This window comes from Mixophyes fleayi, chromosome 4 (assembly GCF_038048845.1).
Source record: "Mixophyes fleayi isolate aMixFle1 chromosome 4, aMixFle1.hap1, whole genome shotgun sequence".
Taxonomy (NCBI): domain Eukaryota; kingdom Metazoa; phylum Chordata; class Amphibia; order Anura; family Limnodynastidae; genus Mixophyes; species Mixophyes fleayi.
The window spans coordinates 11,334,572-11,406,660 of NC_134405.1; the positions used below are offsets into that span (position 1 = coordinate 11,334,572).

General features: G+C 40.7%; 2 protein-coding genes and 1 pseudogene across 2 annotated transcripts; all 3 read left to right on the top strand.

The window, feature by feature from the left end:
- Positions 1-7,470: 7,470 nt before the first annotated feature.
- LOC142150384 (olfactory receptor 5AP2-like) lies at positions 7,471-8,475 on the top strand (annotated as a pseudogene).
- Positions 8,476-47,509: 39,034 nt separating this feature from the next.
- On the top strand, positions 47,510-48,403 carry LOC142150386 (olfactory receptor 5AP2-like). Its single transcript, XM_075205580.1, has one exon. The coding sequence runs from the start codon at positions 47,510-47,512 to the stop codon at positions 48,401-48,403; it is 894 nt and encodes a 297-aa protein (XP_075061681.1).
- Positions 48,404-57,987: 9,584 nt separating this feature from the next.
- On the top strand, positions 57,988-58,938 carry LOC142150387 (olfactory receptor 5AR1-like). Its single transcript, XM_075205581.1, has one exon. It carries the CDS (start codon positions 57,988-57,990, stop codon positions 58,936-58,938), a length of 951 nt encoding a protein of 316 aa, XP_075061682.1.
- Positions 58,939-72,089: the final 13,151 nt, after the last annotated feature.

Genomic DNA, 72,089 nt, shown 5'->3' on the forward strand with positions numbered 1-72,089 from the left:
TATTGTGCTGTCCTTCCGCTGCAAAGATTATCCTGCTCTAGAACTCTCCCATGTGACATAGTAATTGCTTTCTTCACATATTCTTATAGAACTGATTCTGTAATGATACTCTTGATCTCATACACTGTAATTGTTTATTACATTTTACAGATGAAATCTGGAAAGGGCAGGTAGAAAATATTCAGTATTTCTTCTTCACCTCTCATGTATATCTCCATCTTCTGTGGGACAGTTTTTTTTTTCATTTACTTACAATCTACTGTAAGTATCTTTGAGAAATGGTTGAGGATGGTCGCTGTCTTCTCAGTGGTGATACCAATGTTGAATCCACTTATATATTGTCTGAGTAGCCAAGGGGTGAAAATGATCATAGTGGATGCAGTTCAAAAATATTATCCATATTAGTTTTTTCTTGAAGTGTAGTACAACTGTAATACAACTGAATAAAGTTGCTGAGAAAATAGTGCAACATATTAATCCATTGAACTTTTTGCCAAATGCCACTTGAAAGAGACATGTTTTCATTTTGGTGACATCCAAGCCACATATCACATTGTTGCCCTTGTGGACAGCATGTGTGGTAAAGCATAGAGGTAGATAGATCTATTTCCCTCATGTTTTCCTGTGTACTTCTGCAGGAGCCCACTGTTAATTAAGAATCACAAATGTTTCCAGTGTTTCTAAATGTGTTCTCGGGGTGAAAAATTGGATGGGTCCAGTCACTTAATGTTCAGGCTCAGCAATCTGTTCTCAAAGTGTCTATTAGTAGGGTTAACTTACAATCACACAGAATGGCAGACTAGATTATCTACCTCAACTAATAGATCATATTCAGATGTTAGAACTGCCTTTTGTTTGGCCATATATGAAGTGAGTTGGGCCCATTTTAGTTTAACTCAACCAACACTGTTCATCCAAAATTGATGCATATACTGACATCATGTCCATAACTATAACATTATATATAGTGTGGCATGGGCACCCTTCTGGTAATGCACACAAGAACTTTTCTTTCTTTGTACTTTTTTTTATTGTCAGGATGGCAAAGTAACACGTAACACAAAGTTTCACACAAATTTTCTAATGTTAAGCTAGCAAAGACCAACTCCCTAAACACTGGCCAACTTGTTCAGTGTCGGTCACACTGAATAATGAATAACTCAGGATATACTTTACACCCCTCCCACAGCTCTAGTTTGATGGACAGGTGACACTCTCACCTGGACTTTTAAAAAGGAGTTTTCTGCAGGTGTTCTGCTTGATTACTGTCACTGATGACACATTCTGTCAGCTATTATTAGCTGTGGAAAAAGATGCCTCTAAACCACTTCAAAATATGTTAGCTAAATCACACTCTAAACTATTATTTTGTCACACATATGTCCTCCACCTATATATTCTCCACCTATATATCTTTGAACTAGGTGCACTGCTTTACAAATGTGTAATGTCTGCAGCCTTGCTCTGCACACTGTCAGTTGAATATCAAATTCTCAGTTAGAGGCGTGTGGCAACCATGTCCCATGTCCCACAATGATTTTATATATATATATATATATATATATATATATATATACATATATTTAGATAGATAGATGGATCGACAGACAGACAGACAGACAGACAGACAGACAGACAGACAGACAGATAGATAGATAGATAGATAGATAGTAAGATAGATATACTTCTTCTACTGTCTTCATAGTAAAACTCTAAATGTCCATTCACTTACATTGCCATTACATTTTCCGTAACGCCACTTTTATAAACTAGATATACACTGTATATTTGTATATTGGTACAAAGTAAGACTCTCCCCAACCTACAGTCCTTTAAAAGCTCCCTCAAAACTCAACTCTTCATTTCCGTCTATCCAATCATCCTGTCCACCACCTCCTCCTCTTCATTTGCCCATCTTCTCTATTTTATCCCAGTTGTTCCTACTGTCTATCACCACCCTCCCTCGAGTTCAAAATCACTTAACTTTTAGCATTGCACGAGGCCTAAAGTGATTGGCTATTGTTTTGTACTAGATGTGCACTGTATTAAATACATATAACGGTTACCAGACGTAGTCACAGAGTATTTCCTATCATCCTTAGTCATATGGTGGTAACTGGATAAACTCACTAAATGGAATAAACCAGTTTCCAAAGGTAGTTGCAAACATCGGGCATGCACATACAAATGGGCTTGGTGAACAATTACTGTAGGTGCTTTTGAACAAATAGAATTAGTCTGTCCTTGTACAGTTTCATAAAATAATTTATTCGTGTTTATCTGACTAGTGCATGTTAGACAATGGAAGCAAATGTTGGATTAAATTTGCAGCTTTGAACAATCTTATTCAATAACACTCAATGTTGACATAGGTACATTTTTTCCATTTTTTTCATCACCTTTTAACATAAGATAAAATAAATTAATTAAACATTAAATGAGGGTATAACTGTTTTACTTATTGTGGAGATAAAGTAATTCACCAATTACAGGAACAACACACTAATTGGTTTGTTTCTACATTACAATAATTAGTGATATGTTCCCTGGGTCAGGAGAGATTTATACTCCCGGGTCACTGAGTTTTATATAAAGAAGGATCATCAGACACAGCAGTGAGAAGCCGTGTGGATCCCGGATGTCAGACAATTATATTAAGACAAGTAGCAGACCAAGGTACATTTCTTACCACAGGTATCATGTTATTTATATATTTTATATACATATAAGACAAGAAACTGGTGACTGAAATACAGGTGATCTGCTAGGACCAGAGACCCAGGGCTGAGACACAAGAACAGCACATATTATTTGATTTACGGAAACAATTAAGAGAAATGATCTCTGTTATTAGTGTCACTGACCCTTTGCACGGTAAGAACAAATGTGGACGTGGGGAGAGGTCTTTGGTCTTTGAGAATGCGCCAATACCCCCCTTGAAATCTATCAATGACACCTGATAGATTATCTGTGTGCATCACACAATACTCCATGCTGGTCATGTCACTATATCCCATGTCTGTCACATGACGCTATCATGTAAACAATACTTGTATCCAGAAATATACAAGGAATCACTAATGGTCATTTATAAACTAAAACACATTCATAGTTGCAGCTTGTTCTGCTTCGTGTAAATACCCATATATCAGATCCTTGATGGCCACTATGATTCTACTTTCTATGTTCTATACTGCACTTTGCGAGCCATTGTATAGTCCGCTAGAAATAAAGAGGTCAAAGGTCAGTTCAATGTCCAAACAACTGTTTGCTTTTGACTCTCTCCTTATTAAAGTGTAACCCTTCCATTTTCCTGCTAAAATACTGCTCATTGGAGTCTTGAGTGTCATGGGAAATATGGGTTGTCTTGCAGTTTTATAAATGACTGATTATGCCAAACTAATAATACCAGTTTTTTATATTTCATATGCAAACAACAAGAAGAAAAACATCAAACTGAGACAAACTTTATCTGTGGGACTTCACTGCCAAACTGTGGTAGAAAACTACCAACTAAAGCATAAACCCAGGGACTTACTGAACCACCTACTGCTGGAAGCCTATCTATAAGTCAAGGTGGTTGGTTCTTTGATTTATAAATCTATCTAATACAACATATTTAGAAGGAGATACCTGTGTGAGGTAGGGATTCCAACTGTTTACCATGTTACAACCTTAATGTCTACCAGATATGTTGAGTTTATGAGTAATGTCAGAAAGGAGCTGTAGGAGCTGTTATTATTGAATAAGGGAAACGCTTGTCCAAGATGAAGAAGATAATTCTCAGTGATGTTCTAGTGATAATCATGATGATGATGATGATTTTGTTAGAATATGTCTCCTGACAGTTATAACAGTATTACACTGGTGCAACAAAGCCAAACTTGGAAGGCAAAGTAATAGGTCTATCTACAGAAAATGGAGAGATCCAAATTATCTCACCAGTCTTGAACCTCTTGCAGGTAATAAAGAATGATCTTAATTGGTCTAATAAATCCCCTTATTTATTTGCACTTTTTAGAGATTTACTTAAATTGTTTTGTAACATTTATCTCCAATAATGTTTAAGAAGTCACTATTGCCCATTTCATGAGAAAAATAACCATTTATTTTTTAAATATCTTAATTTGAGGGTTCCTAGTGAAATTGTTATCAATAAAAATAGCGAAGTTATTAAAATATTTATTTAATATTTGCTGGCAACAGTTGACCTCCATACCAGCAAGGTCTTATCTTCACAAGTCTAAGGGCCTAGTTCATTAATGAACTTAGGCAAGACATTTCTTACTTTAGTCTCCTGGACAAAACCATGATAAAAGGCAAGGGGTGCAAATGAGTTTTCTGTTTTGCACATAAGTTAAATAATGTCTGTTTTTTCATGTAGCACACAAATACTCGATAGCTTATTTGTACACTGAAATTTAAAGTTGATATGTGTGTGCTACATGAAAAAAACAGCAGTATTTAACTTATGTGCAGCAAAGAAAACTAATTTTCACCCCTTTCACTTTATCATGGTTTTGTCCAGGAAACTTAAGTAAGAAATTTCTTGCCTAAGTTCCTTAATGAATCAGGTCCTTAGAATCTAGGTTCCCATGCAGTAATTCATACATGCTATGTGATAATTCAGTTAGATTAAATGAACACTTCAGCATGTTATCTATAACTTAAATTAACAATATATTTATTAGTAAAGAGTAAAATACATATAAAACAGATCAGGGTCACTTTTAAAATATTTAAAAGCATTAGTAGTAATTAACACACAATAGGTAGTATTTAATATGAATTAACCCACATTTGATGGTATTTGATAAATATTTATCATGTGGTGTAAATGTTTAGAGCAGCAATTCCATGAATAAATGTAGTGTGTTCTTTAATATAAATTACTGCAGCAGACTATTAGAAGAGGTTTGGTCATTACCTTTTTCCTTGGTTTGTTTCTTTAGGTTGCTATCAACGGTTTATAACTGTATGCCGTTTCCACAGTGTCATGTGGTTACCAGGGCAACCACAGTTACATGGCACATGATTTAGTGAGAAGAGAGGCTTTGGAGTGCCTCCCTGAGATCTCTCTGCACTGTAAAATCCTTCCCTCCTTCCACCACCTCTGCCTTCACATAATATACTAAGATTCTAAGTCTGTGTATTTTGCTGTCGGCCATACGTGTCTGCCCCCAAGAGAGGTTTTGAAAAGGAAATAAATATTTATAGGAGTACAGTTAAGAAATATGACTATCAGATCCATTAAAGGGTATTTAACATTATATTTAAATAAAAAAACCTTCCATAATGTATTGCTTCTTTAAAAACAGTCTTTATATTCCAGCCCTCAAACTTCCCTGATGAGCCACAGTTTATCCATATCAGACATAGCACATACTATATAAGATTACTCTTCACATAATAAATGGTACAAAATAAGAAAATGTACCAGTTGGATATTAAAAAGTTTAACATTTGACATGGTAGTTTGAAGCATCCTGAAATTGACCTTGGAAATATTTTGTATAAGAGGCAAATTTGGGACTCCAGTCAAGATGAGCACTGTTACAAAATTTCTTCCCACATTTCAGGGCCTCTCACTGGTTGTCACAAATTAAGTTCTTTAAAAATCAATTATTATTATAGGGGCTCCAAAAATCAGTTATTGATTATATTTGGAGAAATCATAGAGGCAGAATAAATAAAATGATGCTGTTGAGACATCCAATCAAAAGTGGCTTGGGGCTATTTTACCTGAACCTCTGTTTGGCAGCATTCAATGATGACTAGTTAGCCTCCTACAAGTGGAGACACTCATTACTGAAGTGGGCATAGTGTTAACAATCACTGGCCTTCACAATTGTTCTGAGAGAACTCTTTTGGACATCCTTTACCCAGAGAGGCATTGGCACCATTAATAATAATATAATCCTTAACTTTGTATGGTTGGTGGATAAATATATTATGAAATATAACCTCATACTCTCTAATGTCTGCCCTACTGGCTCATTGGTCTCCCTCTAGACTGTAAGCTCTCACGAGCAGTTCACTCTCTACCCTAAGTCTTATGCCTGCAGCTTCTTTGTCTACCTCAAATGTACTTGTTATGTTTTTATATTTGTTTTTATGTTTTTATATTTAAATAGTATGTCTGTGATTTTTATGTTTAGCTTGTACTTTTAAAATTTTTACTTGTATATTTTCCACCTTTAATTGCACTTTTAAGATTCATACTTCTATTTGTACTTGTATTGTTTGTTACTATGTTTAATTTGCATTTTGTGATTTGTAAGCTGTCTGTCCGGCACTGCGGAATATCTGGCCCCTTACAAATAAACAATGAGGATGAATATAACCTTACCAGCATGCGTAATTTGTTTTCATTCTGGTTTTAAGGCAGTGGCCAGATAGGTAACTTACATCGTATTTGTACTGTCCTGAAATAGAGGAATTCTGGTTCTAGTTATAGACCTTTTTTAATATCATAAGCTATCATTTCCCTGACACCTTGGTCTTCCTTCTTCAATGGACATGTTTGATGCGTTCTCTGACACACACACGGTCTCTGACTAAGATTGTGCCTTCCTCCTTTATGACCACACTCTTTAGATTTCATGTTAGTGTGACTAAGTTATTCGTCCGTCTAGCTTGGTTCTGGTAATCATGAGTACTATGCAAGTTTCTGTAGCGAAATATAGGCATACACGTATGTGCCCATAAAGATTCTGCCACTTACGGATGCTTGCATCTAGATAGACAGAACGGGGGCATTTTAATGTAGGGAGAGTACTGTACATCCTTGTTCACACAACTGAGAACAGATGCAGGACAGGTGTAGATGCATATGAGTCTGAGAAAGACCTATTATTTTCGAGTGCTCAAGGAAAATTAAAATAGTGGATGATGACTGTCCCCAGCACTATCAAACTACTTGTGATTGGCTGTTTGCGAATGATGCACTTATATCGATTGGTGGTTTCTTCATCCCTCAGTCATATATTATGATTTTGTGCACGTGCTTAAGCAAAACTTTTTTTTTTTTTATACACAAGACAGGGAGAGTTGTGACAACCAAACTAGAGAGGTTTTAGCAGTTTAATTGCTGCCTAATAGCGATACATTTGTTGCAAATAAAATAAATGGGTAAAAACATGGCTGGAAGTGGGACATAAGTGTATGTGACGTAGACCAGACGCACATGTTACTGTTGCCATCTGGCACACATCCTAAGATAATTGCTGCTTTCCACATGACGCAATTGCAGCTCTTTGAAAGAATGCAAATTGTGTCTGAGACTTGGGGAACAATTGCGGCCAATTCTGCATCAGCCCCGATGTGGCCCAGTTCATGTCCTGCACACAGTTTTCTGTTGCAGGTTGTACTTTGCACTTTATGTGACACTACTTATTTTGCACACTGCTTTAGATTTGTGAATTATTGATTTGTGTAATCAATATTTATTTCACCATTACAGGTATGTCAATGGACATCATAAACAAGACACAAGTGACAGTGTTTGTGTTTTCTGGACTTACTGACAATGGAGATCTTGCCCTATTCCTCTTCATTATATTCTTACAAGTTTATATTGTAACTATAGTTGGAAACATCGGTATGATGACTGTTGTTCATAGCACCTCCAAACTCCACACTCCGATGTACTTCTTCCTGAGTTATCTCTCTCTGGTGGACCTTCTCTACTCCTCAGTTATTACTCCTAAAATGCTCTTTGACCTTTTCTCCATGAGGAAGATCATCTCATTTGATGGATGTGCCCTTCAGTTCTTCCTTTTTGCTGCTCTGGCATGTACTGAGGTTCTTCTTCTCTCAAACATGTCATATGACCGATATGTTGCTATATGTCACCCTCTCCATTATGTCTCAATAATGACCAAGAAAAAATGTTGGTATCTGGTTGTCTTATCTTTCTCTGTTGGCTTCATGCAGTCATCCATGGAGACTGGATGTGTATTCAGTCTCCAATTCTGTGGTTCAAAACTTATAGACCACTTCTACTGTGACATGCCTCCACTGCTCAGACTGTCCTGTTCTGATACTTTCTCTTGTGACATGGGAATCATTTTCTTCACACTTTGAAGTGGCATGGGTACATTAATAGTTATTCTGATCTCATACACTTTTATCATTTCTTCCATTCTGCGAATGAACTCTGCTGAGGGCAGGAAAAAAGCTTTCAGTACATGCTCTTCTCATCTCATGTGTGTCACCTTGTTCTATGTGTCCGTTTTCTTCACTTATCTACGCTCTTCATCCAATGTCTTTGAAAAACAAGACAAGATAGCTGCTGTCTTCTATACAGTGGTGTCACCAATGCTGAATCCACTTATATACAGCCTGAGGAACCAAGAGGTGAAAAGAGTCATTACACGAGCAATACACAATTTTGCAGATGTAGAAATTATTGTGTCATTTATCAGGGACAGAATTGTTATTCGAGGAATCATTTTAAACCTACGGAAAACATAATGTGTACAATTTTAACAGCTAAGTAGAGCTAACAGATGTTGCGGTCAAGATAGTCCCACAGATTATAGATGGGAACTTATCATCCAGTAAACTGGGTGGCTCAGGTATGTAGAGTCTCAGCCTTGAGGTCAGTAGTTTCCACCGGTATAAATAAGTATACAAAAATGTTCTTGTTCATATAACTTACTAAGTATGTTGAATTAAACAGGATCTTAACTTTGATAATGAAATGATCGAGTGGAGCGGTAAACTTTCCAAAATTTCATATTCAATTAAAAAAGTTTGGATGCCCAAAGGAGCAAATGTGTAAAATCTGTCTTCTTAGCAATTGAGAGATATGAAAATATCATTGATTATTGAAATTAATTTCAAGGTGACATATTGTCCTAATAAGCCAGACAATAGGGAAAACAGATCATATATATAATAGAGGGACACACTGGGAAGTTCAGATAAATACAAATGTGAACACTGATTAAGAAGGGCCCTGCTTGTGAACAAACTTAAAATATGGTAGGTGGCTGAGTCAAGAGGAGAGAGTGTGGCTCTGAGTGGAGATTAGGAGCGAGATTGTACCAGTGTGAGTACTATAGGTGGGAGTAGGGTTTTCAGAGATTGTTTAAAGATTTAAAATCTGGGGTAGAGTCTGAATAGACATGGTAAGGGAATTATTAGGTGGATAGTGGAGGTGGGAGTGAGAGATGGAAATCAGAGAGGAGGTGAGGCACAGGTCAGAGGAATATTAAAGAGGAAATGAGGGACAGTTATTTGAGATGATGCTTGATATGTTGGAAGTGTTACTGCTGATTTTCCTAGGTGATGGACAGTAATGTGAATACGAATTTGAAGGATATGGATAGCATTTGTCGATCTTCGCTTAGTGATGTGGTGGATGTGAATCAGGGAGAGAGGAAGATCTGTCTTGCTACCATCTTTAGGACTAACTGGTTTGGAGAAGGAGGATGCATAACTTCTTGTGAGAGATGATGAGAGTGTTCTGTTTGCAGCTTGGGTAAAAAAAATTGTATTCTAGTAATATGTTGAACATAGTACTGACAGGACTTCATGAAAGACTGGATGTGAGCAGTAAAGCAGAGATAAGAGTCAAACGTAACACCAAGGCAGCAGGCTTGAGAGACTGAGGAATTGGTGATGTTTTAGAAGGTGGGGAAAATTTGAGGTGAGTAGGTAACATTGGGAAGAGGGAGGATGTTAAGCTTGGTTTTAGACATGTCAAACTTTAAGTTGCCTTAGTATCTATGGAAACATAGGTCAAAGATTTATTAACAAACATGCGCTAAAATTGATTGGAGAAATAAACTTTCAAAGTGGAACCAAATGTTAACATGTATACATTTTAACTCGATGTTAGGCTCATACATAGAACTACTGGCTTCCCAAAGTTGATGCTCTGATGTAATCTATGACTGGACATCTTGATAAAAATGTCACTGTTCTGTCATTAGAAAAATCTTTTGTCTGTTTTTTTAGGTTGAATCACCATATTGTGAAGTTGCTAACAGGGCAGTACATATGTTCAACTCATGTCAGTGTCAGCCATTTATAAGTCAGAAAAATTGTGCTCCCCAATACTTAATACCAATTCCTTTGAGTGTGCCATCATATTTTAACCGGAAAAAAAAATCTGCCCGCTTAGAACATTTAATGATGTGTAAATACACCTATTTATCCACCTTACACATACATAGTTGAGATTTAATTTCCTCAGAGATTTCAGTTTGTGAAACCACACGGTGCAATTTTTGGACTCATGTGACTGAAGCATAAAGACACTTGCGATCCTCCATTGCTGTCTATACTGAGCTGTCATCGTCTCGCTGCCTTACAGTGATTTGTCATTTGTTGTTCCTATGCGTTGGTTATCATTTTTATTGTATACTGTGCATATTTATGTTAATTATTCTTGCGTGGATTTCCTCCGGGTGCTCCGGTTTCCTCCCACACTCCAAAAACATACTGGTAGGTTAATTGACGACTAACAAATTGACCCTATTCTGTGTGTCTGTCTCTGTCTGTCTGTCTTTGTCTGTCTCTCTGTCTGTCTCTGTTTGTCTGTCTGTGTGTCTGAGTCTGTCTGTCTGTCTGTGTCTGTGACATAACAAGCAAAACAGTTTAAAATAAAAGGGGTTACATTCAAAATGGCACTTACGTGAATTGTCTTTTCTGACCAAGGGAAATTGGCTTGGAAGATGGATAGCTTATCAATATAAATTGATTTTCCAAAAAGTTTGACAATTTGCTGTACCTGATCTCAGACTTTTAAAGATACTTCCACACCTCTTTCTACCCCCAGGGGGTTGTGGCCTGTGACACTTTTTTTTCAATCACCATTTGCATGTTGCCTGATTTACTAGCCAATCCTATTATGTGACCTAACTTTTCTGTGGAGCATAACACAGATCCAATTGTATCATTAATAAATCCCCTATGAATCTGTCCATCTTTTGATACCAAACACACGTTAATACAGTGTATTTGCAGAACTTACACTCAGTTTCTTTGCTTCTCTGTGTGGCAGAATTCTTAATTTGACATACCAGCTGCCCTTCATCATGCTATTGAAGAATATGTGGTTGATAACTACTTTTATTGATTTTAAGTGGCATATTTTGAATTGCATTTTTTTTGTCTATATCACATATAACCTACTTCAGCACATGGCCTCTTTAAGTCAGACAACATGCTGTGTGGTTCCTATAAGTCTATTCAGGTGTCACAACTCCATTCCAGGCTAGGCTATATCTCACAGCAGCTAACAACCAACTACGCACCAAGGGGTTAAGTTCAGCCCTCTCGCGGATAGCAAATATATATTAAAAAGTAACAGAAATAAAATTACAAAATATACCCAGTGTTTGGTAATAAAAATAACATTAAAATCCCAAACAATTAGGAATAATAATGATAATAATCTGGAGAATCAACCCCTCCCCCTACAGTTCATTAAGAGTCTATTGACACCATAGAACTACAGAAAATAAAGAAAATAATGGCGCTGGGGGAATAGTAATCATCCAGACATGCATAAAACAAGGTAGGAAGAGATTAGTTGAGTCGTAAATACAGAATTTAATATATAACACAAAACATATAAAATATACACAAACAAAACAAAATTATATATATTAAAAAGCCATTAAACCTGTCCTCTGGATATGGCTCTTATTAAGTATCAGATGTCAAATGTCCAATGTAATCTAATAGTTCCATATGGTCTCCTTTAAAGATATCTCACAGCAGGAGTTATTTGAAGCTGCTATAGGTGACACTCCTATCTTCTCACACTGGAATGTGCAAATACGCATACAACAGACTTTCTGTCTTCACATTTTACACTTTAGTAGCTGAACTTATTAATGGATTCATTTGAAATAACATATTTACACTGCAGTTATGATTTATCACTTATTCCCCACAATTATATGATGGGTTAGCCCTTATAAATAACTGTAAGATCTCTATGTTCAAGACAACTCCCAGTATATATTGTTTTTGGATTTGGGCCACGGATTAATATGACACTTTACCAATTCCGTGACCCGTGCTCAAAATAGAGCTGGCCAGTTAAGTTTCAGCCAGATCTCCACACTGGCATCAGAAGTTTTAGATGTGTCACTCACCAAAGCCCCTGATTTGTCACCTGCAAGTACACCTGATTGGAATCCACAAGGGGAATTGGGGGAGGAGGCGTCATTGTCTCATCTTGCAGCCCCTGGATCGCTGGGGTAATCTTAGTGCCCATAAAAGATGGAACTAAATGCTTTTGCATGAATTATAGGTGGTTGAACAAGGTGACAGGAATGAAGTACACCCCATGCCTAGAGTAGATGTGCTCTTTGACCATCTAGGAGCCGTGTGACCACTTTAGATCTTAACAAGGGGTACTGGTAAATTCCCTTCACAAAAGAGGGTTAGGAGCAATCTGTGTTTACTATACCATTTGATCAATTTGAATTCAAAGTAATGTCCATTGGCATGAAGAACATCCCAGGTACCTTCCAGAGGGCAGTAGATGATCTGTTTGATGGATATCAGGAGTTCACAAAAGTGTATTTAGAGGACATTGCTAAATTCAGTGACGCTTGTGAAAATTAATTTAATACATGTCAACCAGGTGCTTAGACAAATAACCTACACCAGACTGACCATGAGGCCTGACAAATGCCAAATGGAAATGGAAAATGTAAGGTACCTTAGGCACAGGGTGGGTGGAGACAAGGTGCAACCAGAGTCAGGCAAGGTAGAAGATCGGGGAGGATGGTCAAGAACAACCTGTAGCATATTAGTCCCGGAAACAGATGGCTAGCGAAATTGCCTACTCCTCCATTGAGAAAGTGTGCTTGACGATATTGTGTGCACTCAAAAAATTGCAAACCTGTTTTTATGGCCTGGAGTTCTCAGTTGTTACTGACCATAATACCCTCAGCTGGCTCAACCAAACTGCAGGAGACAATGGACGGCTATTGCGATGGAGTCTGCATTTGCAAATGTATCATTTTACCATATCTTATAAAAAGGGCAGTCAACATGGGAATGTCAATGAACTATACCATCAGGATGAGCCAAGTGCTGTCTATTCCCATTTTGGGCCTGATGTTTGTCCAGAAGTAGGACAAATGGATTTGTGCCAAATCTAAGTAGTAGGGGGAGGAATGTGAAACCTCGAGGTTCGATTTTTGGACCTGTGCGATTGAAGCATAAAGACACTTGCGATTCATCACACTTTTCTGTGTATTCTGAACTGCCATCATCTCACTGTCTTCCAGTTTATTGCCCTTTGCTGTGCCTATTATTATTGTTGTACATTTGTAAGGCGCCACAGTGCTCCATAGCGCCTTACAGAAGGGAAAACAGGACAAAAAACATAAAACAAGGACATACAAGGTAGACAAAATAAATGCAGACATGAAAACAAAGAGTATGAAGGGCCCTACTCATTACAGAGTTTACAGTCTAAATGGAAGAGGGCACAGCTGAAACAAGAGGAGCTAGTGTGGCTTAGAGTGGAGATTGGAATAGTTGTGAGGGTGAAATAGTGTGAATAGTGTTATCGAGGATAAGGTCACCTCTAAAAAAGAGATGTGTTTTTAAAGAGCATCTAAAGATTTGAAGGCTGTGGGAAAGTCTGGTTGAGCGTGGTAGGGAATTCCCTAAGTGGTGAACAGCAGAGGAGTCTTATAGGCGGGAGTGAGAGGTGGTTACCAGAGAGGAGACAAAGCGAAGGTCAGAGGTAGATCTAAGAGGACAGGAGGGAAAGTATTTTGATATGAGATTTGAGATGTATGCAGAGTTAATGTTGTTTAGGGCTTTTTAGGTAAGGGTAAGTAATTTCAATTTGATTCTGCCAGACACAGAGAGCCAGTGTAGGGATTTGCAAAGTGGTGCAGTAGATGTTGAGCAGTGAGAGAGTAAGATCAGTCTTGTAGAAGCATTTAGGATGGATTGAAGTGTGGACATATGAGTGTCAGGAATACCAGATAGCAGGAGGTTGTAATAGTCAAGGCAGGAGATGATGAGAGAATGGATAAGAGTTTTGCTAGCATGTTGATTAAGAAAGTGGCACAATCTGGCAATGTTTTTAAGGTGGAGTTGACAGGACTGGAAGAGAGTCTGGATGTGAGGAATAAAGCAGAGTGCTGAGTCAAGGGTGATGCCAAGGCAGAAAGCTTGGGAGACTGCGGAAATTGTGGTGTTATTGACAGTGAGGGAGATTAAAGGGCAGGTGGTGACAATAATAAGCTCTGTTCTGGACATGTTGAGCTTTTATGTAGCGTTGGGACATCTATGTGGAGATAGCAGAAAGACAGTTGGTTACATGAGATAGTAAAGAAGGAGAGAGGTCAGGGGCAGGGCTGCCAAGAGGAATTCAGGGCGCCGGTACAACAAATTCATGGGGCCCCCCTTATAGTCGAGCATGCAAAAAAAAAATGTGGGTGTGGTCGGTCATTTGGGGCCGTGGCAAATGCGCCATTGGGGCTTCGCTAACATCAAAATCACTAGGCTCTCAATTCGCCAAAGCGTCACATATGTCCAAGCACTCCTGACTTTCAGGACATCTAGCACCACAGTGTAGTATAAAAAGAATGCAGTGTGTACACAAAGAGTTCAGTCTTGGCCTGCACCTTACATTGGGCACAACACTCACCAAAAATTTACATTGTCCCTACTAGAATCACAACATTTCACACACTGTGCTGCTCTCTCCTACCTGTTCTTCTCACTTTCTCCACCTGTGGCTGCTGGTTTCTTTAGTTGCGGCTTGTCCGGATCCTGGAATGTTGAAGGACCTATTTGGAAAAAAAAAATGGCTACATTTAGAAAATTACAGCCAGCCCCGGCGTTAAATCAATAGCACCCACGATTAATAATTAGGCCTTCCTCCAGCCCCAACATTAAAATAATAGAATTCACATTAAATAAATAAACCTATTCCCTTACTGCAAACAGCCCCAGCAATACCTATTTCCCGCAACCATCACTGGCATTAAATAATTCATAGTCACATTTAATAAATAGACCTCATTCTCCCCAAACTCACCCCCATATTCAATAGCCTCCAAACCACCCCATCTTAAATTAATAGTCACCACTATTAAATTGCCTCACCATCACCCTACAAACAAAATAGCGCCCATTAATTAGCCGCCACCTACCTCACACACTACATTGCAACAAGCCCCCTGTGCCATCACACACACAATACTGTGCCCCTTCATCACAACTACACTATGCCCCCTTATGCTCACACTGCGCCCTCCATGCTGCTTTTCCCCCTTTTTTTTCCTCTGTGCCTCTCTCCCCCATTTTCTTTCCTCTGTACCTCTCTCCCCCATTTTCTTTACTCTGTATCTCTCTCCCCCATTTTTTTCCCTCTGTGCCTCTCTCCCCCATTTTCTTTCCTCTGTGCCTCTCTCCCCCATTTTCTTTCCTCTGTGCCTCTCTCCCCCATTTTCTTTCCACTGTGCCTCTCTCCCCCATTTTCTTTCCTCTGTGCCTCTATCACCCTTCTTTATAGTACTGTCCCTTTCTGTTTCCCCCCCTTGCCTCTCCGTTTCTTTGCTTACCTTATGTCAGCTTCTTTCTTCTCTCTTCTCTCTTCTCTTCTCTCTTCTTTCTTCTTTCTTCTGGCTTGGTCCTCCTGGCTGTGGCGCTCCTCACTGACTGACGGGCGTGACTTGATGACGTCACGCCCAACAGTCAGTGTGAATGAAGCAGCTGTCACGTGAGTATGTCTTCTTTATTTATTTTTTTCCTACAGATCCCCCTGCCAACGAATGAGGCGGACCCGGCGTATCCCCCGATAAAACCCCCCCGCGCGGAAGAAAAAAAAAACCTGCAGGGAATAAAAAAAGAAAATAATTTTTTTAAATTAACAGTGAGGGCCCGGCTCGGGCCCCCTGGCATGGCCGGGCCAGGGTAAAATGTACCCGCCCCACCCCCCTCTCGGCGGCCCTGGTCAGGGGAAGAGATATAGATCTTGATGTAATCAGTGTAGAGATGGTAGTGGAGGCCCGATTGAGCGAATTAGTGCCCCAAGAGAAGAGGTGTGCAATGAAAAAAGTAAACGGCCAAGAACAGAGCCTTTTGCCACTCCAACAGATAGTGGGAGTGGAGGGGAGAATGTACCACAGGTAGAAACACTAAAGGAGCGGTTTAGGAAGTGAACCAGGAAAGAACTGTGTCACAAAGACCAATAGAGTGCAGGGTCTGTAGGAGAAGACGGTGATCAACAGTATGAAAAGCAGCAGAGAGGTCCAGGAGAATGAGTATTTTATTATTATTATCCTTTATTTGTTGGGCGCCACAAGGTTTCCGCAGCGCCGTAGACAGTACAAACAGTAGTACAAAACAGGGTGACAAAGTACAGAACAATAAACACAAAGTACCAATGCTTCAGGAACTCCAGGAAGACATATGGAGTAAAGACAGAGCAGAAGAACCGGTATGGAGACAGGAGGGGAGGGGGGCCCTGCTCATAAGAGCTTACATCCTAAGGGAGGGTGAAACAAAAACAGGCACGAAAGGGAGCCAGTGAAGCAGGGGGAGAAAAGAAAGGGGCCAGGGGAGAAAGGGAGAACGAAAAGAGTGGATGAGGGGTTAGGTGGCTGGTTGGTAGGCTTTAAGGAACAGGTGGGTTTTAAGTGCCCGTTTGAAGGAGCACAGGTTGGAAGAGAGACGGATGGAACGAGGGAGGTCATTCCAGTGTAAGGGTGCAGCTCGGGAGAAGTCCTGGATTCTAGAGTGGGAAGAGGTGATCAGAGTGGAGGAGAGGTGACGGTCATTGGCCGAGCGCAGGGAGCGGACCGGAGTGTAGGTGGTGAGGAGGTTAGAGATATAGGGGGCAGTAGACTGGGAGAGAGCTTTGTAAGTGGTGGTGATGAGTTTGAAAAGGATCCTGTAGGGGAAGGGGAGCCAGTGAAGGGCGTGGTAGAGAGGGGAGATAGAGGAGGAGCGGCGTGAGAGAAAGATGAGTCGAGCAGCCACATTGAGAACGGAGCGGAGGGGGGCAAGGTGGGAGAGGGGGAGGCCAGTGAGGAGAATGTTGCAGCAATCGAGGCGGGAGATGATGAGAGAGTGGATCATTGTTTTGGTGGCATCTTGAGAGAGGAAGGGCCGGATGCGGGCGATGTTGCGCAGTTGGAAGCGACAGGCTTGGGCAAGGGATTGGATGTGGGGGCGAAGGAGAGAGAGGAATCAAGAGTGACACCTAGGCATCGGAGTTGGGGGACAGAGGAGACGGTAGTGTTATTGACAATGATAGAGAGGTTGTGATGGGAGGGGAGTCTGGGGGGAGGGAAGACAATAAGTTCAGTTTTAGAGATATTGATGTTAAGAGTATGGAGAAATTACCCTTTGATTTTTCAGTAAGTAAATCATTGGTCACTTTTGTGAGCGCAGTTTTAGTGGAATGTTGGGGGCAGAATCCTGATTGCAGAGAGTCAAGAATGGAATGAGAGGAGACAAAGTGAGACAGGTGCTTGTACATTAATCGCTCAAGTAGTTTGTAGGCAAAGGGGAGGAGAGAAATAGAGTGGCAGTTGGATAGAGAGGGTGGATCAAGAGATGGTTTCTTTAGAATAGGTGAGAGGAGAGAATGTTTAAAGGGGGATGGAAATGTACCTGTGGAGAGAGACAGGTTGAAGAGGTGAGTTAGAGGTGGGCATTACAGTGGAGGAGAGGGAGCAGAAAAGTTGGGAGGGAATAGGGTTGAGTGGACAGGATGTAGGGTGAGATGATAAAATGAGTGGAGAGACTTCTTCAGTTACTGGAGAGAATAATTTAAGGGTGGATTGGGGAGTGTAGATAAAGGTGGGTAGAGTGAGTGGAGTGAGTGGAATTTGGCATGTCGAATGGTGTCAATTTTGTCTTTGAAATAGGTGGCAAAATCATGGGCAGTGAGGGAGGAAGAAGGAGGAGGTGGAAGTGGACAGAGAAGTCAGTTGAAGGTGGCAAAGAGATGAAGTGGGTTAGAAGACTGAGTGGATATTAGAGATTTGAAGAATGTTTTTTTGGCAATAGAAAGGGCAGCGCTGTAAGATGAAAGGATGAATTTATAGTGGAGGAAATCGGGATAGGAATGAGATTTCCTCCAGTGGCGCTTTGCAGTGCGGGAGCACATTTGCAGATAGCGGGTCTGTTTGTTGTGCCATGGCTGAGGTTTGGATCCTCGGAGACTATATGTAGTATCTGGAGCTGCATTCTCTATGGATGAAGTGAGTGTTTTGTTATAGAAAGAGACAGCCTTATTATGACAGGACAATGCAGTCATTAGAGAAAATAGTTGTATTAATGAAAAAGTGGATTGAGTTAAAAGTACTTAGGTTTCGCTGTGTACGTGTGTATTTGTGCAGGGGGAATGACATGAGCTAAGTTGAGGCTGAAGGAAAGGAGGTTCTGGTCAGAGAGTGGGAAGTCTAAATTGGAGAAACTGAAGCTGGAGCAGTAGTTGAAGACAAGGCCAAGGGAGTTTCCATCACAGTGGGTGGGAGATTAGGTCCATTGGGAGAGTCCAAAAGAGGAAGTAAGTGAAAGAAGTTTAGTGGCAGAAGAGACAATGGAATTATCAATGGGATTGTTGAAATCGCCTAGTATGAGAGTAAGCAGGTCAAAGGATAGGAAATAAGTAAGTCAGGCCACAAAATTGTCAAGCAATTGGGAAACTGGGAATCTGAGGAGCAATAAATGACAGCAACACAATGGTGGAGAGGATAAAATAGATGGCGGGATTGGAAGTACGGTATGGATGGAAAGGTTTTGTGTGGATAGAGGAGCGTGAGCAGATAATGGGGATTGTACGGGGCCAGGGTTAGTCGAGATATCACCAGCAGCCATGAGAAGGAGCAGAGTGAGAAAAAGGACATGCGAGAAGGATTTGTGGGTGTGAGGTTTATTTCTGTCTATGTAGGCTGGTGAGTGTGGCGGGTACAGGAGACAAATCAGTTCATCTGTACAGACTAGCGAGGAGGGAAGTAGTGATGGGGAAATGATAATCAGGGAGGGAGGAATAGGATGATTGAGAAAGAAGTGAAGTTTGCAGAGAAGTATGGTGGCAGTAAATAGGAGAGACTGTAAATTGAGTAGGTGCATGATGCAGAGATGTTGAATGAATTTGTATTAGTTAGGGTAGGTAATGTAGGTAATGTAAGAGTGGAAAGGAACAATTGATCCAAATTGTGAGGGACAATGGAAGAGGTGAAGGATACTTTACCACCCCCTGGATGGGGTTAATAGAGTAGGCAGTTTCTTCCCCTCTGACACGACGAGGTCTAGGAGGATGCTGACAGGTGGGTGCGGAGGGTCCAACAGCCCAAAAGAGATGGTAACAGCACACACAACTGAGCTCAGTGAGTAGCTGAACAGATGATGAAGCAGCAATGACAGTTGAGCTCTGTGGGTCCCACAGCTGGACAGAGATGGTTGTTCTGTAGATCCTAAAACAGCTTTATTTTTTGGTAAGAAGTCGATCCTCAGCGCTGCTGTGACATATTCCAACAGTATTTAGAAATATCCAAAGCTTTATATTTTTAAGAATAAGGAAAAGTGGTAGCTTGGGCTTAGAGCTGAGCCACTGTACAACTTACTCCAACTGCCGTACGCATACCACTATGTTCCTATGCGTTGGTTAACATATATTATTGTATGCTGTGCGTATATACTTTAATTATTGTCTAAGTTAGACAAGTTATTCTTAAATGTTGCCAGGTGGAATGTTTAAATTATACTGAAGTCTCAGGCATACTGTAGGTATAAGATTTACATAACTTTATTGTTACTTAAATTAGCAAGTAACATGGTACCAGCTTCTTGCTACCAAAATTAGAAATTTATAGGTTGCAATGGGAAGTGGATGCTCAGCAAACTAATGTTTTGAATGTTTTATGTCATTATACATAAGTATAACTCTTTATTACAGATCTGTATGTTTTGTGGGTTTTTCTTATATAGCAGAACTTAGTCCATTTGAGAAACAAAGCTCTCTGTGTCTGGACTGTCACATGTTACTCTCAATATTACTCTTCACTGACCGTCTCCCGCAGCTGCAGCATCACTTCCTGAGGGGAGTGCACCCTGGTGCAGTCAGTGCACAGTCACCATATCACAGTGACAGGATGGGAGGTGTGCAAATACTGCTGATCCTGGGGACCCTGCAAGGTGAGAACTGAGGAGAGTGCACCCTGGTGCAGTCAGTGCACAGTCACCATATCACAGTGACAGGATGGGAGGTGTGCAAATACTGCTGATGCTGGGGACCCTGCAAGGTGAGAACTGAGGCTCAGTACTGTATGGAGCACAGCTTCTGTCTTTATAGCAGCAGGTTACATCTGCTGGTTATTGTATGTAAGAAGATCAGTATGCAGGAAATAATAAAAATGCTTCAAGTAACCTAGTTTGTGTGACCCTATAATCACATGGTGACCATAGAAGTGACCTTATTGTAAGACCTGCAGATTGTCACCAGTATGTACAACTGATATTATGTTACTGATTAATCCTTATTTCACTCTCTATTTATCAGGATTTAAATCCCAGACAATCCACGTATCCCAGATCCCTGAAATAATCACCCCAGAGGGCAGCTCGGTCACCTTACCATGTAACTACAGCATCAGTGGTGCAGAGGATGCAACAATCGGCTGGTACAAGTGGTACAGACATCTGGTGAAAGCTGGACCTGAGGTCTCTAATAGTAGTAAGGATTTCACAGGCAGAATTTCCGGAGTGGTACAAGATGAATTCATTAGCAGCAGATCAGCTGGTATCACCCTGCACAGAGTACATCTCTCAGACACTGCAATGTATTATTGTGAAGTTATTTTCCAGCACGGTGGAGAAATATCTGGACACGGCACTGGGACATTCCTCAATGTGACAGGTGAGACCCTGACTGAGGGGTTATCTTTTATAAAACCTTATATTTAAAATGAGAGAATCTCACTACAGTAACTCACTTGAAATGAGCAAATTACATTTACTGACAGCTATTAGTTGCTAGATGCTATCTGGGGGTAAATGTATCAAGCTGAGAGTTTTCCGGCGGGATTGAAAAATGGAGATGTTACCTAAAGCAACCAATCACTTTCTAGCTATCATTTTGTAGAATGTACTAAATAAATGATAGCTAGAATCTGATTGGTTTTTCAAACCTGCCGGAAAACTCTCAGCTTGATACATTTACCTCCTGGTCTTATTTCATTAAAGGTGCAATATACTGACAACAGTATTTTCATTCAACTGACTATATCAGGACTATTGTCTTTAAGAGTTTGTATGCATATAGTATATAATGACACTTTCTATAGAGCTTACTATAATAACAGCTATGGTTTTATATAGGGCACAATATTAGTACACAGGTACTTTCCATCTCAGTCATCTCCGTGATTGTCTTCCATTTGCTCCATGTACTGCAGTTGGTCTGATTCTCCAGTGGACATTGTTTATTTCGAGCAAAGTGGGGATAAATTGGGAATGAATTCTCCAATAGGGTACCCCTGAAATTCAACTTAATTTCAGAATCAGACAATTGTATTCACCCTATCAGTCCTGAGTTAAGGAAGGGGGAGCATGTAGTGTAAGAGTGACAGTGGAATCCAGAACACTTTCTTTGCTCAGTAGTCTAACTGTGCAACTGTTTCACAGGGTTTCCAATAACTTCCCAGCCGCTCAGTATCACTAGATGTCAGGGTGAGCAGTGATAATGGAGAGCTCCGTCCGGCAACATATCTGTCCCCTGACAAAACTAATATCACTCAGGTGACCTAAATAACAGGCCCTTGGTTGTAAACAGGTTTTTTGACTGTTCCTGGATTTTAGAAACAGATGCAAACGTACACACAGAAGCAGACACAGTTCTTAAAAGTACACTTTAACTCTTTTCAATGACAATATTAGGAGTGACTGGGGTACTTACAGAGGATAGCTTTATCTACGGGATAATGCACCCGTACTGTAAGTTATAAGGATATTAACAGCCAGAGAGGAGTTCTGTGACCATATAAAACCTCAAGTTTCTTTGTAATAATTTGAGCTATCCCTCCTAATGCATACATTTTCTTAAATACATCGTAATTACTAATTAGTGAGCTCTTCCAACACACCCATGAGGTGGCTGCCCAGTGACGTTTTTGTTTTTGTTTTTGTTTTAAATGTCATTCAAATCCATCCAGTGGAAGGCCCAGAACAGGCTCCCCAGGTCAAAGTTCTGGCCCGCGTACACCAACGGGAAGTCCAAACGGGATCTTAACCCCCTAATATGTCTTCAGGGATATAATGTTACCAGTCTGTGAAGTTTTTGTCCAAATCCATCCAGTGGAAGGCTCAGAGCAGGCTCCCTGGGTCAAAGTTCTCCCCAGCTTACACCAACGGGTGTTCCGACCGGTACCCTATCCCCCTTAAAACCTGGCCAGGATCCAACTGGATCAAATCGCTTTTGTTTCATCCCAATAGGTGCAAGGGTTTCCGAATGCAAATCAACCAAATTCATCCATTGGAAGGCCCAGAACAGACTCCCCAGGTTAAAATTCTGCCCAGGGAAAGGAAGGTCCAATTGGGATCTACACACTGTAGTATGTTTTCTGAGATTGAATGTTAAAAGTCTTTTGAAATTTTCATCCAAATCCATCCAGTGGAAGGCTCAGAACAAGCTCCAATGGTTAAAGTTCTGGCCAGTGTACACCAACGGGAGGTCTGACCGGGTCCCTACACCCCTTAAAATCAGCAATGTCTGCTCCCTGGTGACAAATAATTAGTGTTACTGAGCAAGTATCAGAGCAACTTCGTTGCTGTGTGTCTGACTCCCTTTTGCTGCTCCTTGTGTAGTGACTTCTGCTGGATCCTTTGTGTACCATTTCTGCCTGTCTGACTACGTGCTGCTGGACATCTCTGTTACTGAGCTTGGCCTGTCTGACTGCGTGCTGCTGGATCTTCCTGTGTACCGAACTCGGCTTGTTTGACGATTCTCTGTCTGATATCCCGTTTACCAGATCCTAGCCTGTCTGACTTTTCACTGCCTGATATTCCGTGTACCAGATCCTAGTCTGTCTGACTACTCCACCTGATAACCCGTGTACCAGGTCCTTATCTGCAGTTCTTCAGTGCTGATCACTGTGTGTTCCTGCCTTCTCTTAGTGCGGTCTCAGGAGTTCTCCGTCTTCCTCTTTGGGCTTTGTGTTACATCCTAAAGCAGTCCAAAGGGCCGCGACCTGTGGGTTCCTGGCAGCAAAGTCCATCCTGCCTTGCGGCGGTTCTCGGTGAACACCGGGGAATCCGTTAGACTCTGCGCCTCTGGTCTGCTAATGCCAATTGGAATTTACACAGGTACCATCAGAGTTGTAACACATGTAAAGTGTGAAATTCTATCTTGTTATTACCCCTTGCTTCAGTTGGTGGCATGGTAGATGAAATTTTATTGCAGCCACTGCGATGTTCTACATGTGGTTGCTGAATGTCAAAAATGCCCTGAAACATTACGGCCATGGACAGCGTCTCCCACGCTGACCTCTCACTTATTAAGGCATTCTGCTCCACCAAGTTTATTGTGTGTGCAAAACATTGTGTGTGTTGAAATTCACCCAGTAGTACTGCACACACATTGCTCGCTCTGTTACCGGCCATGAGGAACCCTGAGGAGAATCTTAGCGGGTTGAGACATTTTTCTATAACATTCCTGTCTTTTTCCAACAGATTGACACCGGTATGTTTCTTTGTGAAACCAGCGATACCAGCTTGCCTGTGAATAACCGGCACTGCTGCTGCTGAACCACCTGCCTAGTGGGCTGTCATGGTCATGTAGTATTTTGTTTGACCAATACCACTTGTCCACATATCCATAGTTAAGTGGACAGTCGGTACAATGGAATTTTATGAGGACTGAATATATTTTTATTTAACCTCCTAGTACAGCTGAGGAATTGGGGTTCGGGAGAAATCTGATCGAGCTGAAATTTGGTAGCATGGTCACATGACCTTAACCAATTGGCTAAAACCTGATGCATTGATGGCAGAAATTGGACGCACATCCAATGCTATAATAACCGTCTGTTTGCTCTTTAAAACGCTTGCTTCACAGACAATTGTGCAAAACAAATTTGCGTACTCTCCTTAGTACCCTGCTGTATAGATATATCACAGCCAGCAGCAGCTGTAGCATGCAGGGATGTTTTTTGAAAATCATTGATTGTGTTAGGGGAATCAGTTTGAGAGTACTTCATCACAATTATCATCATCCTACTAATAATCTTGTTCAAGTCCAGCACATTCATTTTCAAATACACAATTATCCCCCTCATGCCCTTGCTTATTTGCAAGTTCCAAAGTAGCAGTTTCAATTTCTCTGTCAGAATCATCATTATTACTACTAGTCATCCTCACATTTCTAAATTGTGGAGGAATTTGGAAAGGCGCTGCTCTATAAATACAATGTCAGAATCTTTAACATCAGACTCACATATAGCACTCATGGATATCCTTACACTCTCCTCAGAATTCTGTGACTGCTCAAATTGTTCCTCAGCCTCAGTGTCCTTTTCATGCACTAATTTTGCTGTTTTGGATGAAAAAACTCTTTGCGAGAAGGTGGTGCATGGGAAGTTAAGGAAGATGCATGACCTGGTTGGGTACTCTGTTTTGCAATGGACCATCTAGTACCAGAAGTAGCAGGACCCCTACTAGCAAAAAAGTGGGCATGGTCTGAGCCTTGTTTTTCCACTCTTGGTGGTGTAGGGAATATTAGCTATGTTCCTTTTTTGGACAAATCACCATATTCATCAGAATCTTCTCCCTTAATCCTTACATCAAGAGCTGATGTTTTCTTTGAGATTGACAAAGATGGTTTGGACTTTGATCAGGCTTTCTTACACTTTGTTCCTGCATGAACTATTTTACTAGTAGAGGTCGAAAAAGTAATTCTACTGCCTGTACTGATACTGGGATGTTCCTGATCTGTAGAGTGATTCATGGTTTCCAAGAGGAGTAATGCCTCTTTGAAGTCTGAGCTCTTTGAAGCTGCCACCACACCAGGTGATTGACCAATCAGATAGGGAATGAAGGGATAATTACCTTACAATTTTTCTGACACTGCTCCACAATAGAATTCAAATTTAGACAATTGGCTGTCAAAAGAAATTTTACCTTATTTTTTTTAGTGGGTGCCTGCTTACTAAAGATGTCACTGATACTGCCCCTCACAAAATTGTTTTCAGTGGAATATTAAAAGCAAGAAATCTATATGTCTTTTCATCATCATCATCATCATCATCATCATCATTTATTTATATAGCGCCAACATATTCTGTAGCGCTTTACAATTGAGGACAAACATAGTAAACTAATAAACACACTGGGTAAAACAGACAAAGAGATGAGAAGGCCCTGCTCGCAAGCTTACAATCTATGGGACAATGGCAGTTTGACACATGAGGTTACGTCTACATTTGCAGTCGGCCCAGCCAGACTGCAAAGGCAAAAGTGACTCATAATCTAAATGGTCCTGTCACACAACAATGTTGGTCAAGGGTAGTTGTATAACAGGTGGTAATAGGGTAGTTTATTGAGGTTAAGAGGGTGGTTGATGAATATTATAAGCTTGTCTGAAGAGGTGGGTTTTCAGAGAACGCTTGAAAGCTTGTAGACCAGAGGAGAGTCTTATTGTGCAAGGGAGAGAATTCCATAGAGTGGGTGCAGCCCGGAAAAAGTCCTGTAACCAGGAATGGGAGGATGTAATGAATGTGGATGAGTCTTTTGGGGTTTGATGCTCACAGTCAAACAGCACCCTGTTTTTTAATCATTAAATAGTTGAGATTTCACACTCACTGATACCCTCATAAGATTTCTTTCAGCTCAAAACATGGGATTTAAAAAGCAAGCAATGTATTTGTTTTTTGGGGTGTGCTGCTCAGTCACACAACACCCTATATTTTCATCCACTAGATAGTTCCAATATCTATACTATATATATTATAATAACCAGTAGCCACTATTCTTCCCTCTCTGACACCCAATTGATCAGCGCACATTTCTAGCAGACTGATCTCTAACTAAACTGCAGCAAAATCACAGCTATTGTAATATAAATATAAATTGCCATCTTCACCCTGTCCAACTCTCTACAAGCAATTTTCTGAACACAGAATTGCAGCAAACCTAGTACCTACATGCTTTCAGTTATAATTGCTGACAACAAGGGGGGAACCTGTACCTTACGCTAGTGCAGTGGTTCCCAAACTGTGCACCTAGGCTCCCTGGGATGCCTTGGAGATCTCCCAGGAGTGCCTCGGCCAGGGCCAGTGGTAAGCAAGGAGGGGGACTACTTGGTAATTATTTTGGCTATGGGGTGCATTGAAAAAATTTTGAAGACCCTAAGGGTGTCTTGAACTGAAAAACTTTGGAATCCACAGCCCTAGTGGATTGGTCCTGTTCTGGTTACCGGACCGTGGTAAATGACACCCTTTTTCACACTATATATAAATACATTCCCTACTCATAACACAACCTGCTCTGGTCACTATATTAGAGATGCACCTGTGTGTCTATTGTCAGATTATTTTGCTGGCTACATTTATAGGAGAACAGAACTTCAAAAACCTATAATTTTTTTGTCTCTTCCTTAGCTCTGCAAACTCAGCAGAGATGTGATGATTGCCATCGGTCTATTCCGTGGTCTATGCCGTGGTCTATACGTCTCAGTATTATAGGAATCATCCTCATTGCTGCTCTCTCAGTGGCTGGATACTGTTTGTACACCAAACAAGGTCAGTATTCTTTGTACCTTGAGAGTTGGTTTATTACTTGGAGCAAATGCAGGAACAAAGTGCTGGTTGTATTCTATTTTATATTTTTCAATTATACAAGGTGATAATACAACCAGTGCAGTGTCCCAGCAGTGACTGTAGAGGAAAGATGTCTGATGTGTCTTAGTGAGTGATACACAGAGAACACATTACACTATACACAGACTACTCTAATATATTCTCATTTCCCTTTTCTACAGCCGCAGAGTCCAGCAATAAAGTGTAAGTTCAACAAAGCTGTTGTATAAATTTTTAACTGTGTAAATATATTGTGGATATTGTTACATAATTCACAAAATATAATTTTAAAAATTATTGACTTTACCAGAAATATATAAATAGTATATATTACAGCATTTAGTTCCCAACACTCCACGGAGACTGCACTGACTAAGGTGGTCAATGATTTGATCACTGATAAATCTAGAGGTTAATATTCACTTATTGTTTTTCTGGATCTCTCTGATGCATTTGACACCGTTGACCACTCTCCTCTCATACAGACACTACAATCCCTAGGTCTTCAGAACACTGTACTATACTAGTTCTTATCCTACTTATAGAGACGCTCTTTCAGTGATTGTTTCCATGGACCCACTTCTGCTCCGCTTCCTTTATCAGTTGGAGTACTTGAGTTCTAGGTCCTCTCCTCTTCTCTATCTACACCACTTCTCTTGGAAAACCGATAAGTTCCATTGGAGTTCAGTATCATCTCTATGCGGATGATACACAAATTTATCTATCCTTTCCATATTTCGTATCATATTTTTTTTTTTATCTATCTGCCATTTCATCTTGGATGTACTCTTGCCACCTCCAACTCAATTTGTCAGAAACTGAACTGATAACATTCCCACCAACTAACAGAAGATACCTAGCTGTCATCTCTATTTCTGTTGACAACACAACCCTACCTATCAAGTTTGCTGTGAAGAATCAGGACATTGATATATTTACCCCTAGGTGTCATCCTTGACTCAGAACTTGCCGTTTTTTCCCAAATCCAATCTCATACTTGGCAACTCTCCTGGAAAGTCTGTGAGACTCCCGAAATTCGGGTCAGTCTCCCGGGCTCCCATGAGAGCTGGCATTTCTCCCGTATCCTGGAATTCCTTTGATAAAATGGCACGATTCACTGAGAATCGCGTCATTTGATGCGATTCTCAGTGAATTGCGCCATATTGGCCCTGCCCCCGCAAAAATGTAATTTCCGTTGCGGGGGCGGGGCCCCCTACCGCCCTCCAGTCACACCCCTCTCCCGGAAACAAGTTTCCTGAGAGTAGGTAAGTATGTCCAATCTGTATCTAAATTGTGTTGCACACATCTAGGAAACATCTCCAGAATACGCACATATCTCACGAAAGACATTATAAAAACAATAATTCTTGCACTCTTTATCTTTCACATAAACTATTGCAATTCCGTCCTTACTAATCTTCCTCTAACCAGACTTTCACCCCTGCAAACTATTTTGAATGCAATTTAATAGAAAAATGGAAAGCTTAAAATAAAGTGAGGATTGTTAATTTGCTAGAACTACACTATCTCTAAGAAACAGTGATTAGCTGTACCTTCTATAACATAAATGTATTAAGTATTAATGACATATAGTAAAATAAAAAATAAAATAAACACAGTAACATTGAGACACAGATCAATCTTGTATCATAAAAACATACTGAATATTGCCAAGATGAATAATACTACAGAAAGATACCTCTATGTATATGCTCAGGGTAACATCATTATCATCATCATTTTTTTATATAGCGCTACTAATTCCGCAGAGCTGTACAGAGAACTCACTCACATCAGTCCCTGCTCCATTGGAGCTTACAGTCTAAATTCCCTAACATACACACACACACACACACACACAGACTAGGGTCAATTTGATAGCAGCCAATGAACCTAATAGTTTGTTTTTGGAGTGTGGGAGGAAACCGGAGCATCCGGAGGAAACCCACGCAAACACGGGGAGAACATACAAACTCCACACAGAAAAGGTCTTGGTCGGAAATAGACCCCAGTGCTATGAGGAAGAAGTGCTAACCACTAAGCACTAACCACTAAGTCGCCGTGCATTGCTTTTATACTTGTAACACTCGTTCAGAGTACGTGAACCCACATGGACATAAGTTGATTTACAGCCAACAGATCAAACAGGTAATGTAACACCAATGAATGAATGTACATACGAAAGAATTAGAATCTCTTAAGCTGTGACAGTCGTTATATAATGCTTATAATATTTTTGGATGAAAGCGAACACTAGAGTTTGTAATATAAATCTGCCACTCCAGGTGCATATTAGTTAAGGAAGGTTTCTGACACCAAATTTAGTAATGTCATGCTTATTATTATTCCAGGGTTTTGTAAAAGAAAATGTGGGCAAAGCACGAGATCCCCAATTGAGCCTCATCCTGGACAGAAATGTCATCATGTCCCTTGCAAGTGTTCATAATAACATTCCACAATAGCGTGGGTACCATAGAAATAGTGCAAATAAAGAATATAGATAGCATAGAGATGCAGCTTGACAGTATTAGTGTATGATAAGGTCATATTACCCTATTTGTACACAAAACAGACTAGTATGTTGATAGTTAATAATAAATGTAAAAGACACTTTTAACATATAAAATATAATTAATAATAAATACGAATACAAAATACAAATGCAAATTTAATACAATTTAATTTAATACAAACATCTGCTGTAACCCTCTTTAAAAATGAAATGGCAATCTTCTTTTCTGCCGCAATTTAAATGGCATTATCAAATAAGTATTATGCATATAGACATCAGCAACTTCATATAATATAACTTCATATAATATAACTTCATATAATATAGCTGCCACACTAATGAATTAAGAACTATCTGCAAGTGGGGTCAATCCTTAACCAGCCAGTCAGAAGAGTCTAGCTAATGCTGCTGATCATTATCATCATCACTTTTGTATCTCGCTGTACAACTTGTACTTGTATCTGCTCTTCATATTCCACTATTGTGCTTCTCTGTCTTTTCCCAAAGAAGTGTCTATTAAATAGTGCCCAACAAGAATACCCCATAAAGTACATCTGTAAGGAAATACTCTGATATTTTCACCTCCGACCACTAGAGGTCTCTATAGTTGTAAACTTGCCCTTAAATTTGCCCTTTTCCAAGATGGCCAGTATAGCAACAAGGAGAAACCATTTTCGATCCTGTTTGCTATTTGGGTCTATAATAGGAACTTCGTGGAACAGACATGTGCCTCCTCAGCTCCTGCTACTTGCCAAACTTCCTTGCATCCAGGACTACTCACGTGTGTACCTACCCAGTAATCGTTTGACTACCAGCTTGTGCATCGACCCAGCAAACCTCTGAGTACCCGCTTGTGTACCAATCCAGCAAACGTCTGGCTACTCGCTGTAAATCTACAATTGGACTTTAGTTAATGCCCTCAGTATCGTTACAGCTACTCTTCTGCTCCTCTACTCCTCACTGAGGCTCTTTTACTCTTAAACTTCTCGTATGATCGATACATTGCTTTTCTGACGTTCTGCAATTCTCTCAGTTGTGTCTGAATAGCAACCAAAACAAATTGCTTGTGTCTGGTTCTTCTTTCTTCATATATTCACTTCTTGCCAGTGCAGACTCCTTATGTATTCAGTGTCTGATTCTGCGGATCAAGTCTTGTAAACCACTTCTATTGTGCTGTCCTTCTGTTGCTCAGATTATCCTGCTCTAGAACTCTCCCATGTGACATAGTAATTGTTTGATTCACATATTCTCATGGAACTGATTCTGCAATGACAGTCATGATCTTATACACCACAACTGTTTCTTTTGTTTTTTACGGATGAAATCTGGTAAGGGCAGGCAGAATACATTTAGTACATCTTCTTCACCTCTTATGTATATCTCCATCTTCTGTGGGACATTTTTTTGTGCACTTTATTAAATACATATACCGGTTACCAGACATAGTCACAGAGTCTTTCCTACTGTCCTTAGTCATATGGCGATAACTGGATATAGTTGCTAAATGTAATAAACCACTTTATGCATTTCTAGTTTTCTTGCTTCATCAGCAATTTTCAACATACTCATTTCTAGTTGGACACACAGTTCTGCAAATGTTGCCATTGGTTGATTTCCAAGGGTAGTTACAAACATTAGACATACAAATGGGCTTGGTGGACAATTACTGTAGGTGCTTTTGAACAAATAGAATTGGTCTGTCCTTGTACAGTTTCATAAATTAGTTTATTAGTGTTTATCTGTTTATTGCAAGTTAGACAATGGAAGCAAATGTTGGATTAGATTTACAGCTTTGAACAATCTTATTCAATAACACTCAATGTTGACATAGGTACATTTTTTCCATTTTTTCATCACCTTTTAACATAAGATAAAATAAATTAATTAAACATTAAGGACCTCATTTAGTGTTGGACGCAAAGTCCGTTTTAAACGCATCCAGCAAAAAAAACACTACCACGCATGTGCAGAAAGCATCAAATCTGCCTGCATCTTGGACGCAATTAACACTTACGACAGCTTGCGATTCACTACCAGAGAATGGGAGGAACACGGATTTGTGAAGGTGTGACCATGTAAATACATCCTAGTCACAGTAAGGCGCACACGCAACACACGTCAAAACAGGGCTAAAGCTGTGCGGCAGGAATTAGGTGGCGCAAGCGTTAGCTAGCTGCAGGAACTGCTCGCAGCATGATAGGGTATTAAGAGTGGGACGCAACTGGGGTTGATTGCCACTCGCAATACCCTACCAAGCTGCGGCATTCTCCCACTTCTACACTTCTTAAACGGACTTTGCGTCCGACTTTAAATGAGGTCCTAAATGAGGGTATAACTGTTTTACTTATTGTGGAGATAAAGTAATTCACCAATTACCTGAACAACCCACTAATTGGTTCAGAGCCGTAACTTAGAATTCTAGCGCCTGGGGCGAGAAAGACAAGTGCTGCCCCCTTACCCCTCAATTTTAACCAAATTAACCGAAATTATTCCTAAATTGCGCCCCCCTTCAGTGTTGCACCCTGGGCGGTCGCCCCTGTCGCACAGCCCTAGTTACGGCCCTGAATTGGTTTGTTTCTACATTACAATAGTTAGTGATATGTTCTCTGGGACAGAAGCTTATTGTACTCCCAGGTCACTGAGTTTAATATAAAGAAGACTCTTTAGAGCAGCCATGTGGATACCAGAATTCGGACAATTATATGCAGACAGGTAACAGACTGATGTACATGTTTTACCACAGGTATCATTTTCTTAATCAGTTTATACAAATATAAAACAAGAAACTGGTGACTGAAATACACGGGGGCTGCTAGGAAAAAGGACCCAGGTCTGAGACACAAGAACAGCACCCCAGTCATTTTTAAACAAATTTTGTTATTATTTTAAATGATTTTCAGCTTATTTTTTGATTTACAGAAACAATGATCAGAAATGATCTCTGTTATTATGTCACTGACCCTGACAACATTGGGAAAAACAAATGTACCGAGTGTAGATGTGGGGAGATGTTTTTGGTCTGTTGAAAATGCGGCAATGCCCCTTCTGAAATCTATCCATGACACACTGTCTGTGAGCATTACACAATACGTCATACTGGTCATCAGGGCCGCCAAGAGGGGGGGGAGTGGGTACATTTTGCCCGGGCTTGCCAGGGGGCCCGGGCCCTCGCGTCCTAATTTGTAATTTATTTATTTATTTAGTTTTTTTTTATTTGGTTATTTTTTTTATTTTATTTTTATTTAATTTTTCCGCGGGGGGGGGGGGGGGGGAGGGTGGGAGGGAATAGGTCCTTCGTTGGTGAGGGGAGCTGGAGAGAAAAAAAAATAAAAATGATTCATACTCACGTGATCGGCGCTGCGTCCCTCCTTCCTCTCTTCTTCATTCACACTGACTGCCGGGCGTGACGTCATCAAGTCACGCCCGGCAGTCAGTGAGGAGCACCAGACACGACCAGAAGAAAGCAGAGAAGACAGAAGAAAGAAGAGAAGAGAAGAAAAGAAAGAAGGTAAGTGTCACGGGCACTAGGAGTCTTTACCCAGGGATCACCAGGTGGTAGGCTTACCAGAGCAATGTAGATGGTAATAGGGTACTCTGGTAGCTGGGTGATCACGGAACAGAAGATGGTGGATGATGAGATGCTCAGGAAAGTCTATGACTAGCAACACTGGTAATATGGAGGTAGTAGTACACGAGGAACTGTATGGACAAGGACACGTGAAGGTAGTCAGTGGTCTGCGATAGCAAGTTGTACCACTGCTATAGTGAGGAGGAATGTCCAACAGAAACGAGGAGGTGAGAGAGTCAGCGGTCTGCGGATAGCAAGTTGTACCGCTGTCTGAGTGAAGGAATGGAATCCAAGTGGAGGTATCCGGGGAGTCAGTGGTCTGCGATAGCAAGTTGTACCACTGCTGTGTGAGAGGATACTGGAACAGGTGATACTGGAAACAGGGATCAGTGGTCTGCTACTAGCAAGTTGTACCACTGAATATATATGTGAGGAGGTGCACGGGGAGAGGCTGCAACACAGGATATACACAGGCACCTTATACACAATCCACAGTAACATGCACAATATATATAAATGACTGAACAGCTCTGCAAATATAGAAAGTCTCTTGAAGTAGTCCAGCACAAGTTAACACAGTCAATGATGGCAATAGACTCAGCGGCTAGCAGACTCCAGAGGAGAACCAACACAGTCCAGCAAGATATGCAATACACCAGCACAGTCAATGAGAAGTATGCATACCGTGGTTCAGAAGCAGGCAGTCAGATAGCAGTGCAGCGATACCTGAGCGGCCAGAGGCCGGCTGGATGAGAAGTCCCAGGATAGATGAGGCAGCGGTCTAGTAGGTGCAGCGCACAGGTAAGTAGACCAACAGGGACACGAATCCACAGGAATCAGTAACACGTGGAACTGGACTCATGGAGGACCCAGGAGAATGGAGATGATCCAGCAGAGGAGTAGTTGATGAGATATAAATCCAATGCTGACAGGAGGGTAGAGACCAGCGGGACACGTGAAGGCGTGGAGAGCGGATCAGCAGTAGATGGGTGATAGCGCGGTCAGCAGCAGGAGGACTCTGCGGTACACGGAGGTAACCAGTAGCAACCAATAGGTGTCAGTAGCGATGGAACACGGGAGAGCAGAGTAGACCAGGAGCTGTTGATCACGGAGAGTAGCGGATGGCAATGAGAGCAGCAGTCTCGAGGAAACACAGGAGAGCTGAGAAGAGACTGCAGTGCACAGGGGCAGCGGATAGGAATCAGCTAACTTGTCACGATGATGAACACAGGCGAGTTGCAAGCTGGAGGCTGTAGTGCACAGAGACAGCGGATAGGAATCAGCTAACAGTCACAATGATGAACACAGGCGAGTTGCAAGCTGGAGGCTGTAGTGCACGGAGGCAGCGGATAGAAATCAGCTAACAGTCACGATGATGAACACAGGCGAGTTGCAGGCTGGAGGCTGTAGTGCACGGAGGCAGCGGATAGGAATCAGCTCACAGACTTGATGAGGAACAGGTGAGTGGATGTGAAGTAAAGGCTGGAGTGCACGGAGGCAGCGGGTAGGAACCAGCAAACAGTCACAATGAAATATAATAGCGTGATGTGGTTTAGAGGACTGTAGTGCACGGAGGCAGCGGATAGGAATCAGCAAACAGTCACAATGATATATAATAGCGTTGAAGTGGTTTGGAAGACTGTAGGGCACGGAGGCAGCGGATAGGAATCAGCAAACAGTCACAATGATATGTAATAGCGTTGAAGTGGTTTGGAAGACTGTAGTGCACGGAGGCAGCGGATAGGAATCAGCAAACAGTCACGATGATACAGTTGATGGTAGAAGTGGTATGGGAACCACAGTAGTAGAAGTGGTTTGGAAACCACAGAGGTAGAAGTGGTTTGGAAACCACAGGAATCAGCAGCGCTGAAAACACGAGGAATACAGGAACACCTTCAGAGACTCATAGAGAATGAGACTCCAAGATCAGGCAACGTGGTGTTGACCACAGGTGCTTAATGTAGGGAGTGTTGCCTGATCTGCCAATTGAGTTAAAGGGACATACACTGAAGTATAGAAAAGGGCTGCGCATGCGCAGACCCTCAGGATGGAGGACGGCCACGGTTCCTAAATGTCCGGGAAGAGGCACTCACAGTACGGTGAGTGACAGTACCCCCCCTTTTAAAGGTGGGCACAGAACGCCTGGAACCGGGTTTGTCCAGGTTTTTGGAGTAGAACTTCTTCAAAAGGGCAGGAGCATTAAGATCTTCAGCTTTGATCCAAGAGCGCTCCTCAGGACCAAAGCCCTTCCAATGAACGAGGAAACGGAGGACTCCTCGCGAAATTTTTGCGTCTAGTACCTCAGTAATCTCAAAATCCTCCTCCTGATGAACTTGAACTGGCTGCGGAGCTGAGGGAGGATTTGAGAAACGGTTGATAATAAGAGGCTTGAGTAAGGACACATGGAAGGCATTAGAAATCCGAAGATTCTTAGGAAGAAGAAGTTTCACACATACTGGATTGATTACTTGAATGATCCTATATGGACCAATAAAACGAGGGGCGAATTTCATAGATGGAACCTTCAAACGAATGTTTTTAGTAGATAACCAGACACGATCTCCAATTTTTAGTGGTGGAATAGCCCGCCTCTTCTTATCTGCGAAAGATTTATATTTGATAGATGTCTTCTTTAAACAGGTTTTGACCTGAGACCAGATATTTTTAAAGGTCTGACAAGCAGTCTCCACCGCAGGAACTTGGGTGGGCGGGAGGGCAGGAAATTTCGGAAAAGACGGATGGTGACCGTAGACCACAAAAAATGGAGTTTTGGATGATGACTCATGGTACATGTTGTTATGGGCGAATTCAGCCCAAGGAAGCAACTCTACCCAGTTGTCTTGATTGGCTGAAGAGAACATCCTTATAAAAGTCTCAAGATCTTGATTGACACGTTCAGTTTGTCCGTTAGATTGCGGATGGTAAGAAGATGAGAGTGCTAATCGTATGCCCAAGGTTTTACAAAGGGCTCGCCAGAATCTGGAAACGAATTGTACTCCTCTATCCGACACAATCTCAGAAGGACATCCATGGATACGGAAGATCTCTTTAATGAAATGTTTAGCCAGAGTAGACGAGGAAGGCAAACCAGATAGAGGAATGAAATGAGCCATCTTCGAAAATCTGTCCACCACCACCCAAATAGTGTTATGATTCTTACTAGGTGGTAAGTCAGTAACGAAATCCATACTAATATGGGTCCACGGTTTGGACGGAATGGGTAGTGGTCGCAGCAACCCTGCTGGGGTTCTGCGGGAGGTTTTGAACTGGGAACATAGCTCACAGGAAGCAATGAACTCTTTGACGTCTCTCCTCATTGAGGGCCACCAGTAACTTCGAGAGAGAATCTCAAAGGTCTTGTGTTCACCGGCGTGTCCAGAAAAACGAGAGGCATGGAACCACGAAAGGATTTTCCTCCTTAGAGTAGGAGGCACGAGGGTCTTCCCAAATGGTAGCGTTTTGGTGGATGAAGCAGCCAGTGAGATACATTTGGGGTCTAGAATGGTATGGTTGGAAACCTCTTCTATATCAGAGGACGTCACAAAAGCTCTAGATAAAGCGTCAGCTTTTTTGTTCTTGGCAGCTGGTTTGAAGGTTATTATTAATTCAAAACGGGAAAAGAAAAGAGACCATCTTGCTTGACGAGGGTTCAAGCATTGGGCAGACTGGAGATATGACAAGTTCTTATGATCCGTGAAGATCGTCACCGGATGGCGAGCTCCCTCCAATAAGTATCTCCATTCCTCTAATGCAGCTTTGATAGCTAGTAACTCCTTGTCCCCGATAGTATAATTCTTCTCTGCGGGCAGGAGGCCCCGAGAATAGAAGGCACAAGGATGGAATTTTTGCTGTTCCGAGCGTTGAGAGAGAATAGCTCCTAAGCCCACATTAGAGGCATCTACTTCCAGGAAGAAGGGGAGTGTCACATCAGGCTGTCGAAGGATTGGAGCCGAAGAGAAGGACTTTTTTAGTGTTTGAAAGGCTTGAAGAGCCTCAGGTGACCATTGCTTAGGATTAGCCCCCTTCCTAATCAGGGCCACAATAGGAGATGCAATGGAAGAAAAGTCTTGAATGAAGCGTCTATAGTAATTGGCAAAACCTAAAAAACGCTGGATAGCACGGAGAGTAGTTGGCTGGGGCCAATGTAGTACAGCATTCACCTTGTCTGGATCCATCTTCAGGCCAACTCCGGAAACTATATACCCCAAGAATGGAATCTGGGGTAATTCGAATGAACATTTTTCTAATTTACAGAACAATGAATTTTTCCGTAGCCTGGAGAGGACTTCTGCCACATGTTGGTGGTGAGAAGGCAGGTCCTGTGAAAAGATCAATATGTCGTCCAGGTAGACGACGACACATACATATAATAAGTCCCGGAAGATCTCATTGATGAAACCTTGAAAAACAGCGGGGGCATTACACAGCCCGAAAGGCATTACCAGATATTCGTAATGCCCGTCTCTGGTGTTAAACGCTGTCTTCCATTCGTCACCGGAACGGATTCTGATTAAATTGTAGGCACCACGAAGATCCAACTTAGTGAAAATACGGGCTCCCTTGATGCGATCGAATAGCTCAGTGATCAGCGGAATGGGATACCGATTCTTGATAGTAATGGCATTGAGTCCACGAAAATCTATGCAAGGGCGTTAAGATCCATCCTTCTTTTTAACGAAGAAGAACCCAGCTCCAGCGGGAGAGGTGGAAGGTTGAATAAACCCACGCTGGAGGTTCTCCTGTATATACTCAGATGTAGCTTGAGTTTCAGGTAATGAGAGTGGATAGACCCGGCCCCTGGGGGGAGTCTTGCCAGGTAGAAGGTCGATCGGACAATCCCAAGAACGATGAGGAGGAAGACGTTCAGACTGAGCTTTATCAAAAACATCAGTAAATGAAGCATATTGAGGAGGGAGTCCCGGTGAGGTAGATGAGATGGAAGATTGCTGTACTTTGAGAGGAATGACTTGGGAAAGGCAACGATGGTGACATTCAGACCCCCAAGACGTGACTTGAGGGGTGCGCCAGTCAATCTGGGGAGAGTGACACTGAAGCCATGGAAGGCCTAAGACAATTGGACTAGTCGTAACAGGAAGGATTAAAAACGATATCTCTTCATGATGCAGGGCACCAATCAGAAGGGTTACTGGAGACGTACTCTGGGTGATGAGACCGTTGATGAGACGTGATCCATCTATAGCCGTCACAGTAATGGGTGTTTTTAAGGTAATCACTGGTAGGGACCATTGATTTACTAATGATTTGGAAATAAAATTTCCTGCTGCTCCGGAATCAATCAATGCCTGTGACTCAAAGGTTTTGGTAGCACAGGAAATTGTAACATCAAAGGCGCAGACTTTAGATTTCATGGAAGATGGAGAGGACTCCAGGGACCCTAACTTCACCTCTCCAGAACTAGTTAGGGCCTGGCATTTCCCGATCTCTTAGGGCAAGAGCTGAGCATATGAGTGGAATCAGCACAATAGATACAGAGTCTATTCTTTACTCTTCGTTTCCTCTCCTCTGAAGATAATTTGGAACGTCCTATCTCCATGGGAATCACAGAGGGTGAAACTGGACGAAATTGAGGGTTAGAACGAAGAGGTGCTTTAGCAGAAGTTGTTTTCTCAGCCTCTCTTTCACGAAATCTCATATCAACACGATGGCAAAGAGAGATCAGATCTTCAAGTGACGAAGGAAGCTCCTGGGTAGTCAGTGCATCTTTAATTTTATCGGAGAGCCCCTGCCAGAAGGCGGCAACTAGGGCTTCAGTGTTCCACTGAAGTTCAGAGGCTAAGATCCTAAATTGAATGACGTACTGTCCTACTGTATGAGATCCTTGTCGCAGACGGAGGATGCTGGAAGCAGCGGAGGTCACACGACCTGGTTCATCGAACACACTTCGGAATGTAGAAATGAATTTGGCACTATCTTGCAATATTGGGTCGTTTCTTTCCCACAGAGGGGAGGCCCAAGCCAGGGCTTGTCCAGAAAACAAAGAGATAAGATAGGCCACTCTGGAACGATGGGTAGAAAAATTTTGAGGTTGGAGCTCAAAATGGACTGAACATTGGTTAAGGAAACCCCTACAAGTTTTGGGGTCCCCATCGTACTTTGACGGAGTAGGCAGGTGAAGCGTAGAAGCTGTAGACACCTGGGATGGCACTGGGGAAACGGAGGAAAGCACAGGAGCCTCAGTAGTAGCTGTCACAGTCTGTCCAGATGTTCCTTGGGAGGTTAACGATTGATAACACTGAAGTAACAGCTGTTGGCGGGCATCCTGTTGCTCCACACGGCTGACCAGATGCTGCAGCATCTCTTTGGCGGTAGGTTCCGTATCTGGGTCTGTCATGGCCTGATCTTACTGTCACGGGCACTAGGAGTCTTTACCCAGGGATCACCAGGTGGTAGGCTTACCAGAGCAATGTAGATGGTAATAGGGTACTCTGGTAGCTGGGTGATCACGGAACAGAAGATGGTGGATGATGAGATGCTCAGGAAAGTCTATGACTAGCAACACTGGTAATATGGAGGTAGTAGTACACGAGGAACTGTATGGACAAGGACACGTGAAGGTAGTCAGTGGTCTGCGATAGCAAGTTGTACCACTGCTATAGTGAGGAGGAATGTCCAACAGAAACGAGGAGGTGAGAGAGTCAGCGGTCTGCGGATAGCAAGTTGTACCGCTGTCTGAGTGAAGGAATGGAATCCAAGTGGAGGTATCCGGGGAGTCAGTGGTCTGCGATAGCAAGTTGTACCACTGCTGTGTGAGAGGATACTGGAACAGGTGATACTGGAAACAGGGATCAGTGGTCTGCTACTAGCAAGTTGTACCACTGAATATATATGTGAGGAGGTGCACGGGGAGAGGCTGCAACACAGGATATACACAGGCACCTTATACACAATCCACAGTAACATGCACAATATATATAAATGACTGAACAGCTCTGCAAATATAGAAAGTCTCTTGAAGTAGTCCAGCACAAGTTAACACAGTCAATGATGGCAATAGACTCAGCGGCTAGCAGACTCCAGAGGAGAACCAACACAGTCCAGCAAGATATGCAATACACCAGCACAGTCAATGAGAAGTATGCATACCGTGGTTCAGAAGCAGGCAGTCAGATAGGAGTGCAGGGATACCTGAGCGGCCAGAGGCCGGCTGGATGAGAAGTCCCAGGATAGATGAGGCAGCGGTCTAGTAGGTGCAGCGCACAGGTAAGTAGACCAACAGGGACACGAATCCACAGGAATCAGTAACACGTGGAACTGGACTCATGGAGGACCCAGGAGAATGGAGATGATCCAGCAGAGGAGTAGTTGATGAGATATAAATCCAATGCTGACAGGAGGGTAGAGACCAGCGGGACACGTGAAGGCGTGGAGAGCGGATCAGCAGTAGATGGGTGATAGCGCGGTCAGCAGCAGGAGGACTCTGCGGTACACGGAGGTAACCAGTAGCAACCAATAGGTGTCAGTAGCGATGGAACACGGGAGAGCAGAGTAGACCAGGAGCTGTTGATCACGGAGAGTAGCGGATGGCAATGAGAGCAGCAGTCTCGAGGAAACACAGGAGAGCTGAGAAGAGACTGCAGTGCACAGGGGCAGCGGATAGGAATCAGCTAACTTGTCACGATGATGAACACAGGCGAGTTGCAAGCTGGAGGCTGTAGTGCACAGAGACAGCGGATAGGAATCAGCTAACAGTCACAATGATGAACACAGGCGAGTTGCAAGCTGGAGGCTGTAGTGCACGGAGGCAGCGGATAGAAATCAGCTAACAGTCACGATGATGAACACAGGCGAGTTGCAGGCTGGAGGCTGTAGTGCACGGAGGCAGCGGATAGGAATCAGCTCACAGACTTGATGAGGAACAGGAAAGTGGATGTGAAGTAAAGGCTGGAGTGCACGGAGGCAGCGGGTAGGAACCAGCAAACAGTCACAATGAAATATAATAGCGTGATGTGGTTTAGAGGACTGTAGTGCACGGAGGCAGCGGATAGGAATCAGCAAACAGTCACAATGATATATAATAGCGTTGAAGTGGTTTGGAAGACTGTAGGGCACGGAGGCAGCGGATAGGAATCAGCAAACAGTCACAATGATATGTAATAGCGTTGAAGTGGTTTGGAAGACTGTAGTGCACGGAGGCAGCGGATAGGAATCAGCAAACAGTCACGATGATACAGTTGATGGTAGAAGTGGTATGGGAACCACAGTAGTAGAAGTGGTTTGGAAACCACAGAGGTAGAAGTGGTTTGGAAACCACAGGAATCAGCAGCGCTGAAAACACGAGGAATACAGGAACACCTTCAGAGACTCATAGAGAATGAGACTCCAAGATCAGGCAACGTGGTGTTGACCACAGGTGCTTAATGTAGGGAGTGTTGCCTGATCTGCCAATTGAGTTAAAGGGACATACACTGAAGTATAGAAAAGGGCTGCGCATGCGCAGACCCTCAGGATGGAGGACGGCCACGGTTCCTAAATGTCCGGGAAGAGGCACTCACAGTACGGTGAGTGACAGTAAGTAAAGAAGCGGAGAGGCAAGGGGAGGGAAACAGAAAGGGACAGTGCTTTAAAGAAGTGCAAGTAAAAAAAAAGGGGAGAGAGGCAGAGAGTAAAAAAAAAAAAAAGGGGAGAAAAACACTAAAAAAAAAAAAGGGGAGAGAAACACTAAAAAAAAAGGGGAGAGAAGCACTAAAAAAAAAGGGGAGAGAAGTACTAATTAAAAAAAAAGGGGAAGAGAAGCACTAATTTTTTTTAAAAAAAGGGGAGAGAAGCACTAATTAATGGGCACTATTTTGTTTGTAGGGTGATGGTGGGGCAATTTAATAGTGGGGACTATTAATTTAAGATGGGGTTGTTTGGAATCTATTGAATATGGGGGTGAGTTTAGGGAAAATGAGGTCTTTTTATTAAATGTGACTATGAGTTATTTAATGGCAGTAATAATGATTGCGGGAAATAGGTATTACTGTTTGCAGGAAGGGAATAGGTTTATTTATTAAATATGAATACTATTATTTTAATGTTGGAGCTGGAGGAAGGCTTAATTATTAATCGTGGGTGCTATTGATTTAACGCCGGGGCTGGCTGTAATTTTCTAAATGTAGCCATTTTTTCCCCCCAAATAGGTCCTTAAACATTCCAGGATCCGGACAAGCCGCAACTAAAGAAAGCAGCAGTCACAGGTGGTGAAAGTGAGAAGAACAGGTAGGAGAGAGCAGCAGAGTGTGTGAAATGTTGTGATTCTAGTAGGGACAATGTCACTTTTTGGTGACTGTTGTGCCCAATGTAAGGTGCAGGCAAAGACTGAACTCTTTGTGTACACACTGTGGTGCTAGATGTCTTAAAAGTCAGGAGTGCTGGGACATATGTGACACTCTGGTGAATTCAGGACCTAGTAATTTTGATGTGCTAGCCACGCCCCAACGGCACATTGCCATGCCCCCAAATGTATGACCACACCCTCGAAAATTTTTGCACCGTCGTTAGGCTAGCCACACCCCTACGGAACATTGCCACGCCCCTGAATGTATGACGACAAGCCCAACATTTTTTATTTTGGGGGCTTACTCGACTATGAGGGGGGGCCCCATGAATTTGTTGTACCCAGGCCCTGAATTCCTCTTGGCAGCCCTGCTGGTCATGTCACTATATCCCAGTCTGATAAATGGCACTATAATGTAAACAATACCTGTGTCCAGAAATACACAAAGAATCTCTAATGGTAATTTATAAACTAAAACACATTCAAAGCTGCAGCTTGTTCTGCTTTGTGTAAATACCCATATATCAGATCCCTGATGGCCACTATGATTCTACTTTTCTATGGTCTTTATTGCACTATGGGAAGCATTGTACAGTCTTCTAGAAATAAAAGGGGTCAAAGATCACTTTACCAACTGTTTGCTTTGGACCCTCTCCTTATTACATTGCCAACCTTCCATTATCCTGTTCAAATACTGCTCATTGGAGTCTCGTTAAGTCATGAGAGTGATGGAAAATGTGAGTTGTCTTGCAATGTTATAAATGACTGATTATGCCAAACCAAACTAATACAACCAGTTTTATATATTTCAGATGTTAACAACAAGAAGGAAAACATCAAACTGAGACACTCTTTATCTCTGGGGCTTCACTGACAAACTTGTAGAAAACTACCTACTAAAGGTTAAACCCAGGGACTGAAACACCTTCTGCTGAAAGCCTATCTATAAATCAAGCTGGTTGGTTATAGAATTTATAAATCCTTCTAATATGACATATTTAGAAGGAGATACCTGTGTGAGGTAGAGACTCCAAGACTTCATCTTGTTGCAACCCTAATGTCTACCAGATACATTGAGATTGTGGAAGGAGCTGCTATTTCTGAATAAGGGAAACATTTGTCCAAGATGCGGAAGATAATTCTCAGTGATGTTCTAGTGATAATCATCATGATGATGATTTAGATTTGTTTAGAATCTGTCTTCTGAGAGTGATTACTGTATTACACTGGTTCAACAGAGCCAAACGTAGAAGACAAATTAATAGGTCTATCTACAGAAAATGCAGTGACCCAACTTATCTCACCAGTCTTGAACCTATCACAGGTAATAAAGAATGATCTTAATTGGCCTCATAGATACCCTTATTTCTTTAAACTTTTTATAGATTTACTTAAATTGTTTTGTAACAGTTATTTCAATAATCTTTAAAAGTTACTATTGCCCATTTAATCAGAATAAGAACCATTTTATTTTGAAAGATCTTGACACCAGGGACCCTGGTGAAACTGTTCCCTATGCAAATAGTGAAGTTATTGAATTATTGATTTAATATTTGCTGTCAAAAACAGTTGACTTACATAACAGCATGGTCTTGTCTTCACAAGTCTTAGAGTCTAGGTTCCAATACAGTAATTCATACATACTATGTGATAATTTAGTTAGATTAAATGAGCTCTTAAGCATATTATCTATAACTTAAAGTAACATTACATTTATTAGTAAGGACTAAAATATATAAAACAAATCAGGGTCACCTTTAAAGCATTTATGGTAATTAACACACATTAGGTAGTATTTAATATGAATTAACCCACATTTGATGGTACTTATAAATATTTATAATGCAGTGTAAATGTCTAGAGCAGCAATTCCATGAATAAATGAAATGTGTTCTTTAATATAAATTACTGTGGCAGACTATAAGAAGAGGTTTGGTCATTATCTTTTGCCTTGGTTTGTTTATTTAGGCTGCTATCAACTGTATGCAGTTTCCACAGTGTCATGTGGTTACCAGGGCAACCACAGTTACATGGCACAATATTTTAGTAAGAAGATAGGCTTTGGAGTGTCTCCCAGAGATCTCTCTGCACTGTAAAATCTTTCCTCTCCTTACCCCACCTCTGCCTACACATAATATACTAAGAGTCTAGCTCTGTGTATGCTACTAGTAGCCAAACTTGTCTGCCCTCAAGAGAGGTTTTGAAAAGGAAATAATTATTTATATAAGTACAGTTAAGAAAAATGACTATCAGATATATATTTAAATGGTACTTAACATTCTATTTAAATAAAAATAAAAATCTTTCATTGTATGTGCTGCTTTAAAAAAGGGTGTTTATTTTCCTGCTCACAATCTTCCCCGGTGAGCCAGAGTTTATCCATACCAGGCACAACACACCTTATATTTTTTTTTTTTACTTAAGTTATCTCCTGGACAAAACCATGTTTCAATGCAAGGGGTGCATTAGTTTATTGTTTTGCACATACAGAATATGCTACCTTTTTTTCCTAGATCATCTTTAAATTTCAGAATACATATAAGCTGTCAGGTATTTCTGCTACATGAAAAAACAGCCAGTATTATCCTTATGTGCAAAATAATAAATTAATTTACACCCCTTGTATTGCAAAATGTTTTGTCCAGAGAACTTAAGCAAGAAAACTTACTCAATTTCTTGCTTAACTTTCTTTAATGACTCAGGACCATATTCCTTAAGTCTCTATGGTTGGAGGAAAAATATTTCATGATATATATATATTTATATATATATACATATATATATATATATATATATATATATATATAATCTCATATTCTCTAATGCCCCCCTACTGATTCATTGGTTTTATTCTCCCACTAGACTGTACGCTCTCACGAGCAGTTCACTCTCTACCCTCATTCTGCAGCTCTTTTGTCTACCTCAAATGTACTTGTTACTTTTTAATGTTTAACTTGTATTTGTGTGAATTTTATGTTTGGTTTGTAGTTGTACTTTAATTTTTCCACATTTAATGCACTTGCTTGATTCTGTGGAAAAGGTAACCAGAATAGGACCTGTCCTGCAGGGAAAGGTACAGAGAGTGCTAATGATCCTGCTGTAACCTTGAGAAAGGAGTTTCCATACAGGTGCACGACATGAATGTGATTGCTGCGGGGTGTGTGTGTGTGTGTATAAAAGGATTGTGGGATCTGGTGGGCAGTGCTTCCGACGCTGACTAGCAGCTGGACAATAGTGAAGGCTTGTGGATGAAGCTAGGAAGCCGTGGAATCTTTGCTGTTTGTGTTATGCTGTCTTATGCTGAAATAAAACAGCTACTGCTTAAGAAGCCTTGAGTAAGCAGTTTCTGTTTAGCGATAAGCATACACGTACGTGTTTATGAAGATTTAACGAGATCCTGCCACTTACGCATGCTTGCACCTAGATAGGTGGGATGGGGGCATTCTAACATAGACAGAGTACAGTAAGGGCATGTTCACACAATTGACAACAGGTGTTGATTGGGAGAAAGATGAATATAAGCCTGAGAAAGCCATATCATTTGTATGTTGTCAGGAAAGTACAAATAGTGGATGATGACGGTCTCCAGCGCCATCAAAATCTTGTGCTTGGCTGTGTGCAAAGGATCCACTGATTGGTATTGTTTTCATCCCTCAGTCATATATTATTCTTTTGTGTACGTGCTTAAGCAAAACCTTTCTTTTTTTTCACACACAAGACAGGGAGAGTTGTTTCTACCGTACTAGAGAGGTTTTAGCCATTTAATTGCTACCTAATAGCGATACGTTTATTGCAAATAAAATAAATGGTTAAAAACATGGTTGGACATAAGTGCTCAGGCACATATGCTACTGTTGCCAACTGACACACATCTTAAGATAATTGCTGCTTTGCACATGACACAATTGCAGCTCTAAGTAAAAGCAAAGATAATGGCGCTGGGAAAAAAGTGGAAAATCAGATAGAAGTAGAACATGAAATAGGCTGATAATAACATATAAAATATAAAAACAGTTTAATATTGTACAATCAATACAGCAAAAAGTTCCTAATAGGGATATATAGAAAGCTGGTAAGCAAATATTGGGAATAAACTCCTCGGAGGTTTCAATTGAGAAACATGGATGCAAGATCAGTCTATGCCAAACTAGATCTATATGTGGTCACAGACAATGATTCATAAAGGGCTAGAAATTCATAAAGCCCAATCCAAAAGGTGTATAGAGTCTCCAATGGGTTAATCAAACTTGTGTCCAGATGAATCAAAACACAGAAGATACAGGGAGGAATGTTCATACGTGTTTATAAACAAACCGCCGTCCGGACAGCACAAGACTGCGAAGACAGTGTATGACTCTTAGGACATCATTCTTACTCACAACTGTACTCAGAAAATTCCGCCGTGGGAGTCCAAATGATAGATGCGGTACAGTGAGATTCACATGGGCTAATCCGTTAATAATAAAAGTCATCCATGTATACTCACTGACTCTTGAAGCATCACTTGACCAAGCAGAGCTCTGTTAGAACGTGTAGGTGCACCTACTAAATGGGCTGTCCGGAAACACAGACGGTAGTACACGCTTCCTCCTCAACTTTGATTCCTCAATCCTCCGTGAGTATAGGAGATCCTTGATTCTCAAGCACTACTCCCGATAGCTGGTAGCTGACGCGTTTCGTCACCAAGGTGGGACTTTCTCAAAGCATGCAGCTCTGTGAGGAAACCGGGTTTAACGTAACCTGCGCCGCACAGCTGGCCTACCCGGTACCTACCCAAGGTTCAAAATCACCCAGGCAAATATCTGAAATGAAGCAAAGACGTTTATTTAACAAAATGGAAGCACTTAACAGCAATAAACATATTTAAATAATAACTTGAAACACTACAGTCTGGCACGGACAACATACAGGGTATAATGAAAACATCTCACCAGTATCCTTGTCACTTTCAAGGACTGCTGTTTATAAATTCAAGTTTCTCCCACTCTCTCCTTTAAGGCTACCAGCAAAGGTAGCGGCCCTGAGTCTCTTTCACTCCGCTTTCGGTGGACACACAGCTCCCCAAGACCTGGAGAGGTAAATCAGGGCAACAGCTGTACTCCAGGGACAGATTGTCCCTTTCCTGTCAGGGGCAGAGATCTATATCTCAACGTCAGCCTGACTTCAGCTATCACTTGGTTGTGAATGCCAATTTGCCATCCTTTGGATGGTCTTTGAGACTTGGGGAACAATTGTGGGCAACACTGCAGGTTGTATTGTGCACTTTGGGAGGCATTGCTTATTTTGTACACTGTTTTAGAATTTTTGATATGTGTGGTCATTATATATTTCACCATTACAGAGATAATTCAATGGACATCATAAACAAGACAAAAGTTACAGTGTTTGTGTTTTCTGGACTTACTGACAATGGAGAACTTGCCCCGTTCCTCTTCATATTCTTCTTATATGTTTATATTGTAACTATTGTTGGAAACATTGGCATAGTGGCTGTTGTTCATAACACCTCCAAACTCCACACTCCGATGTACTTCTTCCTGAGTTACCTCTCTCTGGTGGACCTTCTCTGCTCCTCAGTTATTACTCCTAAAATGCTCTCTGACCTTATCTCCATGAGGAAGGAGATCACATTTGATGGATGTGTCCTTCAGTTCTTCCTTTTTGCTACTCTGGCAGGTACTGAGGTTTTTCTTTTCGCAAACATGTCGTATGACCGATATGTTGCTATATGTCATCCTCTACATTATGTCTCAATAATGTCCAAGAAAAAATGTTGGTATCTGGTTGTCTTGTCTTTCTCTGTTGGCTTCTTGCAGTCATCCTTGAAGACTGGCTGTGTATTCAGTCTCCAATTCTGTGGTTCAAACCTTATAGACCACTTCTACTGTGACATGCCTCCACTGCTCAGACTGTCCAGTTCTGATACTTTCTCCTGTGACATGGGAATTATTTTCTTCATACTTTCTAGTGGCATGGGTACATTAATAATCATTCTGATCTCATACACTCATATCATTTCATCCATTCTAAGGATGAATTCTGCTGAGGGCAGACAGAAATCTTTCCGTACATGCTCTTCAAATCTCTTGTGTGTCACCATCTTCTATGTGTCTGTTTTCTTCACTTACTTACGCTCTCCATCTAACGTATTTGAGAAACAAGACAAGATAGCTGCTGTCTTCTACTCAGTAGTGACACCAATGCTGAATCCACTTATATACAGTCTGAGGAACCAAGTGGTGTAAAGAGTCATTACACGAGCAATGCACAATTTTACAGGTGTAGATATTATTGTGTCATTTATCAGGGAAAGGATTGTTTCTCTATCAATAAATTTGAAGCTAAGAAAGCATAATGTGTAGCCCTTTTAACAACTAAGTTGGGATAATAGCTGTTATGGTCAAGTAGGTAACACAGATCAGAGATGGGAAATTGTCATCTAGTAAACTGGTTGGCTCAGTGTTGTAGAGTTTCAGCCTTGAGGTCACCTGTATAAATACATACACAAATATGTTCTTGTTCATATAACTTAAGCTGGGTACACACTACACTGTTTTCATCCAATAATCGGCTCAAACAGTCGACATACGACCGCTCATTCAAAAGTCGGGTCAGTGTGTGCAGTGACACGATGGTCGAAAGTCTGCCCAAATAGACGATTATCGGCTCATTTGGTTGGTCGTACCGTTTAATATTTTCGTTCCAATCTCGTTTCCGCTGTGTAGTGTGTATAAACTTCCGACCGATCCACAACAATGAGTACAAAATTACAGTCATTGCTCACGACAACATGGCTGTAAAAAGTCGCTAAAAGGACATCCGCTCTTCCCTCTATCATCCTAAACAAGGCTAGTGTGTATGCAGTCAATGGACCGAGCGATCGGAACATCAGTCGGATGCAAAATCGCTCGGCATACAAAGTTGGTCGAAATTTCTGTAGTGTGTACCCAGCTTAACTCAGTATGTTGAATTAAAGGGGATCTTAACTTTGATAATGAAACAATAGAGTGGGATGGTAATAGTTCAAAAGTTTCAAATTCACTAAATAAAGGTTGGATGCCCCAAGATATGTAAAAGTTGTCTTGTTAGCAATTTGGTGATATGAAGTTATCACTGATTATTGTAATTAATTTTAAGTTGCCATATTGTCCTGCAGATAAAAACAGTGGGGAAAACAGATCATATATATAACATAGGGATGCATTAAGTAGATCAAATAAATACAATTGGGAAAACTGATTAAGAAGGGTGCTGCTTGTGGCTGAGCTTAAAATTTGGTAGGTAAGCACCAAGCACACAAACTTACCTGGCAGACTCCCCGCCGGGTCGCATCTGTAGAATTAACTCACTTGTCCAAGAAACAGGTGGAGCACTAAATTAGGTTATTTTAGCCCAAAAACAAAAGTGATTTTTAAACAAATTGCAAAACAAAACCAAACAAAACCTAAACCAAAACACGAAGGTAATTCAGATCCAAAACCAAAACCAAAACACAGGGGTCAGTGACCATCTCTAACTATAACTAAGACATTGTTGTCACCCTGACCATGACCCTAATGCTGTGATGGGCAAGCAGCTAGATTTTGGGTGCCTCTCATGTAGCCCCTATTTTTTCTAAAGGACCACACATTATTTTTAATATGTTGCTAAAAGAAGTATTGGGCACATTTGAGACATATTTCAGATTCAATGTAACTAAAACACTTTTACTGTTAGCGATCAGGACTAAGGAACTTCAATAGGGTTTAATAGGGTTGAAGCTTGCTGTGTGACACATAGCAAGCATCAACATCTCCAAGTATCTGCTATTGGTGCTCTGCTTAAGGAACTGTCAAACAGTGTGTATGGTGCCGTGGTATCACAGTGACTGTTCATGAGAACAGTTCTCTAAGTCATCGACGATTATAGTTTATCAGGACATCTAAGGCACAAGCCCACTATATGATTTAACCCAAAAAAACAGTTGTAAAAGCCAGAAATCAATAATACTGTAACGGCCAAATGTTTTGAGAATGACACAAGTATTGGTTTTCACAAAGTTTGCTACTTCAGTGTTTTTAGACCTTTTTTGTCAGATGTTGCTATGGTATATTGAAGTAACAATACAAACATTCCAAAAGTGTCAATGGCTTTTATTGACAATTACATTAAGGTTATGCAGAGAGTCAATATTTACAGTGTTGACCCTTCTTTTTGAAGACCTCTGCAATTCGCCCTGTAATGCTGTCAATCAACATCTGGGCCACATACTGACTTATAGACACCAATTATTGCCTAATCAATGCTTGGAGTCTGTCAGAATTTGTGGGTTTTTGCCTCTTGAGGATTGGCCACAAGTTCTCAATGGGATTAAGGTCTGGGGAGATTCCTGGCCATGGTTTTGATGTTTTGATACTGTTGCAGTCAGTAAAAATTAGCAGAAGTACTCTATCTCTCTTCTGGCTATCCAAATTTAGGATTACGCCTTGGATTTTCAATTCCACGGATTAACATTCTGCCCTGCATTTGTAAATTCTGCAATACATATTTCTGCTTATGCTGGGTCTATTTAAAAATCTGTATGTGCGCACAAGTTAACAAAGCCATGTACTTTCAGACATGTTACAGTTTAAAACTCGATTATGCACAAGATTAAACAAAATTCAATAAGTATATGGTCTAAAAACATGACTGTGATATCTGGGGAACCAGAGGGCTAGAAATGTACATGATTTTATATGTCACACTTTGTGAGAAAGGAGGTGCAGACTGGTTGAGGTGAAATTCACCACTCATTTCAACACACTGGTGATTAACTTAGATCTGTTATTAACCTAAACAAACCCCTTGCAAACTTTTGGTGAGTTCCAGAACTCTGGACTTACTATCACTTCCTATTGGTATTAGCCAGACCTCTATGTGCACATTCCCACCACCAGTAAAAGCCAAAGCTGGAGCTGTTTGATTCTCAAAGGGTAGCTGCAAACATTGGACATGCACACACAAATGGGCTTAGTGGACAACTATTGTAGATGCCTTTGCACAAGTAGAATGGTTTGTGTTTGCACAATTTCATAAACTAACTTACTGGAGTTTATGTAACTAGCGCAAGTTAAATAATGGAAGCAAATGTTGGATTAGATTTGCACCTTTAAACAATCTTATTCACTAACACTCAATAATGATATAAGTATTTTTTCCCATTATCCATAACATAACAAAAGATAAAATAAATTGATTAAATATTAATTGAGGGTAATAACTGTTTTACTTATCGTAGAGCTAAAGTAATTCCCCAACTACAGGAAACAGCACACTAATTGGTTTGTTTCTAAAATACAGTAATTAGTGATATGTGCTCTGGGACAGAAGGAAATTATTCTCCTGGGTCACTTTGTTTAATATAAACATAATCTTCAGTCACATCCGTGAGAAGCTGTATGGATCCCAAATGTCACACAATTATATGCAGACAGGTAACAGACTGATATATAACTCTCACCACAGGTATTATGTTTTTTTATCATTTTATATACATGTAAGACAAGAAACTGGTGACTGGAATACAGGGAGAGCTGCTAGGACCAGGGACCCAGGTCTAAGACACAAGCGCAGCACCCTGGATCATTTTTAAAGGCATTTTGTTATAATTTTAAGTGATTTCCAGCAAATATTTTGATCTACGGAAACAGCGAACAGACGTTTGTAATTAGAAACGAATGTGTGTGGATGTGGGGAGAGGTTATTGGTCTATTGAGATCACAGCAATGTCCCACCTGAAATCTAGCTATGACCTTTAATAGACTGCCTGTGAATATTACACAATACGTCATGCTAGATATTTCATTATATACCATGACTGATACATGACACTAGCATGTATATATCATATCACTGATGGCCACTATGATTCTACATTTCTATGGTCTTCACTGCACTTTGGGAGACATTGTACAGTCCTCTAGACAAAAGTGGTCATAAGTCAGGTCAGTGTCCTGCAAACTATTTATTTAAATTAAATTTATTTAATTTTATAAATGACTGATTTTACCAAACTAATGCACCAATTTTTTTATATTTTAGATGCTAATAACAAGAAGGAAAACATCAAATTGAGACAAACTTTATCTGTAGGGCTTCACTGCCAAACTGTTGTGGAAACTACAAACTAAAGCATAAACCCAGTGACTGAACCACCCACTGCTGGAGGCTACCTATATATCAATGGGGTTGGTTCTTTGATTTATAAATCCTTCTAATACAACATACTCAGAAGGAGGTAACTGTGTGAGGTAGAGATTGAAACTGTTTATCTTGTTGCAAGTTTAATATCTACCAGATACGCTGAGTTTATGAGTAATGTCAGAAAGGAGCTGTAGGAGCTGTTACTTCTGAATAAGGGAAACATTTGTTGAAGAAGCAGAGGATAATTCTTAGTGATGTTCTAGTGATAATCATCATGATGATGACATTGATTTTTTTAGAATCTGTCTCCTGACAGTGATTACGGTTTTACACTGATGCAACGCAGCCAAACTCGGAAGGGAAATTAATAGGTCTATTTTCAGAAAATGCAATGACCTAAGTTATGTCACCAGTCTTGATCGTGCAGGTAATAAAGAATGATGCTAATTGTCCTCGTAAAACCTCTTATTTCTTTGAACTTTTTACAGATTTAATAATATTGTTTTATAACATTTATCTCAATAATCTTTAAGAAATCACTATTATGAACTTCATGAGAATAAGAACCATTGTATTTTGCAAGATCTCAACTCGAGGGACCCTAGTGAAATTGTTTCCAATAAAAATAGTGAAGTTATTGAAATATTGATATAATATTTGCTGGCAAAGTCATTCCAGCATGGTCGTGTATTCACAAGTCTTAGGGCTAGATTTACTAAACGGCGGGTTTGAAAAAGTGGAGATGTTGCCTATGACAACCTATCAGATTCTAGCTTTCATTTATTTAGTGCATTCTACAAAATGACAGCTAGAATCTGATTGGTTGCCATAGGCAACATCTCCACTTTTTCAAACCCGCAGTTTAGTAAATATACCCCTTAGAGTCTAGGTTCTCAAACTGTAATTCACACAGTCTATGAGGTAAGTCAATGAGATGAAAGTACTTCAGCATATTATCTGTAACTTAAAGCGTGTTTAAGTGAAGATGTTGCCTATAGCAATCAATCAGATTCTAGTTATTTATTTAGTACATTCTACAAAATGACAGCTAGAATCTGATTGGTTGCTATAGGCAACATCTCCACTTTTCAAACCTGCCGGAAACTCATAGCTTCATAATTTTACCCATTTAGTCTGTGTATGTTACTGGCAGCCATACGTGTCTGTCGTCCAGAGAGGTTTTGAGGACATTTTTATAAAAGGAGTATCAGATGCAAGCTCTAAAAAGGTACTTAACATTTTATTTAAATGACAAAAACCTTACAAATGGTATTTCTGCTATAATAATTGGTGTCTAGATTCCTACTCTCAATCTTCCCCGACGAGTCAGAGTTTATCTATTCCAGGCATACTGCATACTACATGCCACTAAATAACAAAGTGTCTGGGATATTAAAATGTTTGACATTTGACATGGTAGGTTGCAGCTTCCTGGAATTGACCTTGGAAATATTTTGTATAAGAGGCAAATTTGTCAAAATTTTAAAGTCTGTTATTTGCACTTTACATCCTATATAATATGTTTATATATGGACACATCCCTCCTTTTTACACACAACTTCTCTTGAGTCTTTTGTCTCTATATGTTTCCATTGAAGAGATCTATTCCCCATATTTCTGTGGGACATTTGACTTCAGTCAAGGTGAGCACACTTCCCAATTTTCTCTATACATTTCAGGGGTTGTCCCAAACTGAGCTTTTCAAAAATCAATTATTATTATTATTAATATTGTTTTTATAGTAGGTTAATTGACTGCTATCAAAAGTGTGTGTGTGTGTATGTTATGGAATTTAGACTGTAAGCTCCAATGGGACAGGGACTGATGTCTGTGAGTTCTCTGTACAGCACTGCGGAATTAGTGGCGCTATATAAAAGCTGATGATGATGATGATTATTTTTGGAGCTCTAAAATCAATTTTGATTATATTTGGAGATGTCATAGAGCCAGAGAAAATAATACGATGATGTGACGGCATCCAATGAAAGGTGCCTTGGGTCTTAGTTACCTGAATCTCTGTTTGGCAGCATTTAGTGATAGCTAGTTAGCATTCTGCAAGTTAGGCCCTCAGTTGAGCCTGAAGTGGGTACAATTTTAATAATCACTGGACTCCACAGTTACTCTGAGAGCACTCTTTTGGACATCTTTTACCCTTTGGCACCAATAACAATAATATATTCCTTAAGTCTCTATTGTTGGAAGATAATATTTTTATGAAATATAATCTTATACTCTTTAATGCTCCCTCTTCCGACTCATTGGTTTTATTCTCCCACTAAACTGTATGCTCTCACGAGCAGGGCCCTCTCTACCCTCCTCTCATGTCTCCACCTCCTTTGTCTACCTCATATGTACTTGCTATATTTTTATGTTTAACTTGTATTTGTGTGATTTTTATGTCTAGTTTGTAGTTTTACAATTTTTCTTGTATATTTCCACCTTTAATTTCCCTTGTATGATTCATACTTCTAGTTTGTACTTGTATAGTTTAAGTTTTATTTGTCTGATTTCTAAGCTGTCTGTCACGGTCAGATATAGAAATATAGGATTCCTGGATCTGCTTAACTTGGCACTACTCTACCCTGAGCCTCGGAGTCTAATGGGACAAGTTGTCTTCACCAGTAACCCCCGCAAGGAAGTATGGGCTTTGCAGCCACTGCCCCGCCGATCGTCGCCCTCAGAGAGAGCGTTTGACGAGACCCGTATGGAGAACACAGGATTGGTAGAGACTCTACAGAGAGATGCCACAGAGTGGCATTGAAAAGCAACAAAGAAATCACAGGAACAACGAGCTGAACATGAGGAAGTGATAGTTGTGGATGAGTGGCACTGAACAGAAACCAGGAAATCACAGGAACAGCTAGCTGAAGCAGCAGGAGCAAAGGGAGCCACATATGTGCAGTCAGGGCTTGACACACAAAGAATAGGTACCTGACTGCATGTTCAGGTGCCTTAAATACCCTAATAATTAGAAAGGCACCAATAGTAAAGAAGAGGAGGTTTTAAAAGAAGATCAGGTCTACACATGTGCAGACCCAAATCCAAGATAGCCTACGCCATTGGACGGATGCGGCGCTCAGCGCCGAGAGGGACCCCTGTTTGGAGCAAATAAGTGTGCCGAAAGCCAATTGCGGGCCCAGCATGTGATACTGTCTGCGGGCACTGTGGAATTTGTGGCATCTTACAAATAAACAAGGATGAAAATAACCTTACCAGCATGCATAATTTGTTTTACTTTCTCCTTGTCATTCTGGTTTTTGAGGCAGTGGCAAGATACGCAACTTAAATAATATTTGTACTGTCCTGAAATAGTGGAATTCTGGAGATATAGACCCTTATTAATATTATAATTTAACCTTTGGTCTGCCCTCCTCAATGGACATGTTAGAAGTATCCTTGGACTTACTCAAAAACTATTCACATTTTTCTTCATCTAAATGGACATTGGTACCAACGTTGGTTGTCATCTACACTACACCTGAATAAAACAATAACTAATATCACATATACTAAATATACAATACAGTTAGGCTCTTATTGACTTTGATAGTCACTGAAATCAGTCGAATGGCAGGTGTATATATGTGAATGAACACTGTGGCTGGAGGTAATGTGATAATAACTAATTGTTTAAAATTAGGAGTAAATGTACTTGATGTGTGGGTATAATCATACGAGGTGTCCAGCTCCACCTGGACACTCAATTATTACTCTATTATGTTTATATTATATTTTAGATGCAGGTAAGTCCAGATTTGTGCGACTACTTAGCAATAATCAAAGTAGATTTTTTTTTGCCATAAAACATCATTTATAAAATCCATAAAAATCACCTAAGACAACATATACAATAATAACAATGGATTCTTATTTAATATCTATTGCCATAATTCCTGATTAACTCTTCACCACATTACTACTAAACGATAATTTTCCCTGAGTTAAAAGCAATTAGAACTAAACTTTATTAAAATAATACCGTTTGATAAAAAACAGTATAAGCAAGATATTATTTGATAAATAATAATATTTAGCAATCATTGGTTCAGTATTTTAGGCAGCGGTCTTGTGGTCCAATTTAATTGTTTATTTATTAATCTACTAGCTGATATATTTGGCATTGCCCAGGTTTAAATCTTCAAGATATTAAGAGTTAGATGTAACTGTCAACATTTTAAAAATGATCATCAGCTTAGCAGCTCTTCCAACACACCCATGAGGTGGGTGTCATTTATGTTTCTATATTAAATGTTATCTAAATCTATCCATGGAAGGCGCAGAACAGAGTCCCCAGGTTATAGTTCTGGCCAAGATACACCAATGAGATTTCTGACTAGCACCTCAACCCCCTAGTAAGTTTTCTGGGTTCCAATGTTACCAGTCTGTGAAGTTGTCATCCAAATCCATCCAGTTAAAAGGCTCAGAAAAGACACCCTGGGTTATAATTTTGCACAGAGTACACCAACAGGAGGTCCGACCAGGATCTTTCCAGTGAAAGGCCCAGAACAGGCTCCTCAGGTCAAGATTCCGGCTAGTGTATACCAACAGGATGTCTGACCAGGACCTTATGCTCCTAGTATGTCTTCTGAGATCCAATGTTACCAGTCTGTGTAGTTTTCATCCAAATTTATCCAGTGAAACGCTCAGAACAGGCTCCCTGGGTCAAAGTTCTGCCAGGCACACACCAACAGAAGGTTTGACTGGGACCCTAACTCCCATTAAATCTGACCAGGATCTGATTGGACCGCTTTGTGTTGGTTTCATCCCAATCGAAGCAGGGGTGTCCGAATGTATAGCCAGACAGACAAACAAAATAAATCCATCCAGTGGAAGGTCCAGAACAAGCTCCCCGTGTTAAAATCCTGGCCAGTGTACACCAACAGGAGATCCGACTAGGTTCCTAAACCACTGGACCACTTTACAATGGTTTCATCCGAATCAGCGCAGTGTTGTCGAAGATATTTTCCTACAAATAAACAAACTTCTTCTTTTATGTATTTAGATGTATGTAGATTGCATTGTTTTTCCATTCATGTCAGTGAAGGTACCAGTGAAATATAACTTCTAACAGTAGAAAAAAGAAAAGAAATTGAGACTTAAAGGGAAACCACTTGTGATTGGCTGCTTACGAATGATCCGTCTATGCTGATTGGTGGTTTCTTCATTGGTCAGTCATATATTATGCCTTTGTGTGTGTATGTGCTTACGCCAATCTTTTTTTTTTATACACAATACAGGGACAGTGGTTTCTATCGTACTAGAGAGGTTTTAGCAGTTTAATTGATGCCTTATAGCGATACATTTGTTGCAAATAAAATAGATTGTTCCAAGTATGGTTGGAAGTGGAACATAAGTGTATGTGACGTATACCAGGCACATATGCTACTGTTGCCAACTGGCACACATCTTAAGATAATTGCCGCTTTGCACATGACGCAATTGCAGCTTTTTCAAAGAATACAAATTGCATCTGAGACTTGGGGAAACATTGCGGCCAACTCAGCGTCAGCCCCGATGTGGCCCAGTTGTTGTCCTGCACACAATTTCCTGTTGCAGATTGTATTGTGCCCTTCATTTAGCATTGCTTATTTTGCACACTGCTCTAGACTTGTGAACTATTTATATGTGTAATCACTATTTATTTCACCATTACAGAGATAATTCAATGGACATCATAAACAAGACAAAAGTGACAGTGTTTGTGTTTTCTGGACTTACAGACAATGAAGAACTTGCCCCATTCCTCTTCATATTCTTCTTACAAGTTTATATTGTAACTATAGTTGGAAACATCGGTATGATGACTGTTGTTCATAGCACATCCAAACTCCACACTCCGATGTACTTCTTCCTGAGTTACCTCTCTCTGGTGGACCTTCTCTACTCCTCAGTTATTACTCCTAAAATGCTCTCTGACCTTATCTCCATGAGGAAGACCATCTCATTAGATGAATGTGCTCTTCAATTCTTCCTTTTTGTTGCCATGGCATGTTCTGATGTTTTTCTTCTCTCAAACATGTCGTATGACCGATATGTTGCTATATGTCACCCCCTCCATTATGTCTCAATAATGACCAAGAAAAAATGTTGGTATCTGGTTGTCTTGGCTTTCTCTGTTGGCTTCTTGCAGTCATCCTTGTTGACTGGTTGCATATTCAATCTCCAATTCTGTGGTTCAAACCTTATAGACCATTTCTATTGTGACATACCTCCACTTATCAAACTGTCCTGTTCTGATACTTTCTCCTGTGAGATGCTAACTATTTTCTTAACACTTTCTTCTGGCATGGGTACATTAAGTACCATTTTGATCTCGTACACTTTCATCATTTCTTCCATTCTACGGACGAATTCTGCTGAGGGCAGGAAGAAAGCCTTCAGTACATGCTCTTCACATCTCTTGTGTGTCACCATTTTCTATGTGTCAGTTTTATTCACTTACCTACGCTCAACTTTCAATGTTTTTGAAAAACAAGACAAGATAGCTGCTGTCTTTTATACAGTAGTGTCACCAATGTTAAATCCACTTATATACAGTCTGAGGAACCAAGAGGTGAAAAAAGTTATTACACGAGCAATACAAAATTTTACAGATTCAAATATGAAAACTGATTAAACACGTCCCTGCTTGTGAGCGAGTTTAAAATGTTGTAGGTAGCTGGGTCAAGTGAAGAAAGTGTGGCTCAGAGTGGATGTTGGGATCTGGAGTGTATCGGTGTAAGTACTATATGTGGGATTAATGTAGTCTCTAATAAATAAGTGGCTTTTGAAGATTTTAAATCTGGTGAAGAGTCTGATCAGTGGGGATTCGATAGGTGGAAAGTGAAGGTGGGAGTGAAATGTGGATATCAGTGAGGAGGTGAGCTACAGGTCAGAGGAATATTTAAGAGGACATGAGCTACAGCCTTTTGAGATGAGGTTCGGGATGTATATGTGGGTGGTGTTGTCGAGGGCTTTGTAGGTGAGGGAGAGTAATTTGAATTGAATTTTGAAGGATATCAGGAGCATTTGTAGATATTTGATGTTGTGGATGTGGAGCAGCTGTAGTGGAAGACCTATCTTGTCACCATGTTAAGGACTGACTGATTTGGAAACAGATAGGTGAAAGAAATGCCAAATAGGAGGATAATGCATAACTTGAGGTGAGAGATGAGGATAGAGTTTTGCAGCTTGGTTAAGAAAATGTCATATTATAGCAATGTATTGAAGGTAGTGATGACAGGTCTGGACTGGATATGAACAGTAAAGCAGGGGGTGGAGTCATGGGTGACACCAAGGCAGCAACTTTAGAGCCTGAGAAATTGGAGGTGTTTTTAAAGGTGTGAAAAATGTGAGGAGAGGAGGTGACACTGGGAAGAGGGAAGACGATAAGCTTGGTTTTAGACATGTTGAATTTTAGGTTGCTCTGGTATATCTATGTGAAAATGGAACATAGATTTATTAACAGACATACAATTTGAAATCAATTGGAGAAATACATTTTAAAGTAGAACTAAACATTAAAATATTAACATGTATACATTTAACTTGATGTTAGGCTTATGCGTAGAAACACTGTCTTCGAAAATGCTCACTATTTTCCCAAAGTTGAAGCTATCATGTAGCCCATGAGTGGAAATTCATCTTGATAAAACATGTCACTGTTCTGTCATTAGAAACAAACTCTTTTGTCTGTCTTACTAGTGTGATGCTCCATATAGTGAAGCTGCTAACAGGGCAGTACATATGTTAAACCCATGTCATGCCAGCCATTTATAAGTCAGAAAAGATTGTGATCCCAAAACCTTAGTACAAAGCCATTCCTTTGAGTGTTCCATCCTATTATAACCAGAAAAAAATATTACCCTCTTAGAACATTACATGATGCATAAATGGACCTATTTATCCACTTTACACATAGCTGCACCCAGAGATTTCAATTAGTTTGAATCTTCTTCTTTAGTACCTGTGTATATAGCCCCTTATAATCATATGTCACTGAATTAAATGCACACATAAACGGATAGCTATATTTCCAAACCTGGGATTCACATGGGCACTTTACAAACACCTCTCAATGCCCCAGTGCACAATATAATTACTGACCACTGCAGAAAAAAGTACAAACAAAACTGCCAAATTGGAACTCATGGATCTACTTAAGGTAAATGCTTAGACCCAGCAGCAACTGTTGGTTATGTTGTATGATGTGCAGCAACATTTCTTAGATCTATCCAATCTCCTTTCTCAAGTCCTTTGTAGGTTTCCACTTGTTTGTGTAACTTATTCCAATCTCATACAGGTATTGTGCACACTCAGCCAGCACATAACGCAGGGTTCAGAATTACCAGGGCAAAAGAGCCTGGTATCTTCATACCAATTGGACCTTATGGTCATACCACCTTAGGCTGCACAAACCTTCAACCACGCGAAGTGGCCTAAACTCCCTCTCAGCAGCCCTGCCAGCAACATAGTAATATAAATGCATCATGTGAGTGTCCAATGTAAAGTACATGACAGTGCAATGTTATTTGTAATGTGATGTATGACCATTATATGCCTATGGGCAGCACAGTGGCCTAGTGGTTAGCACTTCTGCCTCACAGCACTCAGGTCATGAGTTAAATTCCCGGCCATGGCTTTATCTGTGTGGAGTTTGTATGTTCTCCCTGTGTCTGCGTGGGATTCCTCCGGGTTCTCCGGTTTCCTCCCACACTCAATAAACATATTGGTAGGTTAATTGGCTATCAAAAATTGACCCTAGTCTATGCCTGTCTGTCTCCCTGTGTGTGAGTGTGTGTCTATATTAGGGAATTTAGACTGTAAGCTCCAATGGGGCAGGGACTGATGTAAGCGAGTTCTCTGTACAGCGCTGCGGAATTAGTGGTGCTCTATAAATAAATGATGATGATGATAATAGTCACTAGGACTACACAGCATTCTTCCACATGCCCCTTGGTAACCAGCCAGGGCTATACCAATGGTGCTGTTTAGTTATATGAGCAGAGACACATTGTTTTTTTGTCAAGTGAATCTTTTTTAAACAGAACAGATTCGTGATTGTGGTGTCATCAAGATCAACATGTATTTTTACACCAAGTCTTCATGAGCCACATCAAATACACCTCCTAAGTCCAAAAATCCTCCCTTTTGCTTTCAGGTCCAACCAGTTCTAAGCATAAATCACTATAACTAAGACAATGTTGTCACCCCGACCGTGACCCTAATGCTGTGATGGGCAAGCAGCTAGGTTTTGGGTGCCTCTCATGCAGCCCCTATTTTTTCCAAAGGACCACACATTCTTTTTTATATTTTGCTAATAGAAGAATTGAGCACATTTGAGAAATATTTGAGATTCATTATAACTAAAAATACTGTTACTGTGAGGACTAAAGAACTTCAATAGGGTTCAATAGGGCTGATGCTCACTATGTGACACATTGCCAGCATTACCATCTCCAAGTATTTGCTTTTGTTACTTTTCTTAAGGAACTATCAAACAGTGTGTACAGGTGCCGTGATATCACAGTGACTGTTCATAAGAACAGTCCCCTTTGTCATTGGCCGATTCTAGGTTACCAGGACATCTGAGGCACAATCCTGCTACATGATTAAGCTGCCCCAAGCAGTTGTAAGACACAGAAATCAATAATACTGTAACACTAAATTGGTTGGTGTAAAAAATGATTTTCCTGTAATAAGAGGATTCTGAATTTATAAATACTTGTAGCACCCTTTATAGATGTAAAAACAAGCTTCTACCTATATTTATCAGCAGGATTCACACGGACAACTTGACCTTTAAGTGTTGAGCTATGTCTATAAACCTGAAGGGGTCACATTGTTTTAGTTGAAAATAGATTTTGGTCTGTATAAGTGATCGGCCATCAGCTATTAACCACGGATTGTATGATTCCACTGTTACAATTAAACTTTGCATTTTACAAATGTTACCTACCACAATTGTATTTTATTTATTTCACACTTATTAAGGGGCAATGTTCTCATCAGTAATTCCTCAATAACTCATTTGGATATCCTCTCTGTAACAATGTGTCAAATAATTTGGCATAAGATAATTTCTCCTCATTTTGAACTGCAAATACTATTGTGCTCTAAGAAACTGTGTGAAAGGAATGTTCCTATTAACATACAGGGGCTGGTAGCCATGATAACTGGGACTGGTGTTACAAGCCATAGATTTTCAGTGTAATGTGGTCTTTAGCTTGTCATTTTTTTAAGATTGAAAGACCGATTGTTCTGGTGTGTGTTGGTATACATGGCCCCACAGTGATGTCATCATGGGAGTGTTGTCACAAGACTCTGACTACATAAAAAAATCCCTCTGGGAATATACTGCAATGTAGGCACTGAGGACACCACATGCACAGTGTAAATATCTGACCCGAACATGTGCCGTCACTTGTGCTGTGGTATAATGTAGACCGGCTTCAGCAATCATATACACAATGGAGCTATATGGCCGCTTGTGATGACATTATCGCACTTGTCGATACACATAGGTTGTCCATATGTGTGTGTGATGACATCATCGCATATACAAAGACTCAAAGAGCTCTGGGATAGCAGTTTTGAATCTGCAAGTCCAGGCTCAGCAGTCCACTTACTGTGTAACCTTTGACTCTTGGGTAAAGCTCTTGAGTGAATAACTCTTCAAGCTTTGTATGTTATTGGGTGTGAATGCTTTCATACAACAAGGAAAACTGTGGAAACAGCTCCAAGATAACAAGGCTATCTAGGAAATGTGCATATAAATTACAAGTGTATAAAAGTATATTTAAAGTACTACCAGTACATCAAGAAAGGCAATCACTCCACATAAATTCTCTAGGTTACATTTAATTCTCACCTCAATTGAAAAATGTGATAACAGAATGAAAGATGTCAGGATCCCCAACACACCATGAATACATCATCAAATATAGAGGATTTACAGCACAAAGACCCAGTGGAAGAATAATCTAACTGGACAGTGACAGGTTACTGACTGCATCCTGATCAACTGTGTCCCTCCGCTGATGGTTTTCTAATCATCATCATCATCATCTGTTTATAATTGTGCCCAGAGTCCTTCTCCCAGACCTGGCTTGGATGCACCGGGGTGCAGCACACATGAGCAACAGGGGGATCATTTCAACATTATATACTGACTGATATACATCTAATTTGACATCAGCAACACAATACTGTCAGCATTTCCCCATCTGTCATGGATAAATTATTGGAAAACCTGCAAAGGCAAATAGGGCCGCACAACAAACACCTTGGGGTCCTTTCATGAATGATCAGCTGATTTTTATTCTGATGAAGCCATGTTGAAACTTACCCATGTGCTAAGGAAGACACTGATACCGTTAGTAAAAATTATTCCTCTTCTGGCTATCCAGTCTGGGTTGGGTACAATATGGTAACAGTGAATATGGCATCACTTATACTGTCAAAACCAAAATGGTGTTGTTGTAATGTCAACAGTCACAATGTTGTCATTCAAAGGGCAAAACCAGCAGCAGCCAATGGGTCCAGCACAATATAGTTAATACTAGAAACAAATCAAAACACACAAACATGAACCCCAAACCTTCCTCTTAAACACATTAACCCTAGTAATGCAAGCCTAGGCTGGTACTAGCAAAATTGGGGATACAAAAAGCATGGGGTCACCTCCAGTTTACTTAAAACCAGCACAAGGTTTTGCCAGCTGGTTCTGGAGGCACTATAGCTGGGGAACCCACAGTGTGGGCTCCCACTGTCATAAGGACAACCAGCTATGCTCGTCAGCAAAGGGCTGAATTCCCTAGAAAGATGGGGTCCACAAAAAAAGGTACCAGCCTTGGGCTCTTCCCAGACCCCCTAGGCGGTGGGCTTGGGGCGCTGATTTTTTTTTTATGCCAACCTGGGATTAATTTTATTAGATTTATGTCTATTGACAACCACGGATATTTGGAATTCATTTTATTAAGTATTTATTTAAAGCTTGGAAGATTTAAATAATTACAAATGAATTACTTGGTTGTTGATGAGTATTACTGTGGCTCGCTATTTTTTACTCAAAAATATTTTTATGGTGGTAAGAAAAGATATAACATCAAAAAGTACGATCAGGTAGAAATTACAGATAGGCCAAATTGACAATAAACATTGAGAAATATATAAATGGTTACATTTTTAAACGAATACTAGACCTAAACATGGTTGACAAGCTTTCTAGCTAAAAATAATTATTATTTAAAAGATAAAGGATGAAAGTAATCCAAAACTATGATGGGAATGTATGCTAAGGAAGAGTCAATCCAGAAACCGAAAACGACATGTAAGATGAAAGGGAGAAAAGCCGGATATCCTGAACCTAGAAACTAGCCAATCAGCCATCTAAGAAAAAACCTAACTATCTAACTAATTAGCAAACAAACTAAAAGACTATTTTGCTATCTAACCTAACTATCTAGTAGCTATGGCGCGAGCCTCGTGTACTATGGCCGGTATATAGATGATCTGATCATTATTTGGGATGGAGACACAAAATGTATTCAAGAATTTATTGTACATCTCAATCAAAATGATTATAATTTATCATTCACAGGTAATTGGAGTAGGGAATCAGTACATTTTTTAGATCTTACTCTTCTGATAAAAAATCATAAGATTGTAACTGAAAACTATCAGAAACCAGTAGATACAAACAACTATATAGAGTTCAACAGTGGACACTACAAACCTTGGTTAGAGAATATTCCAAAAAATCAACTTAGTAGAGTAAGAAGAAATTGTACAGAACTTCAAAGCTTTGATAGACAAGCGAAAGATATGATAAATGCTTTTGAAATGAAAGGGTATCCACCACAAATTTTAAAAACAGCTTATGAACATACAAAGCAATTAGACCGCAATTCATTAATAGAATCAAAAAAGAATATTAAAAATAATAACAAATCAACTGAGATAGCAACTAATGTGAAATTCATTACGAAATACAATAGTAAATCAAAGGTTATAAAACACATTATTCATAAAAATTATCATATCTTAAAACAAGACCCTGTTCTCAATACCACTATTGCAGATAAACCTATAATAATTTTTAAGTAAAATAAAAACCTAAGAGACATGTTAGCACCAAGCCATTTCCGTTTAAATAAAGAAAAATCAAAAGAATCACGAACATCCAGTATGATGGGAGATATAAAGGGAAACTACAAATGCGGAAAATCCTGTTGTACAACATGTCAACATATTAGAAATAAAGATAAGGAAGTTGTATCTCACCACTCACAAGAAATTTTTACTATAATTGGCTTCTATAATTGTAATACTAATTATGCTATTTACGTATTGCAGTGCCCGTGTGGCCTGCAATATGTGGGTAGAACCACTAGAACGGTACAAACAAGATTTATGGAACATAGAAGAAATATTATAAACAAGATAACTAATCATAGTGTACCAAGACATTTTCTAGAGTCACACTCCGCTAATCCTTCAGGACTTAGGCTTTCCATTATTGAATCTATACAATCAACAGATAGAGGTGGTGACAGATTTAGAACTTTATGTGAAAGAGAAACTTTTTGGATATTCAAACTCCATACTTTAATACAAGAAGGTTTAAATGAACATTTATAATTTGGATACAGATAGGGTTACCTATATACTATATATCACTGTTCCTTGTTGTTTTAACTGTATTGGGATATTTACTGTCATTTATCCAAGATTTGTATTTTCAGATAGATAGTTTACTAGATTAGAATCCTCTATACTATAATATCAGGAGTTGTGGCTCAATTGATATACATACTGTTTGACCACATGGGGTTGAGAGTTCAATTCCCCATTAGAATGGAATAATCCCTAACAATAATAATTCTTGATTAATTTAATATATTTCTGTTTGCTAAATCTCATTGTTTGCTTTTGGTTTATATAAATATACATAAATAATCCAATTAAATTTTAATTGGATAACCATTGAACTCATAATGCGAATCACATGAGGTATCTCCGAATAGAAGATTTTTTGTTAAACTAGCTTTCCATCCTTTTTCTCATATGTAAGTTATTTACACCTCTACTTCATTATGAGCTGTGGCTCAATAGACATACACTAGGTGCCGAAGAAGATAGGATTGGGAGTTCAATCCCCCATTTAAAAGAATTTATTTTACTTTAGTTCTCTTTGTTAAATAAAAGACCTTTTTATTTTTTATTTACATTCTTTATTTATACATTTAAAATATATTGTAAACCATTTATAACTACATTTTATATAGAGAGCGATGCTCGATAATATTGAACAGTGCTTTTAAGCTCCTCTTTCCTCCTTCCCTTAGTTATATATATTTTATGTGATTTCCTGGACAGCTATAAAAAATAGTGTTTTATTATAGTCTGTTATTATAACAATATTCATGTTCAGCTTTATATGTTTAATATAGGATATATGTGTATAGTAAGTAGTATATAAATAAGAGAGTCTTTGAAAATAAATATATATATATATATATACAAAAGAGAAAATTGGGCTGCTAATTAGCAACACCAGCTTCTAATTAACACAAGCAGGCCCTACAAAAACCCACAGGAATCATTACTGACTATCTTTGAAAAAGTTGGCCACAGAGCTGACAAAACGCGTTACCGGGAACAGGAGGACTCTTCTTATTATCTTTGAGTAACGGAGGAACAATATTTATCATCTTTTTCCTCTTTTGGATACCAATAAAGCGGATACATTAGATTAAGAATATACAGACATCATATCTATATCGGACCTTATTGGGACAACATCAAGCAGAACTAATACACAGGTGCCCCTGTGAAAGAGCACGATTATCACCGTTGCCCACATATATCATTTATAGAGGATTTTCCCAGACTATATATTATACCAACATGAGCGATTGTGCTGGATTGAGAGTGCACAAATCTTGTATCTAAAGCGGATAGGATCGGGGCTATATCAAGCGGGAATAACATACAGATGACCCGATGAAAAAGTACAACTAACCCCACCGCTTCTAGATACCATCTACAGATAATTCAATTAGATGTTACATGAGAATATACATCATAACATCATAAGGTCTGTACATATTTTAATTTTATTTATTTTTTTCCTATTGAAAAACGGAGCACTAATCACGAGTGACCTCTGGATCTGTTGTCATCTCTCCAACGCTTTAAATTGTGTACTCTGACACCACCAAAGGAAATAAGGAGACACGTGAAGACTGAGTAAGAGACACATTGTGTCTACCTTCTAATATATGTTAGACACGTTGTGTCCATTTTCCACATGCATCCGCTATAGACTTTTTCCATACTTTTTCTCCTTTCTACATTTTTACATATGAGCTCCAACGACACAATTTTTTAAGATCATTATATATTGGTACCATTAATAGATACATTATTACATATATATATATTTTCTAATATATTTGTTTATTCTAACATGATACCTATATAACTTTTGTTTGGTGTCACTCACCGGACCGTGAGTGCTTCTTCCCGGACATTTAGGAACCGTGGTCGTCCTCCATCCTGAGGGACTGCGCATGCGCAGCCCTTTCCTAACCTTCAGTGTATGTTCCTTTAACTTAATTGGCAGATCAGGCAACCTCCCTATATTAAGCACCTGTGGTCAACACCACGTTGCCTGATCTTGGAGTCTCATTCCCTATGAGTCTCTGAAGGTGTTCCTGTGTTTCCTCGTTATTCAGCCCAGCTGATTCTTGTGGTTTCCAAACCACTTCTACCTCTGTGGTTTCCAAACCACTTCTACTCCTGTGGTTCCCATACCACTTCTACCATCATCTGTATCATCGTGACTGTGAGCTGATTCCTATCCGCTGCCTCCGTGCACTACAGTCTTCTATACCACTTCTACCATCATCTGTATCATCGTGACTGTGAGCTGATTCCTATCCGCTGCCTCCGTGCACTACAGTCTTCTAACCACTTCAACTCTACCATATATTATTGGGACTGTTAGCTGATGTCTATCCGCTGCCTCCGTGCACTACAGTCTTCTAACCACTTCAACTCTACCATATATTATTGGGACTGTTAGCTGATGTCTATCCGCTGCCTCCGTGCACTTCAGTCTTTCATTCATTTCCATTCACCTGTTCATGATTGTGACTGCCAGCTGATTCCTATCCGCTGCCTCGTGCACTACAGACTTCAACCTGCAACTCGTCTGTGTTTCATCATCGTGCCTGCTAGCTGATTCCTATCCGCTGCCTCCGTGCACTACAGACTTCAACCTGCAACTCGTCTGTGTTTCATCATCGTGCCTGCTAGCTGATTCCTATCCGCTGCCTCCGTGCACTACAGACTTCAACCTGCAACTCGTCTGTGTTTCCTCATCGTGACTGTTTGGCTGATTCCTATCCGCTGCCTCTGGGCGCTTCAGTCTTCAGTCCTTGTCAACTCTCCCGTGTTTCCCTGAGTCTGCTGCCTATGGTGCTACCTGCTATTCTCCGTGATCAACAGTTCCAGTTTAACTCTGCTCTCCTGTGTCCCATCGTTACTGCACCTGCTGGTTGCTATTGGCTACCTCCGTGTTCCCGCAGAGACCCGCTGCTACTACTCCTCAGCGCGACTTATCCATCTACTGCTGATCCGCGCTCCACGCTTTCCTGTGTTTCCCTGCTGGTCTACCTACCTGTGCGCTGCACCTACTAGACCACCGCTTCACCCATCCAGGGACTTCGCATCCTGCCGGCCTCCTGCCATTCAGGTATCTCTGCACTCCTGTCTGACTGCCTTCTCCTGAACCACGGTATGCATACTTCTCATTGACTGTGCTGTGTATTGCATACCTTGCTGGACTGTGTTGGTTCTCCTCTGGAGTGTGCTATCCGCTGAGTCTATTGCCATCATTGACTGTATTATCTTATGCTGGACTACTTCAAGAGACTTTCTATATTGGCAGTGTTGCTCAGTTATCTCTACATTAATATTGTGCATATTACTGTGGTTCAAAGTCAAGGTGCCCGTGTATATCTTGTGTTGCAGACTCTCCCCGTGCACCTCCTCACATATATATTCAGTGGTACAACTTGCTGAAGGCAGACCACTGATCCCTGTTCCTGGTATCACCTGTTCCATTATCCTCTCACATAGCAGTGGTACAACTTGCTATCGCAGACCACTGACTACCCGGATACCTCCACTTGGATTCCATTCCTTCACTCAGACAGCGGTACAACTTGCTATCGCAGACCACTGACTACCCGGATACCTCCACTTGGATTCCATTCCTTCACTCAGACAGCGGTACAACTTGCTATCCGCAGACCGCTGACTCTCATCACCCCCTCGTTTCTGTTGGACATTCCTCCTCACCATAGCAGTGGTACAACTTGCTACCGCAGACCACTGACTACCTTCACGTGTCCTTTGTCCATACAGTTCCTCGTGTATTACTACTTCATATTTCCAGTGCTGCTAGTCATAGACTTTCCTGAGCATCTCATCAGCTGCTATTTCCTGTTCCGTGATCACCCTGCTACCAGAGTACCATATTACCACCTATACTGCTCTGGTAAGCCTATCACCTGGTGATCCCTGGGTAAAGACTCCTAGTGCCCGTGACAGTAAGATCAGGCCATGACAGACCCAGATACGGAACCTACAGCCAAAGAGCTGCTGCAGCATCTGGTCAGCCGTGTGGAGCAACAGGACGCTCGCCAACAGCTGTTACTTCAATGTTACCAATCGTTAACCTCCCAAGGAACATCTGGACAGACTGTTACAGCTAATCTGGAAGCTCCTGTGCTTTCCTCCGTTTCCCCAGTGCCATCCCAGGTGTCTACAGCTCCTACGCTTCACCTGCCTACTCCGTCAAAATATGACGGGGACCCCAAAACTTGTAGAGGTTTCCTTAACCAATGTTCAGTCCATTTTGAACTCCAACCTCAAAATTTTTCTACCCATCGTTCCAGAGTGGCCTATCTTATCTCATTGTTTTCTGGACAAGCCCTGGCTTGGGCCTCCCCTCTGTGGGAAAGAAACGATCCAATTCTACAAGATAGTGCCAAATTCATTTCCACGTTCCGAAGTGTGTTCGATGAACCAGGTCGTGTGACCTCCGCTGCTTCCAGCATTCTTCGTTTGCGACAAGGCTCCCATACAGTAGGACAGTATGTCATTCAATTTAGGATCTTAGCCTCTGAACTTCAGTGGAATACTGAAGCATTAGTTGCCGCCTTCTGGCAGGGGCTCTCCGATAAAATTAAAGATGTACTGACTACCCAAGAGCTTCCTTCGTCACTAGAAGATTTGATCTCTCTTTGCCATCGTGTAGATATGAGATTTCGTGAAAGAGAGTCTGAGAAAACAACGGCTGTCAAAGCACCTCTTCGTTCAAACCCTCAATTTCGTCCAGCTCCATCCTCTGTGATTCCCATGGAGATAGGACGTTCCAAGTTATCTTCTGAGGAGAGGAAACGAAGAGTCAAGAATAGACTCTGTATCTATTGTGCTGATTCCACTCATGTTCTCAGCTCTTGCCCTAAGAGATCGGGAAATGCCAGGCCCTAACTAGTTCTGGAGAGGTGAAGTTAGGGTCCCTGGAGTCCTCTCCATCGTCTATGAAATCTAAAGTCTGCGCTTTTGATGTGACTATCTCCTTTGCTACCAAATCCTTTGAGTCACAGGCATTGATTGATTCCGGAGCAGCAGGAAATTTCATTTCTAAATCACTAGTGAATCAATGGTCCCTACCAGTGATCACTTTAAAAACACCCATTACTGTGACGGCTATAGATGGATCACGTCTCATCAATGGTCTCATCACCCAGAGTACGTCTCCAGTAACCCTTCAGATTGGTGTACTACACCATGAAGAAATTTCGTTTTTAATTCTTCCAGTTACGACAAGTCCGATTGTCTTAGGCCTTCCATGGCTTCAGTGTCACTCTCCCCAGATTGACTGGCGCACTCCTCAAGTTACGTCTTGGGGGTCTGAATGTCACCATCGTTGTCTTTCTCAAGTGATTCCTCTTAAAGTACAGCAATCTTCCATCGCATCTTCCTCCCCGGGACTCCCTCCTCAGTATGCTTCATTTGCCGATGTGTTTGATAAAGCTCAGTCTGAACGTCTTCCTCCTCATCGTTCTTGGGATTGTCCGATCGACCTTCTACCTGGCAAGACTCCTCCCAGGGGCCGGGTCTATCCTCTCTCGTTGCCTGAAACTCAAGCCACATCTGAGTACATACAGGAGAATCTCCAGCGTGGCTTCATTCGACCTTCCACCTCCCCCGCTGGAGCTGGGTTCTTCTTCGTCAAAAAGAAGGATGGATCATTACGCCCTTGTATAGATTTTCGTGGACTCAACGCCATCACTATCAAGAATCGGTATCCCATTCCGCTGATCACTGAGCTATTTGATCGCATCAAGGGAGCTCGGATATTTACTAAGTTGGATCTTCGTGGTGCCTACAATTTAATTAGAATCCGTTCCGGTGATGAATGGAAGACCGCGTTCAACACCAGAGATGGGCATTACGAATATTTAGTAATGCCCTTCGGGCTGTGTAATGCCCCCGCTGTTTTCCAGGGTTTCATCAATGAGATCTTTCGGGACTTATTATATGTATGTGTCGTTGTCTACCTGGACGACATATTGATCTTCTCACAGGACCTGCCTTCTCATCACCAACATGTGGCAGAGGTCCTCTCCAGACTGCGGAAAAACTCATTGTTCTGTAAATTGGAAAAATGTTCATTCGAATTACCCCAGATTCCATTCTTGGGGTATA

Bases quoted from the DNA above. Each gene is read 5' to 3' on its own strand.
- LOC142150386 (XM_075205580.1), top strand. From the start codon at position 47,510: ATGGACATCATAAACAAGACAAAAGTTACAGTGTTTGTGTTTTCTGGA.
- LOC142150387 (XM_075205581.1), top strand. From the start codon at position 57,988: ATGGACATCATAAACAAGACAAAAGTGACAGTGTTTGTGTTTTCTGGA.